This window comes from Eumetopias jubatus, unplaced genomic scaffold, assembly GCF_037043125.1.
Source record: "Eumetopias jubatus isolate StellerSeaLion01/CBP00866 unplaced genomic scaffold, mEumJub1_p1.0 scaffold_5, whole genome shotgun sequence".
In the NCBI taxonomy this organism is placed as follows: domain Eukaryota; kingdom Metazoa; phylum Chordata; class Mammalia; order Carnivora; family Otariidae; genus Eumetopias; species Eumetopias jubatus.
In genome coordinates, this window is record NW_028274811.1 from 92,608,505 (window position 1) to 92,679,365 (window position 70,861).

Below are 70,861 nucleotides of genomic sequence, written 5' to 3' on the forward strand. Positions count from 1 at the left end.
GAGGGAGGGAAGTGATATAGCACAGCCTATAATACTGGTAAAAAGAATAACCACCGTTACTGAGCACCTCCTGAATGCCAGCCACTTCCTGACTCAGTTGGTTCATCTTGACACAAAAGGGGGCTGAGACCTCGAAGATCCAGAAACTAAGGCTTAAAGAGGGTCAGTAACTTGTCTCAGATCCCAAAGAAGAGGCAGGCCTGGCCCCCAGGCTCATCTGTCTTCTCTGCTATACTCTCATCAGCCCCTCACCTCCGCCACCTGCCTCCCCGCTAGGCACCAACATGCTGGGAACAGCTGCTCCAAGCTGCGAAGCCAGGATGCAGACTCCCCTGGGCAAAGGACCCCAGGAGGCATTTTCTTTCTGCTACAATCGGCCTCCCTTCCTCCCCCTCCAGGCTTGAGGGGATGGTCCTACAGGCCCCACCTAGAGGCAGGGAAGTGAGGCATAGAGAAGGGGGCTTCCCATTGTACAACTCCAGAGGCCATATCCATGCAAGCTTCCGGATGAACAGCACCCCTGGGGGCCGCTTGGGGGAGGCCTAGTGCCCCTGCTTGTTGGGGAAGAGTGTGGATGTGAACTCAGGTCAGTTCTGCGGACTCCTAAGCAGGCCCTCTGGACTCCTGGGAGGACGGCTCAAGCCTTTCCTGGGCAGCTGGGGGGAGGCAGGTGAGGGCAGGCTGAGGAGCTCTACTCAGGGAGCAAGCTTACACCTGGGCAGGCCAAGCCAGGAGGGGAGGGGGCTGAGGAAAGCTGACTGGCTGCCCCAGGCACTTTGTGTTGATGCAGCTCTAGAACTACCTGGAACTACCTCTCAGAGGTAGCTTCTGGGTTTTGGAAGCTTCTGGAAGCTTCCCCCTGGGTGCATTTAACAGCCAAGGCGGGGGCTCTGATCCCACTGTGGATGCCTGGAATATTCGTGTTTTCCACAACCCTGTGTGGGAGCCAAAACCAGCTTCCAGGAGCCAGGAGAATTGAGCCTGAAGGGAGAGGGGAAGATTCTCTGGCCCTGGAACTGGCCCTTGTGTAAGTAAGGGACCCAACTAGGCAGCTTTCTCTCTTTGTCCTTCTACGTGCACAGCCTGGTTCCCTCTCCTCCTTGCCCCACATTTCTTCTCTTTTCTCCTCCCCCTCCTCTTGCTCATTCCCCCAACCCCCTTCTGATAATTTACCCACAGACAAACTGTGATGCTGTGGAAAGAGTCAGGCCTGGTTCAAATCCCGGCTCCACCGCTCACAGCTGTGTGATTTGGGGCAGGTCATTGCCCTCTCTGAGCCTCTCTTCCCTTGTCTGTAAAATGGGACTATAATATCTATCTGCCAGACTCTTGGTGGGGTCCGTGAAATCACAAGTGCGTATGTGCTGGGATCATTTGCCCTTGAAAACCACTGGGTCTAGATCCTGGGAACTACTTTGGTCTTTGAGAGGCCATATGGAATGGCATAAAGTTACTTAATCTGAGTCTTGGTTTTCCCTTGTATAAAATGGAAGTAATGATGGGACCTACTTCAAAGAGCTAGAGTGGGGAGTCAGAGATGTCATGGATGTCCTTAGCACATAGTAAGTGTTTAGCAGATGATTTGTTATTATCTTTGCGGAGGATTGTTTGTCCTGCAGGAACCCGGAGAATGAGGGAAAGAGAAGTCTCCATAAAGAACTCTTCTGAGGCTAGCTGTGCTTCCGGCAGTGGAATGGTGAGGGTCGGGGCACAGGCTTTGTACATTGAAGCCCTAGAAAAGAAATATGATGTACCAGGAAGCATGACCCAGGCATTAGTGAAAGCCTGAACAGCCCGGAGAAAGAAGGATGTTTAAATTATATCACCAAATGATCTGTAGTCTTTATGCCTTGAATTCAATCTGTCCTAGCAGCCTCAGGACCACACTGTTCTGAACATGTCTGTTTATGAGTCTGCCTTCCCCTCTAGATTGGTTGGTCCTCAAGGGCAAGGGCCATGTCATCCTTGGTTTCGTGTCAAGTGTGGGTATGTGACAGAAATTGATTTAGAGATTGGGCTTTTGATCCAAGGGGTCAAAAGACAGATGCCCTGGGACTTTTCCTGAAAGTTTTCTAAAGGGTCACGAGGCTGGTATGATATGAGTGAGGAGCCACTGGAGACCATCTTGGTTACCACAAAGGGAGAGCCTGCCTGAGAGTGATGTCAACCCAGAGGAAAGCAGAACTGAAACAGAGGCAGAAGCCTGATGACATCATGTGAGCACCTGGATCCAGCCATTCCTGAAGCAAGGGTTGACCAGTCTAGTTGTGTGAGTTGTTTCTTAAGTTGTTTTTCTTGAGTTGGGTTTCAGTCTCTTAAAACCCAAAGAGTCTAGATTAGTATGGTCTTTCCCCACCTTTATTTAAAAAAGAAAAAGTCTTGATTATCAGAAGATAGCTATGAAAATGTCCCCTGGCCTAGTAGAAATAAGTGATATCTTTCAGAGGCACGTTTTGCCTTAGTTCTGCAACAGGCACATCTAGGGTCCGATCCTTCTTCTACCTTGAAGGGACCCTGGTTTTCTCACCTGTAAAATGAGACCAACATTGTTGTGAAGATTCATCCAGAGAAGTAGGAAAATCGTGGTTTCTTCAGCTTCATAAATGCAACTCCATTTCTCTTACCCCGTTGCTCCCCAAACTCAGTGTCACCAAACCAGACTATTTCAGCAAACCAGGAAAAACAGGCCTGAGCAGCTCCACCTTCTCCCTTCCCCCCGCTACTCCTGATACCATGCAAGGCTCCACCCCCAGAAATCTGGGTCCTAAAGCCTGGTCTGGAGGAAGCCCAACCAAACTGGTCAGGCGGGCTTGGCCTCCACTGGAAGCTTGTAGGCCTTTATCTCCACCGTGACTAAATTTGGATCTCAAACTCAGACAATCAGCCTGGGAATTCCTGACGAATTCCAGCAAAGGTTAGCTGTTTTCATTGGTTTTTACAGAGACAGGAGATACTTTTTCCAAGTAACAAGTTTAAAAGCAGTAACTTGTCATTAGAGAAAATTTAGAAAACGGGGAAAAGTCCAATAATACCATTATCCTGACACAGGCCCCATGGAGATTTTTGCTTCTTTCCTGTTGGTTATTCCAACGGTCTTGTTTGGAGGCTGTTGTTTGTTCGTTTGCTTGCTTGCTTGTTTTTACATCCACGAGATCAGAGTGTCTGTGTAGTTTTACATCTTGATTTTCCCACCATGTTTTGACATAAACATGTTCCCGGGTTACAAACTCTTTGCTGAGTGCCAGACGCGGTGCCTAGCACATCACCAGGATGATCTCAGTAATGCTCACACCCATCCTAAAATCAAGAAACCTTACGATTCTTTCTCTGCAGATGAGCAAACTGAGGCACAAAGAGGTTAAGTGTCTCCCCCAATGTCATGGTGAGGACCAGGCTATCTGGCTTCACGGGCCATACTATTAACTAGTTATACATCTGTATCACAGTTCGTTCAAACTTTCTTAGAGAGATAGAGATGCCCACTGCTCCTGCTTGCCCAGCACTAGTTTTTCACTGGAGACTGCGATTTCCTAGTCTCATTTCTAGGAAAGCAGCTATTGGGTGGAGTTGAGCGCCTATGCTGGGTCTGGCCAATCAGAGGCCCATTATCGCCCTGGCCTCTGTGATTGGCTCAGGAAGGGGCACGTGATCCAGGTGGGCCCACAAGGGGAGGCAGTGGACTGCGCCTGCGTTGTGCTGCGGCCAGTTGTCTTCGGAACCTGCCTGGGAATGGGCCGCAGCAAAGGAGGACAGAGCGAGAAGCGGGGGAGAACAAGTCCTGTTGCAGCATTTCAGATTCTGGATCCAGTAGCACCTGAAGTGGGTTCTTGGGTTCATGGTACTGGACTTTGCAGTTAGCTGAGCTTTTTAATTCCCTTAAACCAGTTTGAGTTTGGTTTCTGTCACTTGCAACCGAGAGTTCTGGCAAGTTCACCATTGCTGTTGGACGTTAGGGTGGCTTATACAATTTTTTTTTTACCATTATAATGCTGCAATGAACATCTTTACATATAGAGCTTATCCTTGATTAGAACTATTTCCTTGTGATACTTTCACAAAAGTTACTTGGCAAGGCTCAAACATTATCAGTATCCTATGGACATTTTGCAGATTGTTCCCTCAAGGTCGGCAGTATTTTGTACCCCTCACCTTCACTCCCCAACAGTATGTGCAACTGCGATTTTTAAAATTGAGTTCTGAAGAAGCTTTCTTTTTTAACAAGCCAAAGTTGTATTTGTTTTTTAAACAGAAAAATTATGTTAATATAAAACAGATAAAAATAGACAAAACCCAAAACACACAACACACAAAAGCACAACACACAGGACCAGTGCAAACCCTTTCCAACCCACTCCCCCCAAGTTTTAAAACCTTTATTACAGATCCCCAAAGATTAGATTGTATTGGAGAAGTCACAGTATTGAATCAGAAAAATAAGAAAAGAGACATTTTTAAAAAAGGTCTGTATACAGGTAGTGGGGGGGATGGGATGAGAGAGTACACTTCATCACTCCTACATCAAAAACATAATGCAGAAGGGTTTCAGTGATGAGCACATATTTCTAGAATACCACTATGTATGCTAGTCCCCTGCCCACTTTTTAAAGTTGCTTTTAAAAAGGATAAAAAGTGCACAGACACTTTCGTAAGGCACAGACAGATTGGTGTACAAGTCATTTCATTAGGGGCTTGGGGAAGACAATTAAATACCAAGAAATGCCACGTGTTCCTGAGCAGGCGTCCCTCTGCCAGAACTGGGGCAGGGATGGGATTGGGCAGGGGGAAGTTACTGCCTCTTGTTCTCCAAGACTTTGCACAAGCCCATTCTCAACTGGAACTGACGGGGCTCCCCGGGGACCTAGGTATTGATTCCAGCAACCACTCCCAAGCCTGAAAGTAGCAGGTAGCCATCTCCCCACGGGTCTCCCTGGTGGGACCTGAGGGTAATCATCCAGTGGTGGGGCCTTTGAGGGTTCTGCCCAAGGCCATTTTGGCAGCAGCTCACTGACAAGGTGCCTGGCACTTCTAATGCAGAGCAGGCTTCTCGAAGCACGCAGCAGGCTCTGGGTCAGGAGAGCAGTCATGGACACTCACCAGAATAGATCCCCAAAGGCAAGAGAATGGCCAAGAAAGCCCAAAGATTCTGTCCCTAGCATCTCATTACCCTCTAATGTCTCTGCCTCTGAAGGCAGAGCTAGGGTTTTGTCCTCTCTGCTCCGCATTCCCAGCACCCCACACCTAGTAGGCATGCAGCAGATGCTTGTTGAATGACTTTGTGTGCATGTATATGTGGTGTTTACCAAACCCCTGAGCCCTCGTAACCTGATTTCGGATTTCTCCCGTAAATCTTTAATGAGTACCTACTATGTACTAGCACAGGACCCAACGCTGGAGGGAGCAAATAAAAGTTTAAAAATCTGTCCAGCCCTGGACTGTCTGCTCCCTGCGGCTCTGTCTTCAGGCCCAGTTCCCAACACTGTGTCCAGAACACAGGCCATGCTGATGAGTGGGTGTTTAGCAAAGTGTTACCGCATGTAGAGGGGCAGCTGCCCTGAGCAGCTAAAGCCCAGCAGCCTCCCAGTTCTGGGAATGGACTAGGAAAAGGAGCTTGTGTTGACTTGGAAAGAGCCCAGTTTCTCTGGTGGTTCAAAATAACCAGGCACAAGACCACAACAAGAGAGTATCTTCTGGTCTCCCCCTTCTTAGCCCTAGCGTCCCTGCCTGAGGGGGTGGGGGTGGCAGTGTTGAAGCCCAGGAAGGTGGTGGGACAATGCCCTCAGCCCCTCCACGAAGTTGCCCCATACGTGCACCCCTGTGTCACCAAAGGAGGCCTTCAGGCTGGACTCAGGATCTCACATAGCTCAGCTCTGCCAGGAGAAGGTGGGCAGCAGGAAGGTGAGCCTGAAAGGAAGGACACTTGTCCTTCTAGGGTATGGGTGGCAGAGGGACCACAGCCTGGGGCTGGAAACCTCCATACAGGCACAGGTGCCCAAGCTCTCTCCAGGGGCTGCCCAGAGAAGTTTCAAGAAAGAAAACTCAAGGCCATCTCAAGCTTTCCGGGGCTTGGGGCCAGGCAGCTGAGAGAGTGGAATTCAGCACCAGACACTCCTGGGTTTGAATCCCAGCCCTACCACCTATTGCATGTGATCTTATCACTTCACTCACAGGACCTCAGTTCTCTTACCTGTCAAATGGGAATAATACCATGGTTTGTCAATTCTAAATAGCACAGCTGTTTTTTTTTCCCCCCACATTTCAAGTCTGATTAGAATGACTCATATAGCTGTGGTATCTTACAGTTATATTCGAATTTTTTCCCTTAGCGGTACATAAAATTGTGTATTTTACCATCGGTGGTGTTTTAGATGTGGCCCAGTGGGGTAAGAAGGCCTGCCTCACAGGATCGATGCGTGGAGACGCCTCTCCAGCCCGGCGCCGCAGCGCGTAATGACGGGAAGTGAAAGAGAGGGCTTCCCTTTCCTCTTTCTCCCGCCATGTGAGGGCCACGTGAGCAGCTCCTCTATAGCACTGAATAAATCACTGTAGAGCATCAGGAAATGTCTGGGTTTTAGAAGATAAACACCCCCTTAATTCCTCTTGGAAACAGGGAGGCTATTTATAGCAGCTGCGGAGCAAGTTAAACAGGCCACCAGCTCCTTTTGATCCAGGTAACAGGTCACCAGGAGCATGGCCCGGTCCACGTCGGGTCCAGGCCCTCAGTCACTGGTTTCCTGGTGGTGGCTGTACATGGCCCTGGCTGGAACCCAGGGGTGGGGGCAGTTAGGAAGGGCAAGAGGCAGCGGAGACCAGCTGCCTCCCGCTGGCTTCGAGGACCACCAGAGCTTGTGACTGGCTCAATCCGGTCAGCGGGCACTGCTGCCTGGAGAACCAGCTCTGGTGGGGAGGAGGTCACAAGTCCTCTCCCACACGGTCTGGGCCCATACATGGGGAAAGTGGAAGGCTCCTGCTGGCCAGACGCAGCTGGGCACGGAGTGCTACCCAGCGTCTCTGGCTCTTGTCCTCCCCAAAAACTTCCATCACAAAATTTAAAGGTGGGCAAGTTTCCCAGATTCACTAGGGGGACAAAAACCAATCAGGGGTTCTTGCAGGGGCAAGAGTGGGGGTTTTGAAGTTGAGATCAGGTCAGAACACTATGACCACTCCAGGCAGAGAAGAAGCAGGTGGTCCAAGACCTAGAACATTACAAAGACCACCTGGTCTTACAGGCTTTGATTTGATGAGGGCCCAACTGGGCTGGGCTCTGGGCCCCCAGACACCCAGCACACATGTGTTCTACGAATGCAGAAACTGAATGTTCTCCTTTCTCTGCCATCATCTGTGCAGCAGAGGAACAGATTAGGAATTGTAGTAAAAATGTTACCTGTTCTTTGTAGGGTGTCTTGGGCTTTTTAGATGTTATGCTGGTTCTGGAGTGGGAAGGTACTGGGCCTCACGTTGGACAGATTGAGAACTGAGAGTCAGAGAGGCCCAGGGACTTCCTTAAAAGTACAGCACAAGATAGGGCAGAGGTTAGGCCCTGAACTGGGGGCAGAAGGGAGGACGCCGGCCTGGGCCAGCCTATCAGACCAGGGGTGGTGTGGGAGTCTGCAGACATGGGCCTCCACAGGGGTGAGGAAGTCGGGGACAGGGCCACGTCCCAGGAAATGCCTGCAAATGGCCCTGGGAAGGGGGAGAGTCCCAAGGTCAGCATTTTAATGTCTCAGCTCTTAACATCTTAATGATCATTTAACATCTTAGTAATCAGCAGCGAAAGGGACGCTGAGAATCAGAACCAGTTGCAAAGTCTTTTCTTCCTACTGCCTCCCCGGCAGGCTGTCCTGGTGATGCCCACGGCTGCTGGTGAATGCCAGGCCCGGGCTGACAACACGAACTGTGAAGAGCCGTCTGTGTGATGGGGTGGGCTTTCCAACTGCAGGTGAGTCACCTGCCTCCAGGATTCTTTCTCCCCAGGAAAAGAGAACCTGCTGCTTGCCTTCTTCTTGGGGACAGCAAGGGATGGGACAGACGAAAAGCATCTAGAGGGACCGAGTCAAGGTGCACTATGCTTATTATTAGGCTGTCTGGGGTGAAGGGGTGAAGAGGCTTCTGGGGATGACACCACCCAGAGCTCTCGGTGGGCCGCAGCACCCATCAAAACTCCTCTCCAGGACTGAGGAAGAAACTAAAAAAGCAAATTGTTCTTTTCTGTTCTCCACCCACCTTCCCCCCAAGGCGTTGCTGCTTTGGAGCTGTAAACAATGAGCTATTTTTTCCTTCCCTTAGAAAATCTGAGTGTCCCTTTTCTATACCATCCAAGGGAGTTCTGTTTAGGTGCAGGCTTCATACATTCAAAACCAGCTGACGTTACAGCCCCAGAAAGTGAACAATTTCTAGTCACGCTACCGTCTGGGCTCTGGATTGCACATTCCTTAGTGTTAAATAACCTCCCAGAGCCAGGATCCCTGGATAAATACCTATGCGTTCTCTCTCACTCGTTCGCTCACACACATTCTCTCTCTCTTCTCTGGCCACGCCCTCCCCTCACCCTCTCTCACACACACTCAACCCAACTCCAGCAAAAAGCATTGCACAGGGAGTGCTGTTTCCCAGCCGAGAGGTCACCGAGGGACAGGGTGGTCTGCTAGGCAGTTCCTGAGCTTGCTTTTGGGACGGCCTTTTGGGGGCAAAGCACTTTTGAGCCAGAAGCAGCCCCTGCCTGGGCTCAGACCTCCAGGGCCTCAGCTCCAGGACTGTCACGCCTTGCCCACCACTGGAGAGTGGCAGATGGGACGGCCACTGCCCTTGGACTCCGTGGTGGCCATAGTGGTTGTCTGGCTCAGGGGGCCTTCAGAAAGGTGACCTTGCTCTGGCCAAGGCCCACTGGCAGGCCAGGCTACGGCCTGTAGATCTTAATGACATCCTTGATGGGTCGCCGGCAGATGGGGCAGCAGGCGCGGGCCTGCCTCTTGAGCCGTAGGCCACAGCTGTGGCACAGACACATATGTCCACACGTGTAGATGACTGTGTCCACTTCCCCGTCAAAGCACACCGTGCACTCGCCATTCTTGCTGCCTGCCGGCTCTGGTGGGGAGAACACAGGGGACACTGGGGGGCTCAGCGGGGAGCTGGGTGCGGTCACTGCAGAAAGGGAGAACAAGACAGACCTTAATACTGTGGTTTTCACGTGGGTTCTTTTGGGGCAACCCCGAGAAGGCAGAGCTTCTATGGCCGAACTTGTGGGGACACAATTTTGAGAGACACCAATTTGGGGTTTTTCTCCTGGGCTTTGCCCCCTTCCCTACCCTCCTTCCCCCAAGCATCAAACACCATGATCACCCTTTGGGACAGGACATGGAGATTTCTCCTCGCTCTAGACGACTGTACAGCCATGGAAGGAGAGGATGCAAGGGGGTGGGGGGAAAGGTGGCCATCCTTGCTTAGCCTCAGGAAGGCTCTGGCACAGCTGAAGGAGCCAGGCCAGCCACCAGCCCCTACCCCCTCTAGGGTTTATACCTCCTTACCCAGGGATGACTCAGATGCTGAGGAGGACTGGTTGACACTGAAGGCCATATCAGAATCGCTATCATCCTGGGAGCCGCTGAGGGACCCTGATGGGGACGTGGTCGCAGGGCTGGACTGCAAGGTGCCTGAGACCAAAGAGACTCCATCAGGGGCAGTGGAAGGTGAGTCCTGTTCTGCTAGTCCCTGGCTCTTCACTCTTTTGCACCTTAGCTTCCCCATCTGTCTAATGGGGGGATAAGAGTTATCTCCCAGGTTTCTACTAAGGATTGATGGAATTGTACATGTGTGGTGGACACCTATTCTTTGCCTGCTCAGCCTCCATTCCTGTTTATTTCAGAAACAGTACCAGGATTTTTTGTTGGGGCACTTACTTCACCCTCACTCACATGATCCAGGCCAGGCCAAAAAGAACTTCCACCCCTTGGTCTCAATGATGGTTTAGGTAAGGCTACATAACCCAGTGAAGGTCAAAGAGGTCTTCATGAGAACACTACAACTGTTGGGAAAGAAGGGACGCATCCATTGGGAGGTAGGTCTGGCACTGTAGCGCCTGCCTGAGAGTGAAGCCAACATAGGGGAAAGTGAGCTTTGGTGATGGGATCCTGATGACATGCTTTTAAAACCTCAACCCATCTATTCCTGAATCCATCCAATATACTCCCAGACTTTTGAGGTATGTGTACCCATACATTTCCCTTTCAGTTTAGGGCACTTTGGGGTTTTGTCACTTGCAACTACAAGATTCCTGACTAGTAGTAGTCAACACGAATGAGTTTTCTCCCTTATGTTCACTGCTGGTTCAGATAATAATGGGTTATTTCTTAGGTGAGAGAGATGTTCCTTCCCTTACCCTACTTGAGGATGGATGGACAGATAATGCAGTGTCAGGGTTGCTGTCAGGTAGAAATCAAGAGGGCAAGTCCCTGGCCTCCAAAAGAAGTCACTTCCATTCTACCTTCTCTTCCTGACCACTCAAGGACTCATCCTGGTTCCTCTGGAGGTGCTGGGGAGGAGGGTAAGGAAGACTGATTCTAGGCTTAGTTCTTGCCAAAGCCCCAGTGGGAACTTAGGCAACTCATCTCAGGGTAAATGGTGACTATGTCTTGTCATTCCTTAAAAAACAAAAACAAAAACAAAAAAAAACCCCAACAAAAGATACCACTGCTTCCTTGTTCCTCCTCTGCCTGCCAACAGCAGTCATTGTTGTTACTACGCATTAAACATGCTGAAGGTGGCAGGCACCTGCTGAAAGCATTATATGCACCTCATCATTTCATCCTCATGACAATGCCAGGATGCAGTTAATTGCTCCCTCTGTACACAAAAGGAATCCAAGGCTCAGAGAGGGTCTGTGATTTGCCCAACATCTCCATGGCTGACCAGCTATGTGACTGGGACAGTCAGTTAATCCCTATGTACTCCAATCTGCTTATCTGTGGATGGGATAATGATTTTGGTTTCATAGAGGCATCAGGAGTATAAAATTGAATGAGATAACAGGAAATGTTCATCCTTTCTGTTACCATTTGGACTGACTTCTTGAATCATGAAAATGGAGCTGTGCTCTCTGGGAACCTTCCCTGACCACCACCTCCATTCTACCAAATGGGAGAGAAGCCCCTCTGCAGTGGCCCACATCACACGGTGCGGCTTTCCATTCAGGTGTGTCTGTAAGCTCCTGCGGGGCATGGCCTATGTCCTGTCCTCTGCCGTGCTCCATCCTGGAGCCCAGGGCCTGGCCCACAGCTGGTGGGTGCTCCGTGTCTATTGGTGGCATGAATGAAGGCAAAATCATGTCAAAATAAGATGATTCAAGGCTCCATCCCATTTTCTGTGGACGCTGTTATTCTGATGTCCTCTTTTAAGTGTAGTTGTGTTTACTTTTTCTCCTACAACTTACATGCCTCATGTATGTAAAAAATAAATATGTGATATAGGTCATAACAGAAATAAAAATTACACTGACCATTTACCGACTGCATAAAGCCTTCCAGGCCCTGACCCCAGTGGGAACTGAGGTCCGCGTTGGCAAAGTGTGGGCTTAAGAGCAGCAACATGGACATCCCTGGGACACTTGTTAGAACCGTATTTCGGGGCTGCCCCTACTAAATCAGAAACTCTGGGTGGAGGCGGAAGGGTGCTCATACGCGCTCAAGCCTGGGAAGCGCGCCTGGGCCTCAGTGGTGTGGCTCGAGCTACCCAGCGGCAGCCCCGTGCTATGCGCGCGGTCGGTCGGGGAACTCACCGAGGAGGCGCAGCTGGCCGGCGGCGCCGCCGCGCACGGCGAAGAAGGCCCAGAGCGCCTGCGTGGTGTCGACGCACAGCAGGCGGCCGCGCGGGCGCCCGTTGACGCCCAGGAGCACGTCGCCGCCGGGCCGCAGCGTGAAGCTGAGTGCGTCGCCGCCGCTCGGCACGGGCCCGGCACGCGCAACCACCCAGTACTCCTTGCGGTCGAGCAGCGCGTCGGGGTCGGCCGGCAGCTCCGCTGGTCGGAGCCCGCCCGGGTCGCACGACGTGATGCCGAAGGCCAGCGCGCCGGGCGCCGCCAGCCCCGGGCGGCCCACCTCCACGAAGAGGCTTTCGCCGGGTCGCAGCGGGCGTTCGGAGAAGACAAGCGTGCGGCCGCCGTCGGGCCGCGGCGCGCAGGCCACTTTGCGGTCGGCGGACAGGCTCACGTCGGGTCCGCGCGTCGCGTGGAAGCGCAGGTCAGCCTCGAGCAGCGCCGGCGACGATGCGGGCCGCGGGCGCTCGCGAGGCCCGCACGGGATGGCGGCGGCCGAGGCGTCGGCGGGCAGCGGGCCCGGGGCGCGGCCCAGCGCCAGGTGACCCAACTTGGCCACCACCTGGTTGTTCTCGAGCTCGTTGTTGTCGAAGTTGGCGGCGTCGTGGCTGCTGGGCGGCAGGCAGGCGCTGAAGCGGGCCTGGCTGAGGCGCGCGGGCGTCAGCGTGTCGGCGAATGCGCTCTCTGCCCCAGGGCAGAAGGGGGGTGGTGAGGGTGCGGGCCGCCGGTGGGGAGCCCCCGGCCACCCGCAGGCCTCGGTCCCCCCCCTCTCTCCCGCCCCCTCCCCACAGCCCCTCACTTCTTTTTCTAGTTCACGTGTATATTGATTCAAGAACCACAGGTGCACAGAATCTGAGTAAGCACAATCCTGTGTGACTTCTCTTTGGGATGGGCAGATAAGGCCCTTTCTCCGTTTATTCCTTCCTTCGTCCCTCCATCCCTCCTTCCTTCACTCTTCCTCCCTCCTTCTTCCTTACCCCACTCCAGAGGTTTTCTCATACTTTGGAAGATGTGAAAACCCTTTATTGTTGGCCTCCCCAACTAGAACATAAGCTCCAAGAAGTGAATCCTTCTGCTCTTTGTGGCCTTATATGACAGGCGCTATTTTAAGCTCCCTTCGCGTGTTATCTGAGTCCTCACACAACCTGTGAGGTGTGTTCTGTTACTACCAGCCATTTCACAAAGAAGGGAGGTGAGGCACAGAGGGGTTAAAGAATGCGACTAAGGTCACACAGCAACTGGCAAAGCCACAACGAGAACCCAGGCTCTTCAACACGTGCTGACTCTGAAAGAAGGGAGCACAGAGCCCAGTGCCTGGGTGCTGCACAAACATTGAATATGTTAGCTTTCTGCAAGAGATGACCTCATTTTATGGGACAGAAAACTAAGAGTTTTAAGTCACCGTCATGAAAATATTTTTGAATAATTTTTAGTGGGATGGAAACATGTTCTTGATACTACATATTATATAGTTAAGTAAAAAAACAAAATAGTGTTTCATTTAGGTAATACAGGTCTTCATACTTTGGTAGGTTACTTGTCGATTGTCTCCCCAACTAAAATGTGAGTCCTTGCCTGTCTGTTCACCACCACCTTCTCAGGGCTTAGCAGGGTTCTGGGCAAAGAACCTTCATTCTTTATTGTATGAATAAATGAATGAACGAGGTTTCTAGAAGACTGCCACTCTGAGTAACAAATCAGGGAAAGAAAGAAACAGTCATTAAAGTATTGTGAAGTTTTTTTAGTGATAAAAATATTCTCATTAACCATAATAAGTAAAGCAAGAAAGTGTTTTTCAAACTTCTGTAACTAGACCCCTGTAGCTAAGATTTGTCATTCTGTAATTTATATCATGGAAAAAACCATTTCTTCCTCTTTAGTTTTCCAAATATAAAATTAAGTCATAATAGTGAATATGCTTTTTCAAAAAGCATGCCCTAGGCCCTAGTGAGAGTCTGATAAGTTACTCCCTACGCCACCTGCAGAAATCCACAGGGCAGATTTTGTAAACTGGCCGTCCACGTTCTGACCTGGCTCACAGAACTGTTTGTTTGGCCTACTGGTATATTATCCAGTATTTATATAATAAATATGTATATTACAAGTCTTATCAGAAAACCCCAATATTTTAAAAAATCTTTTTCAATTACTAGTTAATAATGTGGGAAAACACCAATGATATAAATTAAGTGAACAAAAGAAAATACAAAACAATATATTATTTGATTCCAATGGTGTGGGAAATGTATGTATAGGATGCATAGGAAAAATACAGGAAGGATATACATAACAATGTGAGGGTGGTTATCTCTGGATGGAAATTTGCTTCTTTACAGTTTTTAGATTTTCTCACTTTTCTCTAGTGAACATGTATTGGTTTTGTAATCAGAAAAAAAGGCACATATAAAAGACTAAAACAAGGTTTTCTGTTTTTTTTGTGTTTTTTAAGACATTTTAGATAAGTGGATGTTTCTGGTATAGCATCCACTTCTGGTGGAGCCTCCTGGTGTGATGCACTCTCCCAGGGCTCTCTGTCCTACGCATCCTGCTGGGCCAAGCCAAAAGGCACTGGCCGTGGCTCGCCCTGGGTCTCTGCCCTTGCCAGCGTCTGCTTCTGTCCCCCACCCCAGTGCTCCTCCTCCTTGCCCCACCAGCTCTACATAGGAGTCCATCCTTCAGTGCAGCATTCTAATTAAGAGCATGTCCTGTGGAGACGGTTCAAGTCCTAGGTTCAGCCCTTCCTGGCTTTGTGACTTTAGGTAAGTCAATCTCTCAGAGCCTCAGCTTCCTCAGCTTAAAATGGAACAATCCTGGTCCCCCTCCCTCAGGTTTACAGAGATGAAATTAGATGTTTTTATGAATAGTGTAGCACAGAACATGGGACGAAGTAAGTGCTCAAAACATGTTAATTATCATTATTCCTTCAATGTTTTTTTGAACAAAATGTATAGAGCACTTGCCATGTGCCAAATGCTGTGCTGGGTGCTGGGTGAAGAGAGGTGAACAAGCAAGCACAGCTCCTGTGTCCATGGAACTCCCATTCCAGTGGGAGAGACAGACTTTAATGAAGCATCGGACATAAAACTGTGTAAGTACAAACTGTGATGAGTGCTACTAAGAGCCACCGTCCTGCACGGCTCTTTAAAATGAGCATGTTTCAGTGGGGGAACTCAGACTCTGAAAGGCATGGTGAGTTACTCCACGTCACGCAACCAGAGAGTGACGGGACTGGAGTTCTGAGTGTAAAAGGGGAACTTGGTCAGAAGTGAGGCCACAACGGGTCTTTGTGACAGTGAAGATGGAGTGAAGACCTGAAGGCCAAGGGGGTAGAGTGGTGCCTGGAAAGTGGGGTATAACCATTCCAGGCAGAAGGAATAGATTGTGTGAAGGAACAGCATTTCTGAAGTGAAAGCTTAATCTGCGAGCCTGGTGTAACAACATATGTGACAGCATTTAGCCTGATACCTGGCACACAGCAGCCCCTCAGAAAAGGTTGGTTCTCCTCACTTATCTCTATGCAAGGAGCTTTGTCCCCATCAGGCATTGTCCCTGAGTGAGACAGGCCCAAGACGGCACAGTGCTGGCCTAGGCCTGACACTTCAGAATCCACCTCTCAAAAGATTCTCTGTGGAGAACCAGAAATCCCACAATACCAAGAGGCCCCCAAGGGAGCTTATCAAGATTTCCTAACTTCTAACCTGTGATTTGCCTCCAAACTCTCTAGACCTGATGAAAGTATATACAGATATTTTTTTGAGACCCTACCTACCAGATGCAGTTCTGTGCATTATCCCTATCAGTCCTCACCACTATCTCATGTAGCTCTGTAAAGTGGGCACTTTTCACAGCGGGAGAGCACCGAGGCTCTGAGAAGTGGAGCGAGTTATTTAAGGTCGCACAGCCAGGGGTGACATTAATGGGATTCCTTCTCAGGCTATAGGACTCCAAAACCAGATCCCCTGACCACTAGCAGTACTGCATCCAAAGTTCACCTTTGTTCCACTCTTAGAGCTGCCAGCACGTGGACTCAGCCTCCAGCCAAGTGGCTCTTGGAGTTGCAGTCCCCACGAGTCTAATATGACCCCTAAGAGAATGAGTCCGACAGGTCTGCCCCCACCCCAAACATCTGAATAGCAGTCCCAGGCCAGGCACAGGGGAGACTGGGGTGGCTAGGATTGGCTCCACAACCTCCCACTCTCCCTGGGCCATGTCCAGAGCCTGGCTCTGGATCTGGGAGAAAGCTGGATTCTTTCCTTTCCCTAGCTCTCTCAGGTCAAATATGTCTGGGACTGGAAGTAGAACAGAATTTATGTCTCAAGAGAAACCATATTTGTGTGAAGACGAAAGAAGCCTAGAAGAATTAGAGAAAGGGCCATCCATCAGTCACTTCATTATCTCCAAAGGTGATTCAGGATATGCACTAGAGGCAGAAGGGGCAGGGTATGCTGGCAGAATGGATGTAAGGCAAGGAAAAGAGGAATCAGGAATGACTCCTGAGGTTTTGGACCAGTCAACCAAGTGAGTGGTGCCCTTCAATGACAGTGGGGATGGCTGCCTGAATGTGTTCGGTGTGGAATGCCTTTTGGATGGCAGGAGGAGATGTGAGTAGGTAGAGGGAAGTCTGGACTTCAAGGGAGGCATCAGGGCTGGGAATATGGACTTGGGAGCCAACATCCTAAAAATGGGATTCAAGGCCTGGTGACAGGCTTGGATCATCATCTGGAGAAAGGGTAGATGGGAGAAATGGTCTTGCTTTATGATGGCTTGTTAAACTCCACAGATGTTTTGTACACTTTTCTACGTGCATATTGTATTACATGATAGAGAAGAAAGCTGACAATAGAACCCTGGGGTTCTCAGCATATGGAGACAGGCAGGGAAGGAGCCAAAAAAAGAAGCCAAGGAGGAGCAGCCCAGGGAGGCAAGAGGAAAACCAGAGACTTGTGAAGCCAGGAGGCATGAGCAGGTCAGAGAGGCAGGGAGAGATCACCTGTGCCAAAAGTGAGAGGCCAGGTAAGAGGAAGAGGCTGAGCTCTGGATCTGGCAGCCTGAAGTCTGGTGAGATAATGAGGACAGCTTGGGAGCAGCCAGACTTCAGTGCATGAGGCAGGAATTGGATAAAATCATTGTGAGGAGGTGCATGAGCTCCAGCTACCCCATGTGTCACTGCTGCAGTTGGGAACAATTTTCTTCAAAGTACCTGGTGGTGAACTTAACCCAGGAGAAGATGAAATTGAAGGACTAAAATGCTGACAGAGATACTGGTCATCAAGATCAAGTCCTGCCAGACTGGGTCATTGCTAATTGCATTGGTAACTGGTAGAGACCAAATTTAAACCTCCTCAGTATCCATTTTTTCCTGTACATATTACAAAGCCTAAGGAACATAAGTTGTTTTTGGTTCAACTTCAAGAGGAAGCCTTGTTTATAGTCCCTAAAAATTACAAGCTGGTAGTTATATCATTGTTTGAATTGTATGACAATGCACCAGGCTTATGGATCCATCATTTCTTGTCTCCTTCAACTTCTGAACAGGTTCAGTTTTATATACAGCTGAATTCTGTGCAGTGGTGAAACAAGCAAACAGCCATACACAGTGTAGAATAAACATGGTAGAAAAGTCTTTGGGGGGGTTATTTCTTTCCCACTCCCCAAATTGCTATCCACTTTCTACTGTTTGAATAGTAGAGTTAATGTGGAGAACCATATTATACATGGCCACGTATCCATATATATATAAATGGTATAAACAAATGTGATATATAATTTACTACTGTTTCTGCTCGTACTTCTTTGTACATTAAAGTGGACTTCTTTATTTTAAATTTCACATTAAACTTTTAAAATTAAAAAATACATATTACTGGGATGAGCTAAAGAGGATTGGGATGAGGGAGGTGGAGAGGGTGGCAAAGATATTTTTGAGAAACTTTTGCTCTGAAGAAAGCAGGGAAATGAGAAAGTAGCTGGTGGAGGAGATTGCCAACGGCATTTACAAATATATATATATATATATATATATATATATATATATATATATATATTTACTTATTTGAGAAAGCACGAGCCAGAGGAATGGAGGGAGAATCTCAAGCAGACTCCATGCTGAGCACAGAGCCCAACATGGGGCTCAGTCACATGACCCTGAGATCATGATTTGAACCGAGATCAAAAGTCAGAAGCTTGACCAAATGAGCCACGCAGGCGCCCTAAGGAGATATATATATATATATATATATATAAATGGAAACCAGACCTCTTGTGTGTGCTCATGGGAATGATTTTGTGGGGAGGGAGAAAGTGAGGGTGGAGAAAGGGACAAATGATAAATGATAGGAGCAATGTCTCCAAAGAGGCAGGAGGTACAGGAGCAGAGCTCCTTCAGCCCTGGCCACAGGAGGGCTTACAGCAGGGCAGGGGTATTGGGGCTTTAGAAGGAAAGATGCAGATGCCAGGTCTGTGGGCCACTGAGCCCATGCTTTTCCAACGGAAGAAGACTGGACCAGGGGAGACAGGCCTCCATTGGACCCTGTCTGGTCCTGGATGTGACTTCAGTTTCCTTCTGTAATGTGAGGACCTTCACCCCTGTCTCATAGGTCCATGGGAAAGGTTAATGACAGATCTGTGGAATAACAATGTACTTGGCCCTGTGCCTGGCACAGAGTAGGCCCTCAGGAGCCTGGGAAACCACATTCCTTCAGGCCACCCTGCCAGGCAAATACCTTACTATCAGGCAGGGAGTTGGATGCTGGCCTAGACTGGAGAGAATACATAAACTGCAAAAGCCAGTTTCCCTGTGCTGCTCCCCACTGAGGCTCTGGATGAAGCCACCTGCAGCCATTCCTTCTGTGTGATGTGGGGTGCTCACAGGTCCCATGCTGAGGCACCCCCCCCAGGGTCCTGGGCCCAACCCCCCCCCCCTTATCATGACCACTTATCAGCTGGGTGACCTTGGGCAAGTCCCTGCCTCTCTCTAGGGCTCAGTTTACTCATTTGAAGCATGGGGTGGCACATTTGACCTCTAGGCCCTGCATCTGGATCCATAAGTTCAAGTCTTTGTCAAACGCTTTATTCATAACGCTAATAAAAAACAAACATGAACTCTAGCACCACCAACTGATAGGTAACCCTGGCCAAATTATCCATCCATGCAGGGTCTGCAATGGGGATGATGCTATTTCCTGCCTCAGAGTGTTCTAGTGAGGACTGGAAAACATCACTCAGGTAAAGTTCCTGGCATAGTTCCTGGTGCATAGTAGGTAACTAAATTAATGAAGGGGCTCAAGGCTTTCAAAAAGGGTAAATGACTCCCTTACAAGGCCTATATAGAGCTACTGTTCTGGGTGTATGACATCTTCTCCCCCTTCTTCAGGTCCCGGCACCCGGCTTTTCTTCTAAGAGAACTGCCCCCACACCCACCTCCCAATTCCACCGATTACCTTGAGGAGGAGGCCTTAACTTGGCCAGTCACTGTATCACATCCTCCTGGCAGTGGAGAGCAATGAGGCTAAACCTTGAACTTTAGCTAGACCTTGTAGGAAAGCAGCTGTCCTGCTAGATATGTTAATCTGGTGGGATGAGGGACATGGGAATGGAGCTGCTGGTGCCCCCCCCCCCACCGCCCTCCACCTCCAAAAGGCATTCCAGCTGAGGATGATGCTAATAAAGATGACAGCAGGGCAAGAAATAAAGGCAGGCCAATATTTCAGGTGCTGTTCATTGGACCCCTGCATCAAGCCAGCCTTACAGGCAGTCGTTCCCCTGAATTTTCAGTCACATGAGACATTAATTTTTTTTTCCTTGCTTAAGCAAGATTGAACTGGTTTTTGACACTTAAAACCAAAGATTTCTGACAACATAGCCCACAATGCCATGGCCTTGGACTGGTGTTGCTTATTTGATCTGACCAGCCTTCCACCACTGGACAGAGGAAGGACAAAGGGGCTATATGACAGTGACCACTACTGAGTCGTCTGTAAGAGGGACGGAGGTGCCTCAGGACATGTGGCCTGAACTCCAGAGCTCCAGGAAAGAGCTTCTCAGAGGAGCCAGGGAGAGGAGGAGGAAACCTGGCCATACCTGCCTCTCCTAACTAGTAATTCAACAGAATGTCATTTGCCTGGGCTCAGCCCCTTCTCTTTGGCCCAGAGGAGCATCTAGAGAAATCATAGGTTCTCAAGATGGCCCACTCCGGGATCCAGCAAGGCCATCCTGGTCTGTGCCCCAGAGAATGGGAAACCCCAGAAGCCACAGTACAGCCTCGTGGGAGAGTGTGCCCTGCAATGTAGTTTGCTTGGGTCGGGGGACTGGTGGCGCCCTAGTCCATCAGTGCAGGAGCTGCTAGGAAACAAGAAACCAGACAGATCTAAAAATGGGGCAAGTGAAAAAAGAACAATGGAGTGATTCTTTGCCCAGTCCCATGCATGTAAAACTCTACTATTTTTTTTTTAAATACTAAACACTTTTTTAATACTAAACACTATCTGGGCAGGGGAAGGGGTGAATGGGAATTTAGAGTAGGGGCTGGGGGTGAAGTAGAAAAGTCAAACAAGAGAAGGGGCTTTTGTGGTCCAGGGATGACCCCCATGCCTTGATCTGACATGTCTGAAGAACTCAGCTCGGCACCCAGCAGGGAGGAGAAATAGGCACTTGTGCAAAGGCGACTGTTGTGGTCACAAGCCTGGCTACGTCCTGGGATCACCTGAAGAGCCTTAAGAGATCTAGATGCCTGGGGGCCACTCCCCAAAGCTCTGATCGAATTGGTCTGGATGCAGCCACAGCTGAGAACCACTGAACTAACGACAGACGGGTGCATCGGGGTTCTAATCCTGGCTCTGCCACTCACAAACTTGGTGGTTTTAGGCAAGTCACTTCCCTTCTCTGAGTCCTGAAGTCTTTATCTAAAGGGGCTAAATCCCCTGTCTTGAGGAGAGAATGAGCAGGTCACAAGAGAAGGCACACCAGACACCGGGGTCTGCAGATGGACCCCCTTGCAGGAGGATGCTGGGCTAGGAACATAAATCCATCAAGTGAAAGAAATACATGAGGCCTATGAACCTATTTCTTTCTGAGACTTAACTTTAGCTCAAGTTCCAGGACAAATAAAGGGTCCCCCTGTTCCACAAGACGGGGGGATGTTTCTCAGATAAGGGGTGCCAGATAAAATCCGGGATGCCCAGTGACATTCGAATTTCAGAAAAACAAATGCTTTTATAAGTATGGCCCAAATATTATATGGGACATACTTGCAGTAAAAAATTATTTTTCTGAAATTCACATGTAACGAGGTGTCCTGTATTTTTATTTGTTCAATTTGACAAGCTTACTTAGATGACACTTGAGCTTGTCGGTTTTCAGTCTTTATCTACTGGTCTGAGAGAAGTGAGGGATGGGTGAGGGGTCTCTATTCTGGAGTTTTCCATTCTGGAGTTTCACGGCTGACAATCTCTAAAGGAACTATGTCACCTTCTTGTTCCTTGTGAGGAAAAGGAGATCAGAGGGCTCCGGATTGCACAAACACTGGCTGCCTGGTATTTATCCACTTCGTACCTTAGACACCATCATTAGAAAGCCCAGTTCTAAGAATTGGGAGAGGGAGATCCCACTTAGGGTGGGATTTCTGTGGTTCTCATGTTGCCTCACCCCTGTTGCCAGCAGCAGTAGGGTATCTGTTGCCTGAACTCAAGCCATAAAAATCATAAAAACTTAGCTTTCTTATTTTTATTATAAGTTTTTTTTTTTCCTGATCATGAGTCATTAGTAACTTTGGTGGTAGTGGTGGGGATCACCCATAATCCCTTTACCCAGATGTCCCCAATGTCAATTTACTCTTCCCCTGGGAAGGAAACATTAAGCTTTGATCACATGCCAGAAACTTCCCCATTATCTCATGTAACCTTCAGAAAGAAAAATAACTTTATTGCCCTTTCTCATTGTAAAAGCACTATAAGCTCTTCACACATTTTTTTTTTTTGTAAAGTAACTCATAGATGTATAAAGAAATGAAATTCACCTAGAATCCTATCACTCAGAAATGGAATTCCTTTGAATCTCACTCGTAAACCTGGTCCTGTAGCACAGGGCTTCCTATCAACCAGCACATCTCCGGCACTACCTGAAGATAAGGAAACGGAGGATCACGTCAACCACGTTACACCAGTATTCCAGGGGGTTCTCTCCCTTTCCTCCAAGGGGCTTGGGGCATTAAAGGGGGCTCAATAAAAGTTTGCTAAGTGAACAAATGAATGGGGGAAGAGTCCATGACTCCTCACAGGTTTATTCAGATTAAGTCATCAAAGGCTCCTTCCAGTTTGTATTTTCAGAAAACCCTAACCCACTTGTGCAAGGTTACGGGGTGTATATGATTTCTTGGTGGTTACCCCAACACATGGGCTATATGAGGGAGCAGGTGAATGAGGTGTGATTGTTTCCCTGCTCTGAACAGAGAGCTCCAAAAAAGAGTGACAGGAGATCTAGGAGGCTTTAGAAACCTACATCTCCTGGAGGTGAAATGCAAAACGTATGGAAAATTCGAGTGTGGGGCAACGTGGTTAAAATGCCCAAGTAAGGCCCCAGCATAACAGGGTGGGTAGCTATTCATAGTCTGGTCTGCCTCAGCCTGGAATTCAGACATGTGCTTAGCCCCACATGCAGATGGGCAGAGATTCTGATTTCTTAGCTGTTATTTCTTGAGTACTTTCTACGTGCCAGGTACTGTGCTGTGGCTCTTTCATATACCCTCATGTCACCCAACAATGCCAGGAGGTAAGTGCTACTGTGAACCCATTTTACAGATGAAGAAACTGAGACGCATAGAGGTTTAGTCACCTGGCCAAGCCCACACAGCTGGCAAGTCGAGAGCCAGGTGTGGAACAGAGGTCTGTGTGACTCCCAATCTTCTACTCTTAACCACTCAGAAGTTCTGCCTTCCTTCTTCTGGGGAAGGAGGGCGCAGCTGGGATGCGTGTCTTTTCCCTCCTTGCCCAATGGTGGTGTGGGTAGTAGTGGAGAGCAAGGAGCCTGGGCCAGAGATTTCCCTCAAGGTGCAAGGCAGAAAAACCAGAAACAGCCCAGACATTCAGATACACTAGCTATGGTACATCTACATCATGGAATACTACTCGGCAATTAAAAAGGAACAAACCACTGATTCACACAGCAACAACACGGATGAATCTCAAAATTAATGTGCTGCGATAAAGCAGCCAGACAGAAATGCATGTATACTGTATGATTCCATTTCCATGAAGTTCAAGAATAGGTGCAACTAGTCTATGGTGAAAAATCAGAACACAGGCTGCCTCCAAGAAAGAGGGGAGCTTTCTTGGGTTATGGTTCGTGTATAAATCCGTCCAAACTCAAACTTAAAAAACAAAAACTTTAAATCTGTGTATTTACTGAAGGTAAGTGACAGGTAGGGCTGTGTCCAGATCCCCTGAGAAACCTGATCTCTCTTCACTTCCTCAGAAATCAAGGTTGGGCTGGCTCACATGTAACCTGTGAGTTCAAGAGCTAAGGTCACAAACACAAAGGTCAGTGGTTGCCAGGGGCTGGAGGTAGGGGAGAATGGGGAATGACAGCTGAGGGTATGGGTTTCCCCTTTGGGGAGATGAAAATGTTTTGGAACTAGAGGTGATTGTTTCCAACTGAATGCCACTTAATTGTACACTTTAAAATGGTTGCTTTGATGTTATGTGAATTTTAAATCATTTAAAACAGTAATAAAAGAGGGAAAAAAGGTCTCAAGGGCTTCTTCCCAAAGGATTCTCGCCACCAGGATTTTAACATTAGCGGCTGCCTCCTCCGTTAGGGTCAGGGCTAGCCAGGCTTGTCTGCCTGCCTCCCCAGTGGACCTTGAGCCCCTTAACGGTGGCCACTGTAGATACTCGAGGACTGGGGCATAAATTTGATTGCTGAGTAAGCGGATGTGTGAGTGACTGAATGAGCAAATGAATAAGTACCTGTGTGAATGAATACACGAATGAGTGAGCAAACACATGCATAAGTGAGTGAATGAGTAAGCAAATGAACAAGAGAGTGAAGGAATTAGCCAAGGAATGGACAAAAGACTGAGTGAGTGAATGAGTAAGTACCCGAGGTATGAATGAACCTGAGCCAGGGCCTGGACTCTGGACCCAACCCTTGTGGGTTCCAGTCCTGGCCTTGCAACACAAGTTATTTAACCTCTCCGTGCCTCAGTTTTCTCACCTGTAAAATGAGTATGGCGGGTTGTAGTAAAAAAAAAAAAAAATATGTGTAAACTGCTTAGAACAAGGCTTGGCAAAGTGAGCCCTTAGTGTTTGCGAATATTAAAAAACATACACATCCATGCGCACAGAGACCCAGTGCCTGGACGGAGCACGACCTACCGAGGAGCTGCACCTCGTCGGTGATGCCGTAGACGTCGATGAGCGCCCAGAGCGGGCCACCCACGGCCACGCCGCAGTGGAAGAGCACGGGCTCGCCGTCGTTGACGCTGTAGAACACGCGGCCGTGGCGGTCCGCCCAGTAGGCCAGCACGGTGTCGCGCAGCGCCAGGTTCTCGGGCAGCGCCTTGGCCCAGTAGCCAGGCCGCGTGACAAGGTCGGGGCAGGCATACTTGGGGATGTCCTGGGCGCTCATGAGCGATGGGTCGTGCGCCGTGAAGCCGAAGCGCAGTGCGCCGCTCCAGCCCGGGCGCACGGCCACCAGGCGCAGCCGTACCTGCTCGTACAGCCGGATGGGCCGCTGCGTGAACGTGACGCCGTTGCAAAAGCTGTTGCGTCGAGTGGCCCGGCGTGAGTGGCCATCCAGCCTCACGTTCTTGCCTTTGGCCTGTGCGTGGAAGCGCGGCGCTTCGCCCAGGACTGGGCGCCGCTCGGGGCCGGGGCCACAGCACGGCCGGGTGGCCAGGAGGCGAGCCGGTGGGCTCGGGTCTGCGGGAAGAGACAGGCAGGAGGGTTAGGGCCCCCTCAGAACTCCGCGAACAGGTTCGTCTTTTCATAGTCATTTGCATTTTAAATTCCATCTTAATTAGACCCGTAATAAACTTTGAGAAGTTTCCAGCTACCGCCAGCCTGCCCAAGGCTATCACAACAAAGTCACTATGATCTGTGACTTCCCCTCCCATTTACCCATAGAAAATGAAGGCATTCTTTATAAGCAATGTTGGCTTTTCTAGAACATGCACCTTGGAGGGTTCGTTTCTAAGGGAATTTTGCACCGAAGGACCTGGAGAATCTTGGGAGGGTCTCTTTTCAAAGGAGCTGGCTGCTGGCCACAAACTCAGGTGGCTGAGTGTTGAGGTGGGGGCTTCATCATTACCACCTGTCCTCCTCCATCCCAGGGGCAGTTACTGGCTCTGGCAGCCTGGGAGATGGCAGGGTGGGTCATTACTGCACGAGTCTCTGCTGCTCATTCACAACAGCAGCTGAGTACAATTTTCATGGCAAGTGCTTATAAATCGCAGGCAACTCCTGGCATACAGTGGTCTGTATTCGTGGCAGAAGAATAGCCACCTCAGGGAATGAGAGGCCACCGCCGGGACCACTCCTCCCACACCCAACCATGGGGTTCACTGTGCTCTGGGCACGTTGCTGGGCTTCCATTAATACTGAGACTAATGGGAGCGAGGACAGGGGAAAATGAAGAGAGATGTGACGATGAGGCAAGCAAGCCATGGCTCCCCTCCCCAAGCCCGTGGGGGAGGATGCCCCAGTTAGGAGGTAGAAAGCCATGCTGCCAAGCTGGAGGCCCCTCTCTAAACAGAAGCCAGTGATCCACAGAAGACAAAATACAAGGACTGAAGCCAAGGTCCTGCATAAGAAAAACAAACCAACTTAAGGGACTTTAATCATTCATTCATTTAACAAATGTCTAGTGAGTACCTAGTGTGTGCCAGGCACCATGCTAGGCACTGTCACCAAGAGGGATAAGGTTCCCACTCTGATAGAGTGGGCATTCTGGGGCAGGGGGCAAAGTCAGAAAAAAAGTAAAACATACTCTACCTGGTGGGAGGCACTACAGAGAAAAATGCAGTCAGGAGGTGGGGGAGAGAGAAGTATTAGGATTCTCACAGAGGGCCTCTCTAAGCGGTGACTTTTGAGCAGAGGTGAAGGGAGTGAGCCATGAGGGTAGCTGGAGGAAGAGCTTTGCGGGCACGGGAACAACACGTGCAAAGACCCTGAGGCGGGAATTAGCTGGTGTGGCTGCGAAACAGCAAGGCAGCCAGCTGGGGTGGTGTGAGCAGGTGGGGGAGGTGGAGGCAAATGAGAGCAGGGCCCGAGCAGTGAGGGGTGGCAGGGAGGGAGGGGGTGCCATGGTCGCTGCTTGTTTCTTCTTGAGCCAGTTTATCCTATGTGAGAGGGACATTATTGGGGGTTTCGGGCCGAGAAGTGGTGAGACTGCTCAGGCTGCTGTGTGGAGAGGGGACTATTGGCAGGGGCGTGGCCGAGGAAGCTGGGGGCTAGGGCAAGGCCACTGGATTATCCCAGGCACAGATGATGAAGGCTGAGATTGGGAGGTGGGGAGGTACCTGTAAAGGTGGTGAGAAGGGGTCAGATTCTGGGTGTGTTTCGAAGGTAGTAGAGATTTGGAGTTTTGGGGTTTTAATGAGAGACGAAACATTCCGTGTACTTGCTTCGGATGGTTAAAATATAGTGAATAAATAAGACAAATAATGGATACTTGACGGGGAAGCAGAGAGGTGGTGAGGAGGGATCGGGTGATACTAGGGTTGGATCCTGGAGGGCCGGGGCTTTTCCTTTTCATCTTTGATTCTCCCATGCTCAGCAGGGCCCAGGCACACACCAGGCACTTGATAAAAGCCCCCTGCCGCCTCTGTTATGTTAGAATTAGAGCAGACCTCAGAAGTCATCTCTGATAAGCCCATTTTACAGGTGGGGAAATGGGCCCAAAGAGGGACGGGGGCCTGCCAATTTCAAAGTCAGTGGGCATCTGGGCAGGCCGCCTCTGAGGCAGGAGGCAGAAGGGCAGAGGTTACTTTCACCCAAGGAGGATAAGGAGAGCACTCTTTGGCTTATAAGCCAGGTTGAGCTAGGTTTCTGATTTTTGCAGCCCAAACTGTCTTGATTGGTAGGAACCTTGTACGGGACAGGAGGGAGAGGGGACCACGAAGGGCTTTCCGCAGAGCAGGCCCAGCACTGCCTGCTAGGGAGGGGCCCCCAGGCAGTGCAGAGGGTGGACCCAAGAGCCACACGGCGGGTCATCTCCAGAAGCAAAAGATAAGAGCAAGGGCCCACTGGAGAGCTATTTCGGAGGACAAAAATCAAACAAGTCGGGGAAATATGACCTGGTGTAAACCATCAGGAGAGGCCGCCCAGGGACCACAGGGCCCGCCCAGGGACCACAGAGCCCACGTTCTCCATGAACGCTGTAGCCTTGTGCAAGCCACCCAGCTTCTCTGGGCTGTAGCTTCCTCCTGTGTCCACAGGCCAAATCCTCCCCAAGGTCCCCACAGCTGACACACTCTCCAGGGAACATTAAATATGACCACAGATCAAAAGTCCTTCTGAGCACCAAAGCCCACAAGCCACGGTTATGTGATTACTTTCCTCTCCCCCTGACATCACTGCTGTTTCCCCATCCTCTCTCAACTGGAGAATTTCTTTACCAAACAGCTTGGGAATCCTAAGTAGATGTCCTTTCAGAGCGACCTGGTGGTTGAAATGAACGCTGGCTGGGGAGACACACTGCTTTGTTTCTACAAGGGGAATGTTCCTGTAAAACCAGCGATATGTTAGGACAAAACACAGCCAAGTGACCTGCGAAGTTTACATGTTGAATCTTGATTGTACGATCCAACTTCCTTCAGGGAGTGAGGGATAAGCACTCTTTCTACCCCATCAGAGGCCAGTGCCCTGACATGAGGTAAAAAGACCAGAGTGAGTGTCTGAGGATGTGTTATTTATACAAATTGAAAATGCTTAAGATGAAAGAACAGTAATAAGCAGTCTCCAAATTGTACACCACCAACTGCTTTTAGCTCGGCTCAGGGAAAGTGGCTTCTATAAGAAACAGAGAAATGCAAATGCGGGCTCCAGGGGCCCCGCAGAACATCCTAGTTCAGAGATGTTAACGGAAAACCTGACGTTTAAACACCACAGCCACGTGATAGAAAGTTCTGTGAGGAAGAGGAAACTCCCTCCTTTCTCCCTACCTTCACAGCCTAACTCACATGGCATTTCCCATGGTCTCTGCACGGCCCTCATCCACGGAAGAGCCCCTGGCTGTGCCCTCCCTGTGTGCTATGCCTCAGGCCAGAGGTCTTCTGGGACATGGGATTGTAACTACTTCTCAAAATCCTTCACCTGCAGGATTTTCTAGGCGAGAAACAAAACTCCAGGCAGCAGAGACACTTCCCCCTCAGCTTCAGGAAGCAGTGTAGAGATGTCAACCCAGCAATGTCTGATCCCAAACCAGCGTTCTCTCCTCCAGTCCCAGCCTGTTTCCACAAGCGGTGCGGAAGTACTGAGTACTAAGTAGTCCTGAGCACCTTTTCCAACTTCACTGCAGTCAGAGCCCGCATCCAGGTTTGCTTCCTGCCTTTTTGTTTTCTAACTCAGCATTACATAAAAAGCATTTTCCCCACATGGCTCCTGAACACTCACAGTGCTTAGGTTTCGTGGCTGCAGAATATTCCATCAAGGGCCACAGTGTCCCCCACCGTTCCCCTCCTGGGGATCACTTCAGCTGTTCCCCCCCAAATGGCCAAGTCTGTAGGCACAGAGGTTCCTAGCTGCTGGCACCAGCACCAGATTCAAACGGGCACGCTGTCACTGGTGAGAAAACCTTCTGCCAGGAAGAGGCCCCCACACCATGCCAGGGAACAGGCCCCAGGCCCCTTCCTTCCACCAAAGGCTGAGCACCCGCTGGCCTTGTGAGGTGCCGCCTATGGCCAGGGAGCCCCTTCCTCTTCTGGCTAGGAATCAGACCTGGGCACTCTAAGGACAAGGCAGGGCGGAGGGGGTCTTGTGAGGTGGGAGCCCAGGAGACCTCTGCAGTAGCTTAGCAGGGAGCAGGAGACATTCCAGGCCCAATGTCACAGTTGACCAAAGGCTGCTCCAGCCCTGCCAAGACCAGAGGGGAGGGTCTTTCTGGCGTTTCGTCACGGAAGCAATGCCTGGACTCTAAATGTAGGGGCAGAGATTGAGGGGGGTGGCACTGAGTGGCTGTGGACAGTTAGGGAGGACGGGACTCTATTCTGACTGTTGTCACTGCCCAGCCTTGGACAAGTCCTTTGGTTAGACAGGTAGACATGAGAGCAGCTCGGGTGGTGGCTAATGCGCTTTTCCCGCATCTGTGGTTTAGAACACCCCTCATGGGCTCTGGGTTCGAGCCTGTGCTTTGCTGCTCATTTGCCTGGGGGCCCTGGGCAGTCACATCACTTCCCAGCACTGCAGTTTTTCATCTGGAATGGCACGTGACCTTAGACCCCTGTCTCGGGCTGCTGAGAGGCTGGAAGAGCGCAGAGAGATCGGGCAGAAATCCTGGCACATTGTAGATGATCACTAAATGTTCATTTCCTTCCCCATGGGGACAGCAGATCCAACTCCTGGGTGAGCCCTTCACCTCCATCCCTCCCAGAGTTTCATTTCCTGAATCTCAGTGTGAGAGGCCGTTAAAGAGAACATAGGCTTGCAGTCAGACAGATCTGGGTTTAAATTCTGTTTTGTCATTTCATAGCGGTGTGATATTAAGGTCCATGCTTAGCTTCTCTGGGTCTCCCCATCCAGCACTACAAAACTGGCAGGAGTCCTCACTACCCTGCAAGACCGCTGTGAGGAGTTTTGAATTTGCAAGGTAAATCCGTCAGACACGATGCATGGCACGTAGTAGGTATTCACTAAACACATGGTCTCTCCTATTAGTCACCTTACTTTGTTCCTTTGACAAGAAGGTTTCTGATGTCCGTTGACATCAGAGACGTGTCTGCTTGTAGGTCTGGGGAAATACATCTGGACATGTTTCTCCGTGGAGGGCTGGTGACCTTGGCCAGGAAAATCCTCTCGAAAACCCTAGGGTGGCCTTCCCTTAGTGTCTGAGGACAGAAGCCCATTTTTAAGCTGTTGCAGCAGTGTCCCAAATGTGCCTCGCTCATTGCCCCAGCCCGGCCTCTCCATTGATATAAAAAGAGCCTGAGCAAATGGCATTTACGGCCAAGAGGATGGCAGGAAGCAGCACTCCAGCTTCTCTGGCCGCTGAGATGACAGCCTCCAGCGTGCTGGCATTCAGCAGATGGCATCCTGGCTGAAATCTGCAGCAGGTTCCGCTCCACAGGGAAAGGGACTTGCCAGCCGGGAGAACGGTCTATTCTGTACCCTCCTTTCACACACAGCCTATTACTGAGCCCCTCTTATGGGCTGGTGAGTGTCTCTGTTCGATTTAGTCTTTGGTCCCAAAGACTAATGGGTAGGTTTTACCACCTTCGTTTGCCAGAGGGGGAAACCAAGGTCGCAGAGCTGGGCGGTGGCAGCAGAGGGCCAGGCCTGGGCCCTTCCTCCCACACCCCACCCCTTCTCCAAGGCAGCCCTCTGTAACCACTGGGAGCAGGGGTCGTGGCCCTTGTTAAGGGCTATGAAAGCTGTATAAGCCTTTCTCCCCTAAAAAATACCCGCACTCCGTGCACACAGTTTGGCATACAATTTCAGGGGCTTCCTGGACTCACATACCCTCTAACCTCAGATAGTGCACCTCTGGTGAGAAGTCGCTGGTTCAAGTGACATTTGCCCAGGTCCACAATTCAAATCAATGCTGTTGGCAGTAGGAAGCAACATGGTGTGTGCGTGTGTGCGTGTGTGTGTGTGTGCGCGCGTGCGCACGTGTGAGCGTATCCTTTAGAGAGGAAAATGCGAGGCTGGTATTGGCAAGGCTTCCCTCCACCCAAAGCAGGACAAGAATATTAGTCTTCTCTGGCAACAGGAAGTACCTTTGCCATTGGTGGGTTCGCAAGTGGGCTAGAAAAAAAAGAACCACCCTTCCCTCACCTCTGCCAAATGGGGCAGTGACAGGCACCCGGGAGACAGACGCCAGGGTAATGGGACTTTGTTCTCTGCTTCAGAGGCCTGGTAGGCCAGCACCCAGGACGGAAAGGGGCCAGCCCACATTGGAAACCGCCACCCTGCTCCTCCCCTCCCCTTTTCTTTGCAAACAAAACCCAGTCACCCCAGCGCGGCCGGGAAGGCCCCGCACTCCTGTCAACAGCCACGAGGAGCCGAGGAGGGAGGCCGGAGGTCACGCGACACTGCTTATTGGGAGCAAGGCCCACTCCTTCCAGGCCCAAGTGGCAGCCCTCTTGGCTCAAGTGGGCTCTGATGTGCAGAGTTCCCAGGAGGTGAGGTCATCCCAACACCCCCTCGAAATGTGCTTAGCGGAGTCAAGATTTCCTAGCCCTTTCTGACCCTCTGCTGGGCCCCCTCACTGAGGTCTCTTCCTGATAAACTGCCCCAGGAAACTCCAAGCCCCAGGAAATTCCCAGGTGCCAGCTCCCACAGTTAGGATCCCACTGCCATAGTGGGGCAGGGTGGGGGGAAATGTGCCCTCATTCTTTCTCGAGCACATCACTTCCTCCTTCATCTGACATTTAGGGAGCGTGCACTCCATGTCAGGGCCTGCACTGCTGCAGGGACACATACGCTGACAGGCCACACACAGTCCCTGCCCTGTGAGCTGAGACCAGCAGGGGGGCGGACACCGACACCAGGACTGAGCAGGGTGGGTGGTGGGGAGGGCCCGGGCTATGGGGACACGTCTCAGAGCGGCCACTCTACGGGACTGAGGCAGAAGTGTCTGGGAGGATGATAGGGGTGGAGAAGTGTGTTTGATACAGAGGGAATAGCACTTAAGGAACTAGAAGGAGTATAGGGCAGAAGGGAGAGGGGAAGCTGGAGCCAGTCCGGGGCTGCATCACAAAGGGTCTTAAAGACCGTGCAAAGGGGGTTAAGTTCCTCAAGAAGGTTCTGGGGACCACTGAAGTGTTTGGAGCAGGGAGGAACCCCTGCGGATCCACCTCTCCGAAGAATGAGAGTCAAGCCCAGTTTCTTCCCATACAAACTGTCCCTCTCTCTCTTCTTGGCCTATCAGAATGACCCAGCATAGCGGGAGTAAGAAAAACAGTTCAGGTTTTTTGTTTTGTTTTAAAGATTTTATTCGTTTATTCGACAGAGAGAGACACAGCGAGAGGGGACACAAGCAAGGGGAGTGGGAGAGGGAGAGGGAGAATCGGACTCCCCACTGAGCAAGGAGCCCGATGCGGGGCTCGATCCCAGGACCCCGGGATCGTGACCTGAGCGCAAGGCAGACGCTTAACGACTGAGCCACCCAGGCGCCCAACGGTTCAGGTTTTGAATGTTGCTTCCAACTGCTGGTCCAGTCCTGCCCTTCGGCACCTGCTTCTCCTCCAGGCAGCCCCTGGCAGCCGCCTGGTGATAAGCTGGCTGAGCCTGCCCCCTTTCCCCTTCTCTTCGCCTTGAGTGTAGCCTCTCCCCTGGCCTGGGTGGGGCCCAGCAGCCTGACTGCTCACTAACCTGCAGGGCTCCATCCCGACTCTTTGAAACAGTAGATCCACTGGTCCTGCTTCTCAGGGCCAAAGCAATGCTGGACGAGGAAGCTCTCCTTGAACTCTGCTGTTCTGGCTCCTGGAGCCAAGGTAGTGTTCTTCGCAAGCCCCACTGCCGGGCAACGTTTGCTGGCTCGAGGGGTGGGGAGCCCGAGTCTGCGGCACACCATGTGTGCGCCATGTGCCTGCCATGTGGCCCGTTCGCCCCTCACCACCCGCTGCCGGCTGGCTTCCAGATGGCGACACTGAGGCCCCTCTCTGCACACCCTTACAGAGGCCCCCTGTGTGTGTGAGGGCAGCGTCTGCATTCACATCTGGTCCTGTCTGACTCCAAAGGCTGCGCCTTTCCTGTTTTATGCCTCACTCCACCCCAAGGTCTCTTGCTCGCCTCCTGACCTGCAAGAAAAAAGCTAGACTATGTCCAGGTAGCTTAAGCCACCTTCTGGTGGAAGAGGTGGAGGGATGCCCTGGCTTGATCTCGGGGAGGGGTGGGGGGGGTGGATGTCATCAGTCAGCTTGTTTTGAGCTGCTCAAAGGCCAGTTTGGTGGAACTTGAGATGCACAATAAGCAGCATCTAAAAAAGGAAAGCGGGTGACTGATTACAGCAGGGCAGGGATGGAGCCCCCGTGCCTCACGTCCCTAAGGCCCAGAAAAGGAATTGGGGGTGGGGCTCGGTCAGAGAGACAGACCTTCCGGGGGGCAGTGCAGAGACTACAACTGGCCCTGCGCTCACCAGACCTCCTGTGGTCCTCCCGGGGGAGGTGACTGCCACCAGACCCATTGCCGGTGAGACAGGGAGGCTCCGAGAGGTTGGGAGAGCTGCCAAAGGCCACACAGCCAGGACGCGGTGGAGTTAGTGTTTGAACCCAGACCAGCCTGGTTCACAGGACTAGGGAGAAGAATGCTCTGGCTGCTTCAGGCAAAGTGTAGAAGTCATCCCTGCACGGAAGGATCAGAGCACAGTGCCCGGCACACAGTAGGTCCTCGACTAATGTTTCCTTCCCTGCCACGTTTGGCTCTGAGGCCTGCAAAGAAGTGACTCCGAAGGGTGCCTCTCCCACTCCGCTTCCTTCTCTGAAGACCCAGCTTTCTCGTTTCCCTGCACCTCCTCCATCATGCTGACCATCCTCTGAGAGAGTGAGGATTGAGGGTGCTGCAGGAAGCCTGTGTGGTTCAGGTAAACCGCTGGGTCAGGATTGCACTCTGGTGTGAATCCGAAATCCATGCATGCTCTTGAGCATTCTTCAAAATTGCTTCTCTAGCCGACCAGCAGGTCCTTTAGACCTCTCCCCACAGAGACCTGAGGGGAACAGGACTATCGATCCTATTGTTGCTCCCACGTCCACCCCAGCCCCCCCGCCCATCGCAGGAGCACAGGCTCCTTGCCTTCAAGGGGACTTCCGGAGTCCTCGTCTTGTGTTGGGCTTAGACTTCTCATGGAGTTCCCTATTTATACCTCACCGCCTCCCTGTAAAGGACGTACCATCATTATCCCCATTTTAAAGATGAGGAAGTAGAGGCTCAGAGAGGGACATGCCTTGCCCAGGGTGACCCAGGTTAGATAGAGTAGAACTACTTGAACTCAAGGCTGCCTCCAAAACCAGTGCTCTTTCCATCACCTCTCTTGGGAGTCCAGCCAAAGACCTCATCTATAATTGCTCTGGGAACCGGCACAAAGCTCTGGTCCCCAGTGTCCCATCTGCCAGATAGGAGGTAGGTTCTGAGCACTCTCTGGTCCTAGGAACAGAGCCCCTGGGGGACTTGTCTGCAGGGATGAAGGCCTAGGCCATCCTCAGAGTGAGGGAAATTCCGCTGTCCCATCTCCTGACCTTGAATTGCCCCGAACCTTGAGGGGAAGGGAAGCTCTTCTGTGGAGTGGAAAGTTACCGAGCAGACCCGGCTTGGGAGATGCAGGGTATGCATGTGCCCACCCATCTCTTAAATCCATCATCCTTGGGAGAAAAAGGAAAGAAAACACGTGGCCAAGGGATAGAATTGTAATATAAACAATGTGTAATGTTGAGGATATAAACAGAATACACTTGTGAATAGCTATGGGCACCCTGCCGAGTGCCAGGACTGCCCCTGACACCCCCATCCCACCCATTTCCCCAAATGGCTTACTCATAAAAGCACTTTCTCTCCACTGCCCAGAGGTGAGGCAAGAGGCCAGCCGAGTCCCAGTAATAAGAATGAAGAGAGAGGGGCGCCTGGGTGCCTGTCGTTAGGCGTCTGCCTTCGGCTCGGGTCATGATCCCGGGGTCCTGGGATCGAGCCCCTCATCGGGCTCCCTGCTCAGCAGGGAGCCTGCTTCTCCCTCTCCCACTCCCCCTGCTTGTGTTCCCTCTCTCAGTGTCTCTCTCTCTCTCTGTCAAATAAATAAATAAAATCTTTAAAAAAAAAATGAAGGGAGAAAGGGACAAGGGTGAGCTGGGACTGATGTCCAAGGATGACTGTGCCAGACCCCGGTGAGGGCAGGTGGCTGCACCTTTCTGTGCCTCCGTGCCTGAGCTCTAAAATGGTCCGAAGAGCTCCCAACTTGAAGAACTGGCAGGAGGATGTTATAAATGAAAGACTATGAAGGGGCCTGTAGGTGTTCAGCCCATGAACACGGGAGAGCACTCCCTCAAGACCCCAGGGTCAAAAGGCACTTTAATGAACAATTCATCCTGGACCCATCTGATCCTCAGTTGCCGCTATGATGTCCATATCAAGTCCCAGCCGGGCTAAACACCAGTGCCACTCCAGCAAAGGGCACTTCTCCCTCACGCCCTTGTTCCACCTGCAGCCTGCTTCCACAGTTAGAAAGTTCTTCCTTTGACTGAGCTGAAATCTGCCTCCACATGATGGCCCTGCACTGGTCATGTCTGTGTTTGGTCCATGGTGCCCTTCCCCTATCAGGTCTGCTCTCTGACCGCCAGGATCTGCAGAGAGCTCTCAGGTCATGTTGCTAGGGATTCTCTGCTCCCCTGGGGATGACATGGGCCCCGCTTTGCTGTCTAGAAAGCCCTCAAGACATCAGCTGTCCCCTGAGCTGCTTTGAAAGAAACATCTACACATCAGGCTTTGGGGACTATCAGCTGGGGTCCCCTCAGTGAGCCCACAGGCCGCTTGGAGACCGTCTCCACCCTGCCAGGCCCAGACGCAGGATGTGAGACAGACACCCAAACAAGGAGGTGAAAAACCCAAACCAAATCTGCCAGGACACTTACAGATTTCTGCTTAATACCACGAAGGCTTCCAGTGCCAATGTGAAACACTGCCCGCCTGACCTCCCACCCTGACTTGGCAGGCATCCTCCCCAGACCGACATACTCTCCTTCTAGCAGCGATGGTGTTGCACTACCTGAGCTGTGTGCCCTTAGGCAAGTTATTTTCCCTCTCTGTGCCTCTCTGTTCTCTCAGCAGTCAAAAGGGAGTAACAACAGTAGCTGTGTCCTGAGGCTTGTCCTGAGGGTCAAATGCGGGGACCTGCTCAGAAGAGTGGCTGGCACAGATCAGCTGCGGGGCACAAGTTAGTGGTTCTTCTCTGGGTCTGTCTCCCTCAGGAGCACAGGGCTCAGCGCAGAGCAGGGGCCCTTACTATCTGTCAGACGCTCCGCATGCCTGTGAAGTAACATCATCATCCTCTTTCTGCAGAAGAGAGAACTGAAGCACAGAGAGGTCGAGTTGCTTGTCCGGCTACTAAGGGGCAGGACCAAGACCCAGCCATGAAGGGCCACAGCCTGTGCTATTCCCAGCTCTGCTGACAATGACAGTACAGCAGGGGGACAGGACACTCCTCACCTGCGGGAAAGCCTGGGTAGGGACGACAGAGGGCTCTCACCCGAGCCCCATGCCCTTGCTGACGGATGGGTGGCTGCTGGCTGGCCCTCTGTGCGCCCAGGGCCACGTGAGTAGCTGGGCTCAGGGGAGAGGGTGTGGGTGCACCATGACACCTGCAGATGGCAGGTAGGGGTGGCCAACCACAGGCCAGTGTTCACCAGGCAGAAACATCAGGAGCCTGAGCCCGAGAGAGGCAGGAGGAAGGGGTACAGAGTTCACGTTCACCCTTCTCCAGGGCAGGATTCCCAGAGGCCACCTCTACCTTTTGAGTTTCAGAGTCTATAGGCCTGGGGTGAGGTCGGGAAGGGTGAGGGGTGAACCTTTCCTATGGGCAGCTTCATTCTGGCTGCTGTGGACAGAAGTAATTCATCTTCTCAGGACAGAGAAGGAGGGAAGATGCACCTGCAGGCAGGCCATGTTGAGAGCACTGGGGCTCAGGATAAGGACAAGGGGCAGTAGCCCCAAGGGGCCGCAGGGCGCCGTGCCCTTTGGCGATGGAGGAGAAGGAGCTTTGGAGCTGCCTACACCTGGGGTCAGATTCCACTCTGCCATTTCCTGGCTGCCTGTCTCAGGGCACGTCTCCTTTCCCCTGTGAGCTCAGTCTCCTTATCTGTGGAATGGGAGACTACTTCTGGAAGGCTGATCCTGACAGTTTAAAGAGGACGAACTAGATAAAGGGCCCGGCATGTGGCAAGCATGCAGAAGCTCTGAGCGCTCTGCTGTAGGCCAGGTGAGCGCCTACTACCTACAGGGCTGTACCCAGGCCTCCTTCCTTTTCCCTCCCCGCTTGAAGCGCACACCTGGCTTCTGGGCTTCTATTTTAAGCCCTCATAGAGCACCGTGAAGTACAGAAAGCCCTTTGGTCCAAAAGAGGGCAGAGCTGACTCTTCTTGTCAGTGGGGAAGATTAAACAGGGGAAGATTAAACCGTGCTTATGGCCAAGCCCAGTGAAAATGCTACGCCCCTGCTGGCAACCTCAGCACATCAGCCCAGCAGGGAGCGCGGCAGCTAAGAAATCTAAGCCTCCTGACTGCGGGCTGGCCTGCAAGAAACCATCCCCTCCTCTGACATGGCCTCTGCCCACCGCTCGAACCCCCCAGATCACCTCCACTTGCACTGGGACCCCCGGAACGCCACAGCTCCCCACGTATGCCCTGTTCTCCCTCCACTCAGGCCTCTGCACATCTAGCCCCTCTGTCTTGAACAGCTTTTCTCGTTTCCTTCTCTTGGCTAACTGATCTGCTTTCTGGTCTCACCAGACAGCGCCTCCTCTAGGAAGCCTTCCTGCATCCTTTTCTGGGCTCTCAAGGGCCCCCACTTACGGTAACTGCCCTGTCCTTGTTGGTCTTTCCCACTAGACCTTGAGTCCCTAAACCCAGGCTGTGACCCCAGGCTCAGCACAGAGCGCAGTCTGGAGGTCTGGTGAACAAATGGAAATGGCAAAATGCAACGTGCTAAGAAGAGTCTTCTCACCAGAAATCTGGTGTCCCAGACAATGCTGGAGAAGACTTGGGAATTGCAGCTGTTGGTACACATGAAAGGGATGCCTCCCAATCCAGCCCTGGGTTCAAGGCTCATGATCACCTGGGACTGGGCTTTCAAGGCAGGAAGTGAAGGGCACCTGTCATCCATCCGCATCAAGGGACCCCAGGGGCAGGTTCAAGTCCTCTCTTTCCACAGCAGCAACAATAGCCATGACCATGAAAGCCCCAGGCATTGTGCTAAGTTTACCTGCCCTATTCCATTTAATTCTTGCCACCCCAACCACCAGGGAGCTCCCCCTATCATTCCCACTTCACAGTGAGGAAACTGAGGCACACAGAGGGAAGTACCTTGCCCAGAGTCGCTCTACTGAGCAATGGCTGCGCTGAGATTTGAAGCCGGGCAACTGGACTCCAGGATCCGTGTTCTAGACCCAAACACCAGACCTCCCACTGCTGTGGACCAGCGAGTGGTCTCACCACAACTCTTCGTTGCCGAGGCCCACAGAGTCCAACACACACACATGCACACACAACCAAAACAAAGTCTATGAAGCAAAAATTCTCCTTACTACCCCAGTGCACTTTATATTTTTTATCCTATTCTATATCATTAAAGATTTTTTTAAAAAGTTGGTCATGCATGACCCACAGTAGACAGACCAGTTGGTCTGGTGGCCAGGCCTTGTTTGGGGCCCTGGGCGCCTACCCCTCCCTCTCTGAAGCACAGGGCAGCTGCACCTAACCACCTAACCAGCTACATGTCCGATTCTATTCCCGCAACCTATTCCTCTTCCACTAGAGGCCAGCTCCACGGGGGCCTCCAGTGGCTTCCATCCCATTCACAGCTGAACCCCCAGGGCCTGGCACACGACAGGTGCCCAAAAGATGTCCGTTAAATGAATGAAGGTGCACACTCAGGAAAACGTAGGGCAGGGCAGACCCCGGAGTCACTCCAGCCTGGGCACACGGCCCCTAAGGACAGATGTTGCCTGCCTGGAAAATGGGACTAAATATAGCCCCTCTAAAGGGTTGTTACAAGGATTTAAAATAGATAATGTGGGCAAAGCCCCTGACTCAGAGCTTGGCACAGACCAAGGTCAACATACTTCCCTCGCTCCAAGCTCCAGGATGCCTGACTATTGAACTAACACTAAAAAGGGCCATTGACTTGGTCAAGCAGGGACCAACTTGATGATTAAACCCAACTGGCAGTTTGAATTCTGTCTCTTCTCCAACCAGAACTGTGGGTGAGCCCCAGAGGCGCGCTGAGGGAAGGGTGGCCATGTGCTGGTGAGAGAAGAAGGGGCAAGAGCCCCGCTGCCCTGGAATTCCAACCTCTCCCAGCCCCACTTGTTTACACTTTTACTTTTTTCCTTACAAACCCCAGATTAAGGGAAACGGGGCCCAGAGAAAAGGACCATGTGGTATTAGGAATAAGACAGACCAGGGTCTTCTAAACCCAGCTTTGCCACTGCCTACCTGTGTGAGTTGGGCCAAGTGTTTTAACCTCTCTGCGCCTCATTCTCCTCATCCATAAAATGGAGAAGAATGGCACCTTACTTTGCAGTATTGAACTGCAACTAGAAAGAGAATGGGTAACGCACACAGCAGGAGCTTGGCAAATGTGAGTTTCCTTGCTGGCTCCTGGGCACTTCTCTTTACAGGGCATTCGTCTGAATTTGCTGATGCCCTTTGTGAAGACTGCCAAGGGGCTTCCCACATCAATCATTAAGGAACCCCCCTTTCTTTGACATGTCCTTATTGCACACGATAACATGACATACTTGCTTTGGGGCACCCAACACATGTTGTCTGAACCATGGATTGGGAGGATACTGCATGTCGGAGGACGAATGTAGAACTTTGGGGCTAAATCAACCTGGATTCCAATCCTGGTTCTACCAACTGGATGAGCCACGTGAGCTGGGATGAGTCATTTTATCTCTCTGAGCCTTGGTTTCCTTATCTGTAAATGGAGATGATGATTCCTACCTTGCAGGGCTATTGCGAGCATTAAATTCATTCATTCATTCAACAAATATTTACTGAACATCTGTGTACTAGCCACTGCTCCAGGTGCTGAATATACAGCAGTGAATAAAAAGACAAAATCCTCCCTGGGGAGACAGGTGATTAAACAGCTAACTACACATGCCGTGTGGCACATGGTGATCATGCTAAGGAGAAACACCAAGTGGGGGAGAGCAAGTGGGGCATGCCGGGGGCAGGGGTGATGGCAGGACCCGCACTGGAGCAGAGAGCTAAAGGAAGCGAGGGGGAAACCATGTGGAGGTCTGGGGGAAGAATGCTCCAGGCAGAAGAATCAGCAAGTGCAGGAGCCTTAAGGAGAAGCATGCTTGGCATGTAAATGAAGCCACATATGCAGGAAGCCTGGCATGGAATCCAGGTGCTCAGCAAATGCCAGCTCTCTATTTCAAGTCCCATAGAAGGAACCCCACGCATGTGTCCTTTTCCTGAGAACGAAAGCACAAGGATTTCTACAGGGCAAGACTGAGCCAAGTGTTCTTTCAGCCTAAGATGCAGGCAACATGTGAGCTCTACCACTGGTTTTTGAGCCCCTGCCAGCCACTAGGCTCTGGGTTGGGCAACCTGGGATACAAGATAATCAAGACACGGTTTCTGTCCTCAGGCAGCCCTGAGGCAAGTTCTGGAGAGGGGTGACGACAATGCAATGTGGTCAGATGAACAAGCCGAGCCTTAGGAAGGTATCTAGGTAGCAGAGCAAAGGGTGGGATTGGTGTGGGTGGTCAAGGAAGGCTTCCTGGAGGAGGTGACAACTAAGCTGACTTTTAAGAAATGGACTAGACAAGGATATTTCAAGTGTGGGGAGCATCACATACTGATCACAGAGTTGTCAGAAACGGCATAGTGTGTGAGAGAAACTAATTACACACAGGTGGGAAAACAATGAATGGCCCTTCATATTCTCAGCACAGCAACCTGATGTGTCTCAGGAACTCCAGTTCTGTCCCCTTCCTCAAACGCGGGGCAAGCTTCAGCTCCAGTGGAGAATTTTAATTTTTCACACTTAGTTACTGCAGTGGGTAACAACCTTAACCCTTGGCTCCTAGCCCTGGTGGCCCAGTCCACAGAGTAAGAGCCCTGTGGGATGGACAATATATAAATCTCCAGCTATTTTTAGCCTGCCTGGCTCTGTCTGTCCCTTCACCCACCCTAAGGCTGACCCACAGGTGGCAGAATGGCTTTTTTACTAGAACAGCATAAATATTTTTAATTAAGAAATCCTACAAAGGGGCCCATGCTGCAGCCAGGTGTCTGTGGCTGGGAGAGCATCTGCTGCCATATTTGCCAACAGCCCTGGACACCTCTGGACCGGGTGGGTATGTCCCTCCATCCCCATCCAGCCAATATCCCTGCTCATAAGAGCTGGAGGCCACTGGCCCATAAGTGGACCTGGGTTCAGATCCCACCTCTGACTCCGACTAGCTGATGACCCTCTGCTGGTGACTTTACCTGTCTGAGAATATGGGGGTTTTGAATGCAGTGGCCCTAAAGCTGCCCAGAAGCTTATAAACTAGGAGTTGGCTCCTCTTGCATAGGCCAGCCTTGGGAATCCCGGGCACAGCATCATCCATTTTAAGACCCTCCAGAGGAAGAAACAATGATTTTTTGATATAAAGCCTAGAAGGGGGGCTACATGGGGGTGTTAGAGCACAGGCCAGGGATGTCTCTCTCCTAAAACCTCACACTAAATTTGCACTGCAGCCGATACACACATCTTTCACTTTCTGCCCAAAAGATGCTACCAATGCCTCGCCTTAAGCCAAGATAAAGACTTTTTCTAAAGACTTGGGGTGTGGGGGATGGCTGGGCAGGCAGACAGGGGGCCCATCCCAGACTCACCTCCTATTAGCAGTATGACGTTAGGTGAGTCATTTCTTCTCCTCTGAGCCTCAATTTCTTTAATTGTAAAATTGGGATAAACATCTTTACAACGAAAAGCTGCTTTGCATGCCGCCCTGGCCCTGGGGTATGCAAAATGCCCTACACAGAGCCCCCAGTGCAGTGATCTGTCACCCAAATAACCAGGTATTCTCTAGTAAGTCCTCCTCTGCCCCCCATTCCCACCTTCCCACTTCACCCCCATCCCCTTACTCTAGCCCCGGAAATTCTAAGGTGATGTTAACTAGGGGGCGATGCGTTCTGCAGCGGTGACTCCGAGGGGCTGGAAAGCCCCCAGTTGAGCGGACACCAGAGGGGGGCGCAGCCGGGGTGCGCGTGGGAACATGGCCAAACCAAGGCAGCATGTGCCGCGGGGGCGCTGGCGGCTGGAAATTGGGGTACCCCTGCAAGCGCCCCCCTCTTCAGCAGCTGCAGTCTCGGCACAACGGGTGGTTCTGGCCGTCGGAAGCCCTAGGGAGCCCGGCTCCTGTCACCCCCCCAGGGCGCCCCGGGCTCCCTCCTCAGCGCCCTAGGGCTGAAACAAAGGCGAGGGGGCGAGCGGCATCGCCCCAGCGGCCCCTTCGCGCATCTGGACAAGCAGGGAGAACGAGGACTGGGGTCCCCAAGGTAACCAGGACGCGGTACCGGTCCTCCCGGAGCGCAAAGCCCAGCCAAGGGGCGCGCGCGGAGCCGGGGTCCAGGAGGCACCGAAGACTCCAGCCCGCTGCGCGCCGAGGGCTCCAAGGGGGTGGGGTGGCTCTCCGGAAGTCACCCAGCGGGTCCCCTGGGGAGAGGAGAACCCCAGCGCCCGCCTCCCGGGCAGGGCTCGCCGGCGTACCTGGCAGGGTCCTGTGCACGGTGTTGCCCATCGCTGCGTCGGGGCGCGGCGTTGGCGGCGGCGCGCTCCGGGTGCACGGAGGCTAATAACGCGGTGGGCCGGGGACCCGGGCCAGGGTCGGGCTCCGGGGCATCGCGGCTGCACGGGCGAGCCGGCGGGCGGCAGCTGGGGCGGGCGCCTGGAGGGAGGCGGTGGCAGCCGGAGGAGGAGGCGGAGCCAACCGGCCCGAGCCCGCGGGCTCCGCCTCCGCCTCCCGCCGCCTCCAACCGTGCAGGGAGAGGCGGGGCGGCGGCCGCCGCATCTTTTGAAAGTTTGGACCGGGCGGCGGGAGCGGAACCGCCGAGCCTCCCGCTCTTGCCGCTCCCGCGCCCGGGGCAGGAAGACGCGCCGCCCGTTGGGTGTCCTCGGGTGCCAGGCCTTTCATTCATTTCTTCCAACTCTTCGCCAAGGCCTAGTGTGTGCCAGGCCCTCTTCCAGGCGCTGGGCCATAGGGGTCCAAGCCCTCACCCTGACGGTGCACTAATGAGGGGTGCGGGGGTGGGGTGGGGTGGGGATGTACACGCCGGCAGAAGGTCGCCTACGGCAGTGTAAAGGGCGGGGTGACCGTGGGGGGGGTGTGTGCTCACGGACCTACAAACAGAAACCTAGGCAGTATCCAAAGGTTGGGAGGAGGGAACATATTAGAATATTTATTAAGCGCATGCCAGGCACTGTGCTGGACACTGTAGGTAGAGACAAGGCATGTAAGTGGTGAAAACAGAAATAACAAGCACTTTATTATTTTTATTTTTAATTTAATTTTTATTTATTTTTAGAGTTTTGGGTTTTTTTAAGGTTTATTATTTTGAGAGAGAGGGAGAGTGAGCAGGGAGAAGGTGAGTAGGGGGAGGGGCAGAGGGAGAGGGTGAGAATCTCAAGTGGACTCCCCGCTTAGCGGGAGCCCAAATGGGGGCTCCATCTCAGAACCCAGAGATCATGACCTGAGGCGAAATCAAGAGTCAGAAGCTCAACCGACGGAGCCACCGAGGCGCCCCAAAATAACAAGCAATTTAGGTCACACAATATAATGATCAAAGTCAACAAGAAAATAAGATAACTGTGCTATAGTAACTTTGGGGGGCTCAGGGAGAACCTGGGGGCATGCCAGCTCCATCTGGAGAAACAACAAGGAATCAGCCATGGGAAGAGCTGGGGAGCATATGCCTGGCAGAGGGAGTAACAGATATTCCTCATTCACCCCACAGGTATTCTGAGCAGCTCTTTCCTGTACAAGAACCCAGACCAAACTCAATGGGAAGTGAAGCCTGCTAGTTCCTGCCTTCACTGGGCTCTATTTTGCAGATTGGAACACTGAGGCTCAGAAGGTGCAAAGACTTACCCGAGAAGACCCAATTCTCAACCGTTTTTTTTTTTTCCAACTCTACTTTCCATGCTCTTGTATCCTTTATGAAATAGGTGTTATTACCCCCACTTCAAAAATAGGGAAACTGAGGGTCACGGAATGGAAAAGAGGTGCCCAAGATGTCCCAGCTGGTAAGGGGCAAAGCTGGCCTGGAGCTATGTGAACAAAAAACGGGTATCTAGGACAGAACCGCCAGCTGTGTTTCTCCAGGGCCCTCTGCCTAGGATTCCTGATGCATCCCAGAGGGTTCTCATTCTTCAAGGTTAGCTCAGAGCCTCCACCTCTGGGAAGGCTTCTCTATACCCCACCCACCCTGACTCATGTATGTCTGCACATAAGGTTGCCTTGTATTTGAGTTACTAATTTCTCATTATTACAGGTGCTCTCTCAGCTACTTAATTTTTAAACACAAGTCCTGTTCGGGAAAGGTACATTGGTTCAAAACACCTTCAATCCATATGAGTTTGGGATGCATATGCAGGTCAGAATAATTACCTAAGAAGCCAAGGAAATTTTCCTCATGCAAAGCAATGTGGTGCAAATGGAACTTTGTGACTACAAGGGTCACAAACAGAGGGTCACAAAGGGTGACTGCAAGGGAGGTTGGTATAAACAGACCGCTTAAAGGTCACTTTCAGAGCGTCCAAGTAAGCAGCTGTGCTGTGCAGACCACGATGCACATCTGCAGCAAATAAAGCCTCAACTGCCCCAATGTTACGCAGATGGTGCCTGTGGAGGGGACACTGTCAGTGGCCAACTGACATGTATATCTAAAAGGGCCGTGTTTTAGCATCTTGGTCCCTGTGAATAACATCTGACGTGGAGGGGCGCCTGGGTGGCTCAGTCGGTTAAGCGTCTGCCTTCGGCTCAGATCATGATCCCGGGGTCCTGGGATTGAGCCCTGCAAAGGGCTCCCTGCTCAGCAGGCAGCCTGCTTCTCCCTCCCCCCTGCTCATGCGCTCCCTCTCTGTCTCTCTCTCAAATAAATAAATAAAATCTTAAAAAGAAAAAAAGATTCTGCTGTGGAAACTGAAAAAGCACCCTCCAACACACACCAGATGATGGGGACACTGGCGTCAAAGCCACACATGAAGAGTTTGAACCAAACAGTTTCTTGAAATTTGAGCGTGGACAGAGGCAGTCTTTCCAAATTAATATTTTATGTAAAAATTATTTAAAATCTGTATGTCTTGCTAAAGAAATAAATATTGTAAGTAGATGTCTATTTTATCACCACCCGTTAAAGTTGATATTATTCAACTTTATCGTGCACCTTCCCATTGGAAGAAAAGGGATTGCTCTTAACCTTTACTTGGGCTGCCTTATATTTGTGCATATATGGTCATTGCTCACCCCTCTGAGGTACATCTGCACTTTGTCCTGTCCCTTAGTTATACCCTCAGGGCAGGTGCCATAGCTGTTACCCTTCCATTCACTCCACTGGCAGATGGTAAGCCTCCTGTGGGCAGGACCCGGGTCGTATTCATTTATAAATCTCCAGTGCTCAGAGCAGGACTGGTGTACACAGATGGTCAGAACACCTTTGAATAAACTGACTGCAGAGATGCATTGCTCTGAACTGGAAAAAGAAATGGAAGAAGAGAAGGGAAGGAGGGAGGATGGGTAGGAAAGAGCTGTGAAGGAATGAGAATTAGTTGATAGTAGCCCTGGATTCCGGTGTGATCACTAGTGATATGGGTGGGGAGAAACAAACAAACAGAATAGGGGTCACATTCCCAGAAGTATAGTCTCTAAAACAAAGCAGGTGCTTGCTACTTCAGCCATTCAAGGAGATGATGCTTTGGCCACCATACCTGAGAAGCAAGGCAAAGCTGGCCCACAAAGGTGGGGAAGGAGTCTTTGGGAGAGAGAGATCCCTGTCACAGGTGGTGTGCAAACAGAAGCAGGGGACAGGGGAAGCATCCTCGGACCTGGGCAGCAGCCTCCGGTCATAACCTCTCCCGGCTTTGAATTCCATGCCCCCCACCCTTTCCCTTAACCACACCCAGAACCCCACAGACCGTGCTGCCCTCTTTTAGTGCCAGGGCCGGTGCTTAGGTTGCAGAGGCCCCTGGGTGGGGCTGACTCTCTTGGTTGTGCAGTGTTGGCACAGCCTCCCAGGGCGGTGGGTATAGAGGGGAGGCCTTGGCCAGGTTTGCTGGCATTACTCCCGCAGAGCATGCCCTGGCATGCGCTGCCCCATGCAATAGCAGGCAGTCAGGTGCACCTCATAAGAAGGGCACACACTGAGCTCGGGGGGAGGATGTGTGAAAAGACCCCTTCTTCCAGGGAACCGAAGGGTATTTGCCTACACTCCTCCCCACAACTCACTCAAGAACACAGAGTCCAGGTTGCAACCAACCACAAAGCTGGGTGTTTTAAATTGCTACAGGAAGGCTCTACCTTTCAGTAAACTCCACCTATCAAACCCTCAATTCCCGGCCCCAGCAGGTCTTCACCTACAACAGCAACATTTTTTAGTTCCTGGTTACAAAGCGCCAACCGGGGAGCGGGCACCAGGCTGTGCTCTGGGAGTGAGCCTCCTCGAAATCTAACAGTGTGGTCATTGACACAGTTCCCACCTTGCAGGAGAGGAAATTGGAAGCAAGGAGAGAGGAAGGAACTGCCCAGTTCATACAACCAGGAGGAGGCAGAACTCAGAGGGTTCTCTGTCCTCTCTTTTTACAGAGGAGGAAACAGGCTCAGATCGGTGAAGCCAATCGGCGAACCAATCATGCTTGTGTGGAACGGAATTGACTGCACATTACCCGGCAGCCAAGGCAAAAAGGGAAAGAGGCTCATCCCATGCTTTACTTGTCCTGTTCACTCGCAGACGCACACTTGGTGCTGGAGCAGGTGCCAAAGGGGAGCTCTTCCCTGGCATTGTGGGAAGGCTGATGGGCAGAACCTTCCTCCTGACTTTGCCTGAAGACACATCAGCAATGTTCTGATGGATGGCTCCCATGCTGCCCATCAGAAAAGATCAAGGGCTGGCCGTTTCCTGGAATCCGGCAGAGGCAGCTCTGTGAGAGGCTGGGGGCATAGGTGCCTGGAACTCAGCTTTCTCATGACACAGGGACAGGGCTCAGATACTCCGAAACAGATGATCATTTTGGGTAGGTCACACGAGCAAGGCAGTGGCTGAAGGGAAATTAATTTATGATTCCAATAGCTTGCACTTACTGCGCAGTTACAGTGCTAATTATGACACAGGCATAGCTAACATTCATTGAGTGCCAGATGCTGTCCTAGGTCCTTTAGATGTATTAAGCTCACAATAGGCCTAGGCAGTAGTACTATTAATAGGCCCATTTTATGGAGAGGGGGAGCCGAAGCCCATAGAATGTAGGTAGCTTAACCACCAGCACACAGGCATAGAGCAGTCTGACTGAACATATTAGGCTGATTTATGTAATCCTCACGGCAACCCTATGAGCTAGGAAGGGAGATAAGGGGTAAGGTGTTGCACCCCAGCATTCGTATTGGTCGCTTTTTAAAATCTTCATCTCCATTCTATGGGGCCTGCTGGCAAGCTCAGAGAGGTGAAGTGATTTGCCCAGCCCTCACACCCAGGATGGGGACCCAGCCCGCTCTGACCTCCGAGACTATGCACCCCTCTTCTTGGCCCCTCAGGTAGCCAAGAGTTTGCAGAGCCCAGCCCATCCTAAGAAGAGCAATCTGCAGGCTGGCCTGTGCTGACCCATTTTCAGAGTCCAGTGCCCAGCCCTGGTCTGACCCTGGGAGAGCTCACCACTCCCTGCTGACTTCCTGGGGCTCTGGAGAACCCACCCAGGGGAATGTGGACTTTCAAAGAAAAACTAGAATAATGGATTGTAAAGGGCTTAAGAGTCTAGGTTCAGATCCTAGCTTGGCTACTTACTACCTGGGCAACCTTGGACAGGCTACATCTCCTCTCTGTGCCTCAGTTTCTGCATCTGTAAAATGGAGCTGCTAGGAGCCCATGTTTCATAGGATATTTAGAAGAGTAGATGTGTCCATCAAAATGGCCTGGCATATAGTAAATGGTCAGGATAGGTGAGCTTGGGAAGAGCACGTCTGTCTCTCTGCTCTCCCACTCCTGGACTCACCCCTGCAGGCCCACAAGCTGGTTGCAGCCCTTCTCTGCCCCAAACCCTTTCCACTGCAGAGAGGGTCCAGATGGGGCCAGAGTGGGCTGGGTTCCAGTCCTGGTTCTGTTTCTTCCTGGCTGGGTAACTCTAGTCAGGTCATTTCATCCCTCTGAAGTTTTACCTCCTTCTCTGTAAAACGGAGAGAGCATCTGCAAGCCGGCCCGGCCTGTCCGGGCACCCGAGGCCCGCTGCCTCCTGCCTATGCATCCTCTAGTTTCACTGATCCTCCCATCTTGTTGGCTGTGTGTCTTTGTTTTTTGTTTTTGTTTTTGTTTTTTTAAGATTTTCTTTATTTATTTTAGAGAGAGAGAGAGAGAGCACAAGCAGGGATGAGAGGCAGAAGGAGAAGCAGACTGCCTGCCGAGCAGGGAGCCCGATGCGGGACTCGATCCCAGGACCCCGGGATCACGACCTGAGCCAAAGGCAGTCGCTTAACCGACTGAGCCACCCAGGCGCCTGGCTTTGTGTCTCTGTAGTTACTGAACCTCTCTGAACATCCGTTGCCTGATCTCTAAAGTGGGGATGGTAATAATGCCAACCTAATAGGTGATATAAACTTTTGGTGAGATTGTCTTTGGAATGTCCTTAGCACAGAACAGGTGCTCAATAAATGTTTAACGAATGAATGGACGGACGATCCCAGGGGCAGGAACTGGGTCTCACTTACAGATCATGAGGTGTTGGCCAAGGGTTCAGGCCCTGGAATCAGGGTGCTGGGTTCATTGTCTGGCTTCCCTCTTATCTAGTTGTGTGACCTTGAGCATCTTACTCAACTTGTCTGTGCCTCCATTTACCCGTGCATAAAATGGGCTAATAGTACTAGCCTTATAAGATTGTTTTGAGGATTAAATCCTTACATATCAAAGCTTAGAACAGTGCCTGGCATGTGGTAAATACTCAATAAAAATAAGCCCTCATTATTATTCATTATTGATTTTTGTTATTCTTGAGGTCAGTTGCTCAGCAAAGAGGCACATTTTCCTAGAGGAGGGGAATAGAGTAGGGTACTCAGGTGGGCCTAGTGGGGGAAGCCGCCCCTCTTGGCCCTGAACACTGCAGTGTCTCCATGTCTTGGGGCAGCTCCTCTGGGCCTGGCCGGGGCCAGGGGGTTGTGCCAACCTGGGGTTGATACGAGGAGCGGGTCCCACCTAGTGCACCGGGAGGCTTGGATGCGTATTGTCCTGTGGTCTTTCTGGCAGTCTCTGTTGCCCTCAGCCAGCCCTGCACTGGCCCAAAGCATCAAAGGAGTCACAGAGGCCCCAGGGCTGTGTGAGCGGCAGCAGGAACCTGAGCTGGGGAGCTCAGGTTGGCAAGGATTTGTAGTAGAGTGGGGTCGTGGGCAGCTGGGACATGCGTGTCCTCCTAAACCACACCTTAATGTGCTGGGTCCTGTTTGTTCAGAGGACAGGGCACCCTGCACCACTGACGGGTTCAGCTATGCTTTGGGGGTGGGGCAGACACAGGGCTTCCTCCAGTTCCGGCAGGGGATGCTGCAGAGGAGAGACTCCCGCTCTGGGCCCCAGCTTAGGTGCCTACCCAGCCTGCTACTGCCCAGCTAGGGGTCCCTCAGCATATCATGTGCCCACTCTGAGCCTCAGGTTCTTCATCTCCCAGCTGCCTGAGGTTAGAAAAGGCTCATGGGTAGAATAAGTTCCAGTGTAAAGCACACCCTTCCTCCGAAATGCTTGTGTGGCATAAAGCAAGATTCAGCGGCATTTCTCAGGGCATTGCCAGGAGCTTGGTGACGCCATTACAAGGCTGGAGAACAGAGTCAGACCTCAGTGGGACAAGATGAGTCGGGGGGAGAATGTAAGCCAGGGGGCCACAGCAGGTGCAGCAGGCTATGGTTTTGGGCCCTGGGGCTAGCTGGCTTGGGTTCAAAACCTCCTCTCTGCCCTTCCTCGGCCATGTGGCCTCTGGCAAGAGACTTCCTTCACTGAGCTTCTGTTTCTCCCCCCCCTGAAAAACGAGAAGGGTGGCAGGGTCTGTGTCCCTGGTTAATAGGAAAAGTAAATGAGGCCAAGTGGCCCTTCTGTTGCCTCAGCGCCTGGCAGGGAGCCTGGCACAGAGTGGCTCTTTAGCTTCAGGAACCACCACTACTGTCCCAGGAGAAGGGCTGGGGCCTCTGTCTGCTTTCTGTGCTGAGGGACTATGCTTCTATTTGGGGATCCACAAACCACCCCTGCCCATGCTGGAACCTTCTCACTGTGGCCTGGCTTATGCTCCGAGGTTTCCGTCCTTCATCACTGCCTGTGCAGCTCGAGGGGAGATGCCTGTGTTCTGTGGCCAGAGGTGCTCAGGCACTGACTGGGACTTGAAAAGCCCAGGATCAGCTCGGGGCTGCAGGGGCCTCAGGCAGGCCTCAGGCTCCTCATCTGTAAAATGGCCAAGAAAAATAAATCAGAGTTGCAGGCTTGTTGTGGGGATCAGATGAGATTCGAGTGGGACTGTGATATCCAAGCGATGGGTATCTCAACCCCACAGTCGGATACACGGGGCCCGGCTGGCAGCCTGGGCTTTGGTCACAGAGACCTGGGTTCAAATCCTGATTTTCCTTCTTACTTGCCCTGTGACTTATGTCTTACTTGCCTTTATGTCTCAGAGAAATGCGGACTCAATGACAGGGCAAACTCTGGGGAAACAAGGACCCCGTATGAGTGAAGGCCGTCAGTATCCACAGAGGTGTAGAAAGAGCAATGTCCTCTTCTCTCCCACCTCTCCCAGACAATTCCTAGTCCCTGCTTGCTCTGCCGCCCCTGGAGGACATCTCGGGAGAGCTCTTGAAAATTCCATCCCACGAGCATTGTGGGGGCACCTGTTCTGTGCCAGGCCTAGTGTCAGACACTGGGGACCCCGGGATGAGCAGCCACTCCCGCTGAGCCACCAGCAAGGATTGCCCATTGCACCCCAGCTGGTTCCAGAGAATTGGTCAGTCAAGGTGAGGGGGCAAGAGCTGGGTCCTGGGCCCGTGGAGGTGGTGACTGGGAGGGAGCCTCCTTTCTCCTCCAGCCCCCAGGGTTCATGCAGCTGAACCGTCTGTAGATACCCAACACTGAGGGCACTTTCCAGGTTACAGAGCCATTTCCCTGTCATGGCCTTTTTACCCATTTCACAATGACGAAATGGAAGCTCAGAGGAGTGAAAGATTTGTGGAGGTCACATAGCTGGATATGAGGGACTTGGGCCCATCCTGGGGACCTTGGGGCTGGGTCCCTCGCGGCTGGGTCCCTCCATCACACTGACCCCTCACTTGCAGAAAGAAGAGGCTCCTTCAATTAAAAGGAAGGAGCCAGTGAGAGGAGGCGTGAGTGTCTCCAAGAGCCAACAGTATCCCCCAGCTTGGGCACTCACTGGCTGGGACCTTGGGCTGGTCACGTGACCGCTCTATGCCTCAGGTTCTATATCTGTAAAATGAGGTAAATAATACAAACTCCCTAAGAGGGTTGTGAGGATAAATGAGCTAACAGGCCTGAGGCATTTACACTAGCTAATAAATGCCCAGAGACATTCACTACACACTATGTATACCAGCATAAAGTCACAAATCTCTCCTACCATAGCGGAGTGTTTCATAACTAGGCGTCACTAACAGAACCTTACTGAGCTCCTGGCTGTGATGTTTCCAAAGAGCTTATAGAGTCACAGGAGAGCAGGCTGGTGTTTTAATGTTGAGTAAGAAAGGCTGATCACAGAATGGTAAACTCAGAATGATGTCAATCTTGTAAAAACAAAATAAGCAAATACAAAATGTGTATAGAAACAAGATGAAAGGAAATGCATCAAAATATGACCAGCGATTATCTTTGAGTAATACGAATACAGGTGGTGTTTTTTCCTTTTGTCGACCTGCTGGCGATTTCTAAATGTTCTCTAACGAACATGTATAAAACTTCTTTAAGGGGAGAGAATTCAATAAATTACTTTTCAAGAACAGAGTTTTATCTGGGAGCTGAAACCCTGCCTGATCTGTTCTTGGCATGTTGGCATGGATTGGATTATCAATTTTCTAGCAATGAGTTGAACACTGTGGGATGGGAGTGTGACAGGTAGATTTCAGTCCATCCATATTCACTAGGCCTTGGTGCTGGGCCCGCTTCGGAGTGTGCACAGGCCTTGGGTATGGGGGCAGGGCCCAGAGACCGGCACATCTTGAAGTACTTTGGATACCAGGCTGGCTGGGGGTACAAAGAAAACATTCTGGGAACATTGCTGTCTTCATGATTTTGCCATATCCAAATGTTGTCTGCACTTCCACTCCCTTCCTAGTTTTCAAAAAATTGGTTCACCTAAAAATACTCAGAAAACTATAAAACATTATTGAGAGGAATCCAAGAAGGCCAAACTAAATGGAGGGACATATATTTATGGACAGGACTCAATATGTTACAGAATTCCATTCTATGCAAACTGATTTATAGATTCAGTGCATACAATCCAAATCACAATCTTCACAGGTGTGTGTGTCTGTGTGTGTGTGTGTTTGTGTATGATTGAGTGATTGAGTATAACTTGAAAAACAGATTGTAAAATCTATGTGCAAACACAAAGGGTGAAGGATAGCTATTTTTTGAAAAAGGAGAGCAAAGTGGGAGGATTTGCTTTCCTGGATAACAATGCCTATTATAAAGCGAGGTAGGCACAGCAGGAGGGGCAGAGTGAAGGGGGGTACGTCGGAGGGGGAGACGAACCAGGAGAGACGATGGACTCTGAGAAACAAACTGCGGGTTCTAGAGGGGAGGGGGGTGGGGGGATGGGTTAGCCTGGTGATGGGTATTAAAGAGGGCACGTTCTGCGTGGACACTGGGTGTTATGCACAAACAATGAATCATGGAACCCTACATCAAAAGCAATGATGTAATGTATGGTGATTAACATAACAATAAAAAATTTTTTTTAAAAAGCTCGGTAGGCGAAGTCAGTGTGGTATTTTTTTCAAGGATAGATGAATAGACCAAGGGACTAGAAGAGAGATGCCAGATATATATGGACACGCATTTTATGACAAATGTGACATTGCCAAGCAGTGGGGGAAGGATGATCTTTTCAATGACTCTTGCTGGGTCAATTGGAAATTTATATAGAGCAGAAATAAAACTTGATTCCTACCTCCCACCATTCACAGCATCAATTTTAGGGGGACTGTGGATCTAAATGTTAAAAGGCAAAATATTAAACTTCTGGAAAGTAACATAAGAGAATATCTTCATGACCTCAGAGTGGTAGAAAGATTCTTAAACAAGACACACAAAGTGCTGACCATAAAAAAGGATTGATAAAATAACTACATTATAAGTTTTTCGAAAGACAGTAAGAGGACAATAAAAAAGGAAGGTACAAAGTGGGAAAAGTTATATTGCCCACATATACCAACAAAGGACTTCCTTGTTTCCAGAATAAACACAACTACAAATTGATATGAAAAAAGACTCACAACTCAATATAAAAATGAGGAAGAACAGGCACTTCCCAACAAGAATGTTCCAATGACTGGAGCGTCTGGGTGGCTCAGTCGATTAAGCGTCTGCCTTCGGCTCAGGTCTCAGTTTGGTGCTATGCTGAAGTCCTGTATCAGGCTCCCTGCTCAGCGGGGGGGCCTGCTTCTCCCTCTCCCTCTGCGGCATCCCCTGCTCATGCTCTCTTTCTCTCTCTGTCAAATAAATAAATAAAATCTTAAAAAAAAAAGAATGTTCCATTGACCAATGCATTTATAAAATGGCACTGAGTCTCATCAACCAACAAAGAAATGAAAAATTAAAATCACAATGAGACAACATGGCACCCCAGCCAGATTAGCTACCATTAAAAATTTTGACAATACCAAGAAATAGCAAGGATGTGGAGCAGGCAATGCTGATGGGAATATGGTGTGCTACACCACTTTGAAAAAGGATTTGGCAGTATCTTCTACAGTTCAACATGTATCTATTCCCATGATCCAGCCAAACCTCTCCTAGATAAACATCCAAAGAAATGCATGTTTACGTAAACCTAGAGACTGTGATTGCTCAGAGCAGTTTTCTTCAACATAGCACCAAACTGAGAACCCTCCACATGTCCACCAACAGTAGCATGGATCAGTACACTGGGATATACTCATACAATGGAACACCGTACAGTAATGAGAATGGACAAAGCAGAGCTGCACACACCGACCTGGGTGACTCACCAATGTAATGTTCTGCGAGAGTACCTACTATATATGTCCCAACACAGTGATAAAACTGTGGAGAAAAGCAAGGAATGACCATCCCACAATTCAGGAGAGTGGTCACCTTTGCACGGGTGGGAGGGGTATCGAGTAGGGTGGGCCCAGGGCTTCTGAGGGGCTAGAAATGTTCTATTTCCTGCCGTAGATGTTTGCTTTTTGATAAATTATTGAACTGCACATTTTAGTTTTGTTGTGAGCTTTAACCACACACCATGTGTTCTCTCCCCGTGTTATATTTCACAATAAAAAGGTTGGGCAGAAAAAAAAAAAAAAAAAAGCCTTGCAGGGCACCGGAGGGAAGGCAGTTTGCAAGAGTCTAGCTCCTGAAGGAGCACCCTTAGGGCAGGGAAGCAAGGTAGTGGTAGTCAGACACAGAAGTCACCAAAGCCTCTCTCCATCCAGAAGTCACCGGCCTTATCCATCTTAGAATAGAAATAGCATTGAAAAGAGAGGGTTCACGTGTCCATTAGCACATTTCCTAATTGAAAAATAAACTCAGATAGTCTTCTGACTAGAAGTCAGGCCGACCTGGCTTCACGGTTTGGCCGAGAGGGTTGGCTTTGCCATTGGGTTTGCATGATGGAGTTTTCTGGAAGATGAAGAAGCTGAATCTACAGCTCCAAGGTTTTGATGAGATTTTATTTAGAGCCCTTGTTCAGTGTACAGCGTGCTAGAAATTATATCCTTTGCAGCTGTTTACATTTGCAATAAAAACATTTAGATGCCAATTAAAAATGTTTGTGCATTGTATGTAGTTTTCAAAATTCTTGTAAGAGCCACATGAGCCCCAAATTTGAAGACCCCTGTTTTCGTAGGTGTTCTGAGTGGACTGTCGGGTGGAGAGAGGCAGGAAGGGCCCTCTGGGGGAGGAAGAGCTCAGGCAAGTCCTGGAAGCCAATCTATGCTGGGAAGGCTAGGGGGAAGAAAGGAGAGTGGGTATCTGGCCTGCCAGGGAGCCCTGAAGAGTTTCCCGGGAGGCCTGGAAAGGGGAGTCGGAGCAGGAAGAGGCCCAGGGACTGGGGAGGCAGAGGCCAGTGGGGCTGGCAGGAAGAAAAGGCGAAGGGCTGGGAGCCTTCTGAGGAACAGGTGGTAGAGCAGGTGTAAAAGAAGAAAGCAAAGAAAAGGGGCATCCCCGCCCCCCTTGTGTGTGGCCACAGCTCCTGAAAAGACCCAACAAAGCAGGCCCCTTACTCTGGCAGCTGCCTTGAAAAGGCCTTGTGCCCACCCATCTGCCACCAGCTCCCATCCCCCACCATTGCCAGGGTCTCCCAGCAACATTGGCCCCATCCTCGCCAGATGGGGGGCAGGGAGGGAGGTGGAAGGCCATCCTGCCACCTAGCCCTCTGCTTGGGGACAGAGACTGCTGGGGGCCACCCTGTCCTTTACATCTCTCTTTGGGACCTTGTCAATACAAAAGATAGTAGCTATAATAAAGATAAAAGTTTCAAACAGTGCCAAAGTGGCAGAAAGATCAGAGTGAAATTGTTCTCTCTGTAAGTCTCCACCGTAGGCAGCTGGCCATGTATTCTGGTCATCTTGTTACCTCTTGTCAAATACTCCCCAGGAGAAAATAACCAGGGCTTCAGAGTCAGCCAGCTTGGGTGTGCATCCTAGATCCATCACTGCCATGTGACCTCAGAGAAGTTCTTTACTTCTCCGAGCCTATTTCTTCATCTGCTAAATAGGACTAGGAATGGCACCAATCTCAGACTATTGATGCCAGGACTCGGGGTCCTCCACAGAGTGAATTCCCTTCCCCGATCCCTCCTCCCCCAAAAGTGAAGGTGATGGGTAGGTTCCCAGCTCGGGGAGGAGAGTAGGACACTCTTCGCACTGTCCTCCCGCCTCACTGCCCCCCCAACACCCACGTACACACTCAGAGGGAGCTGAGGGCCCTGCCCTAAGGAAGGTCCAGTCTGGTGGGCGAGACAGACAAGAACCCAGCTGTCTCGTATAATGTCAGGGTGATGCGTGGAATGAGGGAAAACAAATGAGCAGGGTGTGTGGGTGAGGGTAGCCTCTCCAGCCAGGCGGTCAGGGAAGGCCTTTCTGAGGAGGGATCTGTGAGGGGGGCAGGAAGGAAGCCAGGTGGCTGGTGGCGGCAGGGCGCACCAGGCAAAGGGACTGCATGGCTTGAGCTGAGAGGCAGCCCAGTGTCCTGCAGATGACAAAGGTCTTACCCGAGGAAAGGGCAGCTCAGAGGAACAAAACCAAGACACTCATTCAAGACTACCAATTAGTGAGTGGCGGCGGAGCTGAGAGATTTCAACCCCTGTCTTTCTAACCCCAAAGTTCTTGACCCTGAGGTTTCCATAGCTGAATACGGCTGCCTGGTACTCCCTGTGGTAATAAGGTTAAGAGTGCTCCTCTCCTCCCTGGAAGACTGGGGACACCGTGCAGGAAGTTAGTGCAGCAGGACTTCTGCTCAGCCTGCCCTGGCAGGGACCATGGAGCCTCCCCCGCCTCCAGACTCCTGTCTGTCCAGTCTCTGGCTGCCCCTGAGCGGCACCCCAGAGGAGGGGCTCCAGGACCAGACACCCCTCTGACCTATCCCAGCCACCCTGGGCCACTCTGTCAGAGAGTGAGGTTCCCACCCAGCCCAGCTGGAGTCCTTGCCGGTCCTAGGACTCAGACAGCTTGCGGGGCAGGTGGTGAAGCCCTCCCTGGCCTGGGCCTCCTGCCCGTGCAGGCCACTCTCTGGCCTCAGGCGCCACAGTTAAGGACTTGAACCAGGGCCTGACATGGTCCAAGAGCAGTTGCTGAGTACTAATGAGTGAAGGACTGAATGAACGCATGCATGAATGAATGAGTGAATGAATGAATGAAAGAGGGAGTGGCTGACTGAATGAAAGGGATGCCCAAGCAGACAGGTGGCATGGAGATTGTGGGCTGCCAGGGCCTGGGAGGAGGTCAGAGGGAGATGCCGTGAAGGGCCGGACTCAGGTGGGAATCCTTTACCCCTGCCTCTCAGGCTGATGCGCCCTCTGTGAAATGGACCCATTATGGACTCTGCGGTCTGTGGACGCCTCTCTCCCTGTGGTTCAGTTCTGGCCTCTGGCCAAAGGCAGTCAGGCTCAGAGAGCCCCCCACCTGAACCCCTGCACACACAAGAGGGGAGCCTCCGGATGAGCAGCTCCTGCTTTACAGTACAGAGCCTGGCCCCATGCGCCTGCTTCACCAGGCTTTCACCAGCCCCCTCAGTGGCCGTCACTGTCTCTGTCTTTCAGGGGCAGGCAGAAGCAGCCACTTGGACCTGGCTCCCAGCACAAGGTTGCACAGGGGCCCGGAACCAGAGTCAAGTCCAGAATTTGGACTCCAGAGACCCTAGGCATGCACTTGTCCCCTGCGGCAGGGCCTGTGCGGCAGGAGTTCCTTTCCCAGGCAAAGCCCACCCATGACCAGGTCTCTGAGAGTCTGCTCTGATCCTCAGCCTGAGGTGGGGGTGGGAAAGGCAGTGGGGTGGGGACAATATTTCAGGACCTATCATATGAAAACAGGCTGAGGATCCCCCTATTTTTAGCAACCAAGCCTCATGTACCTGTTCCCCCCTCCCCACTGGGAAAAAAATCTCAGATAAACATCCTTTCACACCAGCCAAATAATTCCTTAAATAAAATAGCTACAGTTTGGCATCCCCTGAGCTCGAAATATATGCTCCTTGGATTTTTAATATCGCATGTGGTCTGCATAATTTTAACCCAAGTGCATCAGCTGTTGACTGCCTTAGTACATGAGTCACTGTTTGGGGTGTCAGGATAACAAGAGAAGATTGGCAAGCTCCGCAGGTGTGGGGGCTCCCGGTGCTCGATCCTGGTGGTCTGTGTGAGGAATCTGGGTTCTCCTGATCCTGCAGGGAAAGGCCAATAATCATAGTGAGGTCTACCAGCTAACTGAGCTGGGCTTCCTATATCCATTCTGCTCACAGCAGCCAGAGTGCTCCTCCGGGACATGACCCTGGCTGAATCCCTCTAGTGGTGTCCCTTCCCGGTGGCCCCTTGGACATTGGGAAGTCTAAGCTCACTTCCCGATGCCCACAAGGCCTACCTTGATGTGGCTCTTATGGACCTTTCCCACCTACCTTCCCACCAGTCACCTGTGCTTACTACGGTTCCCGCCACGCTAGACTTCTATTTTTTAGGTACACTGAGCTTCATCTAGCCTCAGGGCCTTTGCACCTTCTGTTCACCCTGCCTGGAATGTTTTTTCCTTTAGGTCTCCCAAGTGGCTCCATCCCATCACTCAGGTCTCAGCTCAAGTGTGATCTCCTCAGAGAGACCCCCTCGATTCTGCCCACCCTGACTGTTGGACTTAACTTTCCTGCTCCTCCTCCCTCGGGGATGGGTTATCTTAGCATTCTGTTTTATTTTCTTCAAAGACTTTATTTCTTTTTTTAAATTTATTTGACAGAGAGAGAGAAAGACACAGCGAGAGAGGGAACACAAGCAGGGGGGAGTGGGAGAGGGAGAAGCAGGCTTCCCGCGGAGCAGGGAGCCCGATGTGGGGCTCGATCCCAGGACCCTGGGATCACGGCCTGAGCCGAAGGCAGACACTTAACGACTGAGCCACCCAGGTGCCCCTCTTCAAAGGCTTTCTGAAAGTATCATGACAGGATTACTCATTTATTATCTTCCTTCCCACTAGAAGGCCTGCAACATGAGAGAAAGAATCTCATCTGCCTTGTTCACTGCTGTATCTTCAGAGTCTATGTGCATATAGTAGGTGCTCAAAAAACATCTGGTGAATGAATGAATGAATGACTTCTCACCCCAACCCCCAGCAACGCTACTGCTCTTTCTCCAATTTTCCAGGTGAGAAAACTGAGAGCCACAGCGGTTAGGTGACTTGCCCAAGGTCACACAACCTATATGTGGGGAATCTTCCTAGTGGGTCTGGGGTTGGGAACCCAGCACTGAGCCCGAACTTGCCTTCACTCCTCAGGGGCATGTGGTGAAAGGCTGGCAACACCTGCCTAACTTAACCAGTGCCAGGCTGCCATGCAGAGAGGACAGGCCTTTGATCACAGCCCACGGGTGATAGGACAGGACCTGCACCCACAAGATGATTGTGTCCCTCAGGCTAGCGCCTCTGACAAGCAGCTCCCCTGGGCTTGTCATCGAGTCAGGTCATTAAAGGACATTACTGTCGCCATAAAGGGCCTTGGGATGAAGGTGAGAGGCGAGGTACCTTTTTAGAAACTTCCATGCCAACTCCCCAAATCACCCGGGTGTTCAGAGAGAAGGGAACTCACACTTACCGGGCTCTTGGTGTGTGTCAAGCACACACTCGGTGCTTTCCTTACACTCCTGCATCCAATCCCCCCGGTGACTGTGGGAGGCAGTGGCAGTTGTTGCATCTGTCAAACCTAGGATGCCAACCAGCATAAAATGCATTCTGGTTTCAGACCCACCAAAACGTGAGCGAATATGCCTTGTAGAATTGATGAAACCTGGAGTTACCTTCATCTTCCAAAGATACTCGAGCTCCGAGAGGAGCAACGGTGATCCGTGATGGTGGCCCTCCAAGCTGCCTTGTCAAACTGCCTTGGCCCTCCACCCTCTCCCCGGGGCTTCGCGCCTCCCAGCTGTTCTGCGTGCTCTTTCTTCTGCCTGGAGTGACCTTCCCAGTCACCTGCCTCATTTTAACCTGCTGAGCTACCATCCACCTTGACCCTGCCCAGCCTAGACTCGACTCCCTCTTTGGTGCTCCCTGGCCTCTGCGCTCTGTGGGCCAGCCTGGCTGGCAGCTTGGCCTGAAAAGGGGTTCACCGGTTCTTTGTGGGCCGTGTCTGAGACCTGTTCCCTCCTGTCTGTCAGCAGCAACATCAGGGACTCTCAGACCTCAACAGGCACCAGAGGCACAAAGGGCAGTGTGTTTGAAATGCAGAGTCCTGTGAATGCCTGATTTGATAGGTCTGGGCGAGACCCCGGAATCTGCGTTTCCACAACCCCAGCCCGTGATTCCGCTGCAGGAGACTTCGAAAACCACTGCTCCAAGCTTTAGTCTGAGGTCAGCTCGACCGGCAGAATGGTCCCGAGGGAGTCTCGGCCCTGCGAAATGCGTAATCCGTCCCCTCCTGCTTAGAAGGTGGGAAAGCAATACAATCATAAACACCCAACGTTTTATTATGATTTATTCATTTTATTTTATTATACAGTTTTATTATTATTTATTATCGCCCCCAAAGTTGATTACTGTGTTGTACAGTCCCATCCAGGCTGGCCTAACTCTTTATTTCCATTTGAGTCCAAACTTAACTCCTATTCCTTCATCCCTTAGAGTTGTGCCTGTTGCTGGCTGAGAGCCGGCTCCCTGATGCCCCAGCTGTCTCCGGGTGCCAGTGCCGAGCTGGATAGTGTAGGTGTGGGTGTAGGTGTCCGCCGCACGTTCGTGAAGGCTTTCAGGAGGTAACACTTTCGTGCAAGGCAGTGGCTCTGATGGCAGAACTCCAGGGGCTGCAGTGAGCCGCTGGTGGTAGGCCCAGGGGCTTACATGCCCATTCCTGCCACTGAGGAGGTGGTCTACCAATAGTTTATAGAAAAACCAAAGAGGCCTGGGCCTTACTCCTGAGCTCTTCTAGTTACAGCCTTGCTCGATCTTCTGACAGCTTCTCAAATATCACTTCCCCAACACTCAAGGCTGGAGTGGGGAGTGGGAGCCTGCCTGATGAGAGCCCTAGGTCTGGAGGTAAAGCCCGTAGTCTGAGGATAACGGGGAGCCATGGAAGCCTTTTGAACAAATGGCAAATGGGTTTGAGGACTGAGAGGGTGAAGACATGTATCCCTGTGAGGAGGCTGTTGCAATATTTCATCCATCTAGCCAGCATTTGTGGAGTGCCTCCTGGTGAATGAGGGCGGTCCCCACCCTCACGGAGCTCACAGCCCAGCCACTTATGGATGGATGGATGGATGTGCAGTTCCTTCTTGTCCTTCCAGGAAACACGAGGTTATTTTACAACTGATTGCAAGTCTGAAAGAATCTGCCCACTGGAACTCCCTCTACTCTTGCTCCCCTTCTTAGAAGCCAATGACCTTGGGCAATTTGATTCTCTGCTTCAAACCTCAATTCCTACCTCTGTAAAATGGGCATCAACGTGAAATCTGTCTCACAGTCATATTGGAAGATTCCAGGAAGGAAAGATCTATGTGGCCATGCCTGGACTTGAAGTGTCCTGTGTGGATTAGGGGTGGGGCCTATGTCAGAGGGCACGCTGGTAGAAAGAATGAAAGGGGCAGATGTTTCTACCAAGTCTGTCAGTGAGTAGGAGGTACAGACAGAGCAGATGGACATTTGAGAGGGAGGTTGCTTTTCCTCAAGACTGTACTATGTGGTTGTTGCCCCAGTGTCTTCTGCTTTCTCAGCCAGCCTGATCAAGGCTGTACCTTCAAACTTAGAGATAGCCCCATACACACTGAAGCTTTCATATGCAATAACCTTTTCTTCCCATAGCACCTAGAGTCTCTTCTACACAAATCTGATCATGTCCTATTTAAAACACTGAAGTGGTTTCCTATTCTCTGGGGCTCAACCCCTGGTTCCTCTCTGTGGTCCATTGAGCTTTGCATGGCCTGACCTCTGCTCTTTTCTGTCTTCATCTCACTCCTCTTGGTTCCACGCATGGGACCTGCTCCCTCCAGGCACCTGCTCTTTGTCCATGCTGCTTTCTTTGCCTGGAATGATTTCCGCCACTGACCTTCCCCTAAGTGCCTCCCTCAGACGTCAGGGAAGCCTAGTCTTTACCCCTTCTCCTCTCACTTTGCTCTGAGTTCACGGATCGCCTCACTTGTCCTTTGTGGCACCTCTCATGGGCACAACTAAGCATTTGCTCATGAGATGATTTAGTTAGTGCCTTTTTTCCTAGTCTGGGGCTCACAGAGGCAGTAGCTGTGGCCGTCTGCTTGCTGCTGCATTCCTGCCTCCTGGCACAGGCCAGCACATAGTAGGTGCTCGACCAGTGCTGGCCGACTGGACAGGGGAAGGTTGGGCAAAACACAGAAGTCATTAGGAAAGAAGGGCCTACTATGTGTACAGAGCTGAGTCGAGCAGGGGGATCTGGAGGGGTGTGGTGAGGTGGGCTTCCTATAACCCCTGAGGAGGGGACTCTTCCCTGTGTCCGAGTCAGAGGGGTCTGGACCCACTTGCTTGGCCCACACACAACTTGGCTCTGTGACCTGGGCAAGTCCCTTGGCCTCTCTGGGCCTCAGAGCCCTCATCTGGGAAATAATCACCGCTGCCCTCTGCACTGTTGGAGATCACGGCAAGCAATTAGAGGCAGAACATCAGGCCCTGCACTGGGCACACAGTATGTGCTTAATAAATGTTCATTCCCTTCACACTGCAAATAAACACGTAATGTAGTCCATCGGGAGAACATGTTTCTCACAGGGTTTGGGTCTCTCTTCACATTGGCTAACAGGCTTCAGAAAGCACATTAACACCATATTTTGAAAAGCTGTGTATGTGAGAGAAGAAAAGGAAGGGGAAGGGAGACATTTCTTTGTGAATTTGATTTCATGGGAAATGAAAATCCTAGTTAGAACATCCTTGTTCAGGGCCCAGTGGCATTAACTGTGAAGAAGGCATGATGGGAGTGGCCCGTGGGCCAGGGCCAGCTCCTGGAGCTCAGGGTACCGGGCCGCAGCTAGCGGGCCACCGCGCCGACAGTTCCACTGTCAGCATCACCCCTTTGCATTAACTATGCTCAGTCTCTGGAAAACTGGCTCTTTGGTCATAATAGGACTCTGTGGGGGATGAGAGTGGGGGGGGGGCTTGTCTGGGGGGAGTGTTACATGTATGAAATGTAAACCTCCTCTACCTGAAAGAAGCTGATAGAAAAGCAGGGAAGGGACCCACACACAGAGGAAACAATGAGGGATTGTTTTTCCACAGCTTGGGTGAGACCGTGAGTCAGCGGGCGGATCAGGGGGGAGGAAGGTTCCAGCTGGAGATACTCAAAGCAGCCCTTGGTTCTCTGAGGGAGACTCACGGGGGCTGGCCTCAAAGCTCTGCCTCCCTCTGGGCTCCTCCTACGTCCCCAGCATGATTCAGTTCCACAGGAAGCACTGACCCCCTCCCGCTACACCATGCATGTCACAGAAAGGGAGCGCCTACTCCATGCCACGCCATGTGACATGATAAACACTTGGCTACTCAGTGTCTCATTTAATCCTCACAGCAGTCCTGAGAGGTAGGGAATATTCTACCTCTTTCACAGATGAAGACACTGAGACTCAGAGAGGTTAAGTTACTTGCCCCAGGCAGCACAGGAAGTCAGTGGGCGGGGGGCGTCTCTGGAGGAGCTGTGCAAACTTCCTTCAGACAACTTGACAAGATGCAGCAAAAGGCCGCAAAATGTGCCTACTTTTGACCCAGTTGCTCAACTTTAGAAACTGAGGATTATCATCAAGAGTCTCAACAACTCAGCTCTGTGCAAGTCCCGGGCAGCATTTGCCATCATGGCGACACACTAGAAGCCGTACTTCAACCAGTGGGAATTTGGTTTTGTTTTGGGGGGAGAATTGGCTAAATAAACTCTGGCAATAGAATACTACACATCCATTACAAATAACGGTTGGATGCTGTTTACCGGTGTTGAAAATGTCCACAAGTGGCAGAGCCAAGATTTGAACAGTCCATGAAGTCCCTGAACTCCAGGACCAGCTCAGCCACTCATCAGCTGCGGGACCACCAGCAACTGGTGAACTTTCTGTGGCTCTGTGTTTGCATTTTAAAGTGGGGACAAATCGAGAATTCTAGAGCTTTTTTAGGCGTTGTAAGAAGTGGATGAGTTAACATGTGTCAGCACGTGGTACAGCAAACAACCTGTGAACATTAGCTATTATTAGATCTGTGGGTTAGGGAATTTGGAGCCATTCTTCAAATATTTTTCTGTCCTACAGAATTTCACATATATTAAGCTGCTTGAAGGCGTTCCACAGCTCACTGACGCTCGATGTTTCTTTGTAATTCTCTCCTCTTTGTGTTTCATTTTGGATCGTTTCTATTGTTCTAGCTTCCTATTTACTAATTTCTGCCATGAACCCCACCCGGTGTGGCTTCTCCTACATCGCAGTTGTCCTCTCTAGAAGCTTGTTTTACACCGTCCGAGTCTCTATTGAACTTTTTAAACACGTGGACAGCAGCGAAAAACACGGATTTTACGTCCTTGTCTGCTAATGCTAACGTTTGGATCACTTCTGGGTCAGCTTTCATCCACTGCTTTTTCTCCTTATTATGGGTCCTATCTTCCTGTCTCTTGGTATGCCTGGAAAGTTTTGATTGGATGCCAGAGATTGTGACTTTTTCCTTGTTAGGGACTGGGTATTTTTGTCTTCCTAAGTTCTCGGGTGAAATTAAGTTACTTAAAAATAGTTCAATCCTCTCAAGTCTTGCTTCTAAGGACTGGAGCGATGCTTAGGAGCTCATTTCATCAGGGCTAATTATTCTCCACTACGGGGGTGGCAGGACCCTTCTGTGTGGCCTACCTGATGCTCGGTGCATCCTGAGCTTTCTAGTCTGGCTGGTAGGAAGAGGCACTTTTCCTGGCTCTGCGTGAGCATTGGGAGCTGCTGCATCTAATTCTTCCCGGCGCATCTTCCTTGGCTCAGATCGTTTGCTCACATGTGGGTACTGGTGTATACGTGGCTGAGTGCTCGAGAGGGCCCTCTGACTTCCTGGGGTCTCTCTCAGGTTCCCTCTGTGCAGCCCTCTCCAGGCCAATACTCCGGGCGGGAACTCTAGCCACGTTGGCCTCCCTGGACTCTCCATCCGGCTCTTGAACTCAGAGAGGCCATTGGGCTTTGCCCAGGTCCCCTCACTCCCTACACCCTGTACTGTGGCCGGGGAACTCCCTCAAGGCCGTAATTTTGGCCGAATTCCTTTCCTCACACTTGGAGATCCCTGTCCTTCCATTGCTTCATGTCCAGTGTCTTAAAACGGTGTTATTTTGTATGTTGTGTCCGGTTTTTGGTTGTCTGGGGCAGGAGGGTAAATCCAGATCCCATTACGTCATTGTGGCAGGAAGCACGAGTCCTTGCATTAGCTATGATTAATAGCTATCATTAATCCTCATGCTCTAGTCCTTTCTCAGGGCCCAAGATCTTTGGAAAGGCGAGACACAGAGAGCTAAAAAGTGACTTGCCCAGGTTTGCACAGTTAGTAGATGTGGAGCCAGGATTAGCATCAGGCTTGGCTGTTACTGAGTCCCCTCTCTCTCTTCAGACGACTGCCTCTGGGCAGGGAACTGGCGAGAACCCGCGGTGACTGAGAACAGGGGGACAAGCGGCAGGCTTATGCTTCACGTCCTGAGACTCACCTTCACCAGTGTGGGGGAGGGCTGGGACTGAAGACCAACCTGGGGCAGGACAAGGCCTTTAAAGGTTCTGGAGGCCCAGTCAGCTGTCCTGCCCGCTTACTGCATCCCCTAGATCCTGGCGGTATGGAGGGTCAGGAGCGGGCCTGCCAGGCCTCAGCAATTGGAGTGGGGCTGCCCTATGCAGGTAATAAATAGGCAGAGGCGAGGCAATGGAGGGGCTGTGTGGCAGTTGTCCCTGTCCTCACCTCTGGGCCCTGCGTGGCTGGGGGGTGGGACGAGGGAGAAGGGCCCTGGGACTCCTCATTCATCTGACCCATGGAACCAGCAGTGAACCTTTCTAAAAGACCCTTTCAGCTACCGGTGCTGTGGTCTTGGTGAGGCCAAAGCCTCACCCTTCCCCTGGGATGCTACCATGTTTGCTACTGAAGGGAGAACAGAGAAGAGGAAGAAGGGGGAATTTCCCGAGACTGGGGGTTATCACTTGTCCATGACGCCCCGCGGGAGTCCCGCAAGCCTAGAAGGAAGTCACGTCCTCTGGGCATTAGGGAATCTGCATTTATAGACACACTTGGTCAAATGACACCATCTCCCCGGACATCAGTTTCCTCAAATGTTAAGTGGGAATAATTCCCGGGACGATTGCAAGGATTAGATATAACAGTTTATGTCAGATGTCTAACCCAGGTCTGCCCCGAAAGAGGTGCCCAGGAACTATCTGTGGAAGGAATGAATGAATGCATTTGATCGCAAAGCTGGGTCCTGCCTGTTCACCCCCCTCCAGGCTCGCCAATCTCAGTTCTTCCCCAAGAGAGGCCTAGGCTTCCCGAAGACGGCTTCTCCCACCCAGTATCTCCCCTTCCACCTTCTCCCCGACCCCCATCGGCCGGAGGCTGGTCAGTAAGTCCCCTGACTTCAAATCTGTCCCGAAAACCCCACGGAGCCAAGAGGCACCCGCCTGTGTTTGAACTCAGCAGGTCTACCAGCTCCCCGTTGGGACTCTGGGAGCCGGAAAGTCATTTTTTACATCACCACCATAAAATGTTGTTTTGTTCCAATGGGTGCTACTGACCGATGGGAACTAGGATCCTAATTCTCGCAACACCTCCTGTCCCTCTCAGAAAAGGACTTCGCACATGAATCAGGTTGCTACTCTTCCGAAATATAATATTATACTTATATGCAGAACACTCAGAAAAGCGTGAAGAAAAAAAACCCAAAAGATGGATAAATAAATAAATAAAACTTTAAAAAGTCCTCCTTAGTCTCAGGTGGTCCCTCCTAACATTTCAGTATATATAAGCCCCGTCTTTTTTTCCCCCGTGCTGGAGTTAGAAAGGGGCAGAGTTACATTTTAATGAAGGCATTTTTTTTTTTAAGGTTTAAGGAGAGCATGCCCATAATCCAATCTCTACAGTAAAGTTTATCTTCCATCCCTGCCCCGGTCTCCCCCCACCCCACCCCCCACCATTTGCTCTCCCTAGAGGTGACTGATGCTACATCCTCTTATAGAGACGTTCAGACAGTCTGTGCCTCTACAAGGGTGTGTGCGTGTGCTTGTGTGAGCCCTTGTGTGCATGTCTGAGGTCAGCAGGTAGCTACTATTCTGTAGAAGCCTTCTTCACTCTGCACCCCCAGGGATGTGTTCCCACATCAGTCCATGCACTCTCTTCCCTGCACAATGTTCTGTTGCATGGACCACCTTCATTTATCCAACCCATTTCCAATTGTTGGGCATTTCAGCTGTTACCAATGATAAATTATCTTGACCATGCAGTGTTGTTGTTGGGTTTTTTTTAAGATTTTATTTCTTTATTTGATAGAGAACGCTCAATCAGGGGGTACATCTGAGAGAGAGGGAGAAGCAGGCTCCCTGCTGAGCAGGGAGCCCGATGTGGGGCTCGATCCCAGGACCCTGGGGTCACGATCCGAGCCGAAGGCAGATGCTTAACCCACTGAGCCACCCAGGCACCCCAACCATGCAGTGTTGTTAAACGGATAAATGTTCGGTTCTCTGAGGGGTATAAATATTCCCACCAAGGTTGATTCTAAGCTACTGAAACATAACGTCCCTGAGTGAGCACAATCCCTGCAAGCCCATGCGAGCCAGCTCCAGAGCACCAAAACCCCACTGATGACCTATGGTACCGTGGTGCATGTCCCTAATTCTTTCCAAAGTGAAATGGCTGCCAAAGCATATGCATAATCCCAAGGCTTTTAATGAGAGCACCAAATTGCCCTCCAGAAAGATAGTATCAATTAATACTCCCTAAGCCTCGGTGATGCCTGTTTATCTCACCCCACCCCTCCAACAATGGCTTTTATCAGCCCTTTTAATCTCTCCCATCTGCTAGATAGAATACTAGTAGCTCATTGCTATTTTCATTTGCGTAGCTTTTGGTGACTAGCTTAAAAACTCTTTTATAGTGCAGTGAAATTTTATTTGGGCAACTGTAAGAACATTTCCTGAAGCTTCTGTGGATTAGAGGTGTCCAGGAAGCAATTTGGGAATCATGGCTTTGGTACACTGCCTTGCTCATCAATAAGATCAAATAGGAGAGCCACTCGCTCACCAAACAGCATCAAAGCTTTCCCAGAAGTCACCTTGCTGTATTGCTCAACCCCATCTTGTCCCAATTACCCACCCCCTATGCCACCACCACCCTCCTACGTTTGTTTCAGGCAAACACATCTGGAAATGCCAGAGCTTTCACTTAGCCTGGGAACTGACGCCAACTAAGACCTGTGCTTAGAAAGAGTCAAGGCAGGCAGTAGGGAATCCCCGAAGCGCTCTACAGATAAAAGGATAAAGGAGGTGTCCCGTAGGTGGCTATGTGGTCTAGGACAGTTACTTCATCTTTCTGAGCCTCAGTGCCCTGCAGAGTGGGGGTGGGGGTGGGGTCATCATAGTATGGCCCATGCAAGATTGCAGTGAGAATTAAATGAGCAAATGCATCTTGAGGGTTTAGTACAGGGACTGGCATACAGTAGGCATGCAACAAATGGCAGTCGTCATCATCGCCACCCTCATCACATTGTCAAAGTGCTTTGCAAACCGCAGGGTTTTTTCTGTATGAATGTGAAGTGGCAACATTATGATCCTTCCTGTTTCCTCTAGCTGTTCTGCTCTGGACCAAGAAGGTCACCACACCCCTCACTTGTTCAGCTCAAAGCCCAGTCTTCCCTGAAGTGGCCTGGACCCCCTTTGGGTTCTTTTGAATTCAGTAGCTTTATTTGACCAAACAAGACTTTTCTTAGAGTGGAGTGAAAGGCTTCTTCTAGGAGCTTCCTCCAACACGTAGGTCCTTTCTGACTTTGCTTGGATGGGGACTGAAGTGCCCTAACGGGACTCTTGCCTCCTATATCTACCCCCCACCTCCAGCCAGTTGTCCTGCTTGAGATAGCCTCATGAGTCTTTTAGGATACAACCTCTCACCAGTCCATCCATCCATCCATCCATCCATCCATCCATCCATCCATCCATCCATCCAACCATCTATCCATCCATCCCATTCATTCAACAAATTGCTTAGGTCTGTTCTCAGCTATGATGAATAATTACAGAAATCATGCACTTTCAGGGACTCTAATTCCAAGCAAATAAAAAAAATAAATAAAGAAGTCTTTACCTTGACCTTCACGCTCTGACCCCTGCCCATCTCTCTAATCTTATGTTACCATTCTCCCCTTACCTACTGTGTTCCAGCAGTGCAGTCAGTTGCAATTCCTTGCATACTCTAAGCTATTTCCCCATTCAGGGCCTTCTTCCATGCTGTTCCCTCAACATGGAGGGCTTTTGTCTCTCCTTTTTGTCCAGCCTTTTCCTTTTCATCATTATATTTCCAGATTAAATGGTATTTCCTCCAAGGGGACTTGCATTGCCCCATCTCAACTGAAATTATGTCCTCTTCATTATGCCTCCTTCATAGGCTTATCATAACCTGTAAAGATGTGTTTTCTTTGTGTTTTTATTCATTTAGTGTTCGTCTTTTCTGCAAGATTGTAAGTTTCATAAGGGTGGGGACCCTGCCCGCTATGTTCATGGTGGTGGGGTTAGAGCTTAGAACCATGCCCGGCAGCATACATCCTCAAGATAAATTTGTGGGATGAGTGAGGCAATATTTAGCCAAAGCTCAGTGAAAGAACCAATACTGAGCTAGGATTCCTTAAAAGACAGATTGTCCCTCTTCCTTTCCAGATATTCTCCAATCTATCCTGGAGGCAGCGGGATGGCAGCCGGTTGGGAATGGAGACTCACCATTGGGACTTGGGTTGTAGACCTGAGATGTGTATTGACAGAAAAGCATAAATGTATGGAATGGTGGGATAGAATGTGAAGCCCCTCCCGTGTCTACTGCAGGTGTGTTGGTTATGACATAGTGTCCACACTTGTGAGAACCCTTGGGAAAGATCTTGTCTTGGAACTGTTAGAAGATTAATTAGAACCAAGGCTCTGAATTTAGATGTTTTGTATTCCAATTCTTGATCCACTAGCTCTATGACCATGGGCAAGTTGTGAACTTTTCCTTCCCTGTTAGTGAAGATAATAATAGTGCTTCTCTTGTATAGGTGTATGAGGAGTAGTAAACACCCAACAGATGCAAACTACTATTATAATTCTCCTGGGCAACTGGTTTGTTCAAATGGTATGATCATTGTGGTTTATGTCACTGACCAAATTGCCCTTTTCATGCTGGCTGCTAGGAAGTTCAGCATCAATCTTGTGAATCAGCCACAGCAAATTTCAAGAGTGCTTTTTGTGAATAGGAGGTATTCACAGATCCATTTATTATCATTTGTTTCTTGCTCTAGTATTTATGTGTGTAGCTTGATCTAACTTATGTGTCCTTGAAATTGTCTTTTATCGTTCTAGTAAGAGATCTGGTATCTTGTATGAGAAGTTTCTGCTTGCATATGGCTATTTTGTCTCCTTAGTGAGATGGTGGGTCCCTCAAGAGCAGGGACTGTCTCCGAGGCACTTTTTGACTCTCCCTTCCCCCCATGGTTAAGTAGCACATTCTAAGCTGAGTGGATGGGTTGATGAAATGTTAGAAGGCAAGGAACTCAAAGTTGCTCCCTGCCTTAGCCACAAGAGAGGAAATAGCTAACCCGAGAGATCTTTACTCTCTCAAGTGTCCATAAAACTAAAAACAGCTTCTTCTAGGAAAGGTCAGTGACCAATGTGCCAATTTCCTGTGCTTCTTGACCACAGAGAACAGCAAGGATGTCTGGAAGAGGAGTGGACAATCAGGGGGAGACTTTGTGGTCTGGGAGCTGCCTCACTGGCTGGCCAACATGAGGAATCAAGCTCCATTTTGTGGGGTAGCAGAGATTGTCCTGGATACCCCCCACCCAACATCTGAGTCATCCTCTTCTTTTAGGAT

The 70,861-nt window shown here is 50.9% G+C and overlaps 1 protein-coding gene and 1 pseudogene across 1 annotated transcript; one reads left to right on the forward strand and one right to left on the reverse strand.

Annotated features, from left to right (window-relative positions):
* Positions 1-4,276: 4,276 nt before the first annotated feature.
* NEURL1B (neuralized E3 ubiquitin protein ligase 1B) lies at positions 4,277-42,857 on the reverse strand. The gene is made up of 6 exons (XM_088023185.1): positions 42,430-42,857; positions 33,092-33,177; positions 24,172-24,717; positions 11,768-12,487; positions 9,522-9,647; positions 4,277-9,138 (listed from the first exon to the last, which is right to left on the reverse strand). Exons 1-6 carry the CDS (start codon positions 42,855-42,857, stop codon positions 8,894-8,896), a joined length of 2,151 nt encoding a protein of 716 aa, XP_087879311.1. The 3' UTR covers positions 4,277-8,893.
* On the forward strand, positions 16,762-17,360 carry LOC114208585 (cleavage and polyadenylation specificity factor subunit 5 pseudogene; annotated as a pseudogene).
* Positions 42,858-70,861: the final 28,004 nt, after the last annotated feature.

Excerpts from the sequence above, each read along its gene's own strand:
- NEURL1B (XM_088023185.1), bottom strand. The coding sequence starts at position 42,857 with ATGAATGAAAGGCCTGGCACCCGAGGACACCCAACGGGCGGCGCGTCT. Across the intron at positions 33,178-42,429 it reads CGTGCACAGGACCCTGCCAG|CTCTCCCAACCTCTCGGAGC; the intron begins GTACGCCGGCGA and ends GGCCTTTGGCAG. Across the intron at positions 24,718-33,091 it reads GGAGGACCACAGGAGGTCTG|ACCCGAGCCCACCGGCTCGC; the intron begins GTGAGCGCAGGG and ends CTCTTCCCGCAG.